Here is a 72,089-nt window from a genome sequence, read left to right as displayed (position 1 = left end):
CTGACACACTGGGGCAACAGAATAAACACTTTTGATGGTTTTTGTTTATAATAAATTTGTGCTGAGTTTTCTGTTTTCCTTGGACTAACATCATATTTACAAGACCCTGGTTATGATTAAAAATACAGTATATTATTTGACTGTGAATGAGTTTTCTAAATATAAATTTGTGCATAAACTGAAATTACTGAATTTAAAAAATAAGCAAAATAGATTTTGGCATCAAGAATATTAGTGAATAATGTGGAAGTGTTGTCAATATTGCCCCTGATATGTTTAGCTATGTAATTCTATGCTTACATAATCTAGATATGTTTAGCTTTAGTAATTATATGCTTTTCCCAATTCTACCATTTTCCCAATAAGTTCTAACTTCTCAGTGGAAAGTAAGTTTAGATTTTTGAAACTTTAAACTGAAATAGTATATGTGTCTTTCATTTTTTACTGAAAATAATTTATAATGATGACTCAGTGAAAGCAATAACATTAATCCTGTGCAGGATATGGCTCCTGTCACCTAATTAATAGATTGGTATTCCTACTCAGGATTATTATTTTACTGTCCAAGTGCACAAACATAGCTTGATTTCTCAACTTTGTATGTATCACTCATAAAAATCTGAGTTCCTATACCCTTATCAAGAATTCTTTGTACACGTGGAAAGTCATTATGGTTTGGATATGAGGTATCCCTCAAAGCTCCTCTGTTAATGCAGGCATGTTAAGAGTGAAAGGGTTGTACTGTGAGAGCTGAAACTTAATCAGTCCATTCTAGTTCAAATGGACTGAGGGTAATTGTAGGCAGGTGTTTACCTTTCCAAAATTTGCCACCTCCAAGAAGGTTCAGAAACCATTTCCCTTTGTCCTGCTACTTCCGTAAATGTGTAGAAGCACTTCTTTGGGGGGAAGGATTGAACCCACAACCTTACATATGCTAAGTACATACTCTGCTACTGAGCTACAGCCCCAGCCCAAATAAATATTTATTTTATCAGATAGATGAAATTGATTTTAAAAAGTGTGTATGGGAATGGATTTTTGTTCTTATCATGGCTGTTCACAAATTTTCTATCATTTCTTCTATGTACTTGGTAAATGTAACCAATTCCCTCCCATTCTTTTAAAGTCAAATGTAGCTGTTAATTCATGTTAGTCAATGGAATGTGTTATTTCTGGGTAGAAGCTTTTTGTTGGTTGGTTGGTTGCTTGGTTGCTTGGTTGGAGGTAGCCCAGGGTCTCACATATACTAGGCAAGTGCTCTGCCACCGAGTTATAGCCTCAAAACCAAGGCAGGCTATTGAGGGATGGTGTGTGATTCATCACACTTTCTTTTCTTTCGTGTTAAAGCCAGCCATGTTCTAGATTGTGGCTGTGCCATTAGCCTGATTTATAAATTGAGCTTTTTTTTCCCCCCATACTAAGAGTGGTACCCAGGAATGTTAACCACTGAGCCATATCTTCAGCCCTTTTAATTTTTTATTTTGAGACAGTTTCGTTAAGTTGTTCAGAACCTCACTAAATTGCTTAGGGCTTTGTTGAGGCTAGGCTGGCTTTGAGCTGGTGATCCTCCTGCCTCAGCCTCCCAAGCACTGGGATTACAGGGATGTGCCACCACACCCCAACCCAGCCAACTCTTGATAGGAGAGCAGGCTGAATGAGAAACAATCCTTTAATTTAAACTATAGACCAAGAAACCATTTTCATCTTTACACCAAGATGACTTTGAAGAAGGTAAACGAAGTGGAAGTCCTTGCTTTAACAGATTTCAAGACTTGAAACAGGACTGGGGATATAGCTCAGTAGTAGAGCTCTAGGGTTCTATCCCTAGCACATAAAAACAAAAAAAGGTGGGGAGAGAGGAGAGAGAAAAGTCTCAACACAAAACTACAGTAAAGATGACTGTGATATTTGTAGAAGGACAGAAAAAAAAAGGTAACATGAACAGAAAGAAAGTTCAAAAGTAGACATATAAACACACATAGACACATGTACAGAAACTTATAACCAATAGAGTACTAGAAGACAATGAAGAAAGTATGGTATTTATAAACTATGCTGGAGTGATTGGACATTTATATGTAAACAAATCATTCTTGGTGAGTTGTAGAGCTAAAAAAACAAAATCATTGATAAAACAGGCATGATGGCACATGCCTTTAATCTTAGCTATCTGGAATGCTGAGGCAGAAGGATCACAAGTTTGAGACCAGCCTGGGAAATTTAGGGAGATCTTGTCTCAAAATTTAAAAAAGAAGGGCTAGAGCAGTTGTGCAGTGGCAGAGCACTTGCCTCACATGTGTGGGGCACTGGGTTCCTTAGCACCACATAAAAAAATAAGCAAATAAATTTTTTAAATTATTTTAAAAGAAGAACAGAAGGACTGGGGATGCAGTTCAGTGGTAAAGCACTTGCCTAGCATGTGGGAGGCCCTGAGTTCAATCCCCAGTAAAACACACACACACACACACACACACAAAAAAAAAAAAAAAACTTCTGAACAAAAATATAGGAAATTATCTGCATGACCCTGGAGTAAGGAAAGAGTTCTTAAAACAGGTCATCAAATACACTAACAATAAACAGAAAGATTGTTATATTGAACATAAGAGAATTTGTTTGTTAAGTCATCATTAAAAGGCAAGCCACAAATTCACACACAAAGTCACTGAGATATTACTTCACCCCATTAATTAGAATGGCTAGAACAAAAAAGATAGATAATAATAAGCATTGGCAAGGATGTGGAGAAATCAGAACCCTCAGACTCTGCTGGTAGGAATGTAAAATGGTGCAAGTCACTATAGAAAACATTTGAGTTCTTCAAAAAGCTTTTAAGCAGAGTTACCATATGACTGAGCAATTCCACTTCCAGGTATATTCCTAAGAGAAATGAAAGCATCTGAGTACCTGTACATAAATGTTCTTACCAGCATGATTCATAACTAAAGAGTGGAAATTACCCAAATGTCCATCAATTGATGAATGAATAAACAAATGTGTCATATACACAGTGGAATATTGTTCAGCCATAAAAGGGAATGAAGTACTAACACATGCTGCAATATGTATTAAACCTGAAACACACTGAGTGAAAGGAGTCAGACCAAAAAAGGCTGCATATTGTGATTCCATGTTCATGAAATTTCTAGAATAGGCAAATACAGAAGACAGAAAGTAGATTTATGGTTGCCAGGGGAAGCAGAGAATGGGGAGTGATTGCTCACTGGTACTGATTTCTTCAGTGGATATGGCGATATGTTCCACAATTGGGTAGTGGTAACGATTGAGCATTTGGCAGATATACTGAAATCCACTGCATTTCACACAGTAAGTTTTCAAAATAATTTTTATAAGAAAGTCACAAAGTGGGAGAAGATATTTGTATAGTATGTATAACCCAGATGAGCTCTCAAAAGAGTAAAAACTCCTAAAAATAAGAAAGAAATATGTCAGAGAACCCAAAAGAAAAATGGACAACAGATTCAAATTGACACAAAACAAGATATCCAAATAGCCAAAAATATTTAAACGAAAGTTTCAATTAGTAATAATTGGAAATATACATTAAAGCTTGAAATACTTTATACCTCTTCCAAATTAGCCAAAACTTAAAAATCTGGTAATGTCAAATGTTAAGTTGGAGTAGAGCATGACACTAACTTTGGTGGTGGTAGCGTAAAGTGGTAATTTTTTTTTTTTTGCTTTTTTGCTATTGGGGATTAAACCCAGCTACACCCTCAAGGTGGCCTGAAACAACTTTTTTTTTTTTTTAATATTTATTTTTTCAGTTTTCGGCGGCCACAACATCTTTGTTTGTATGTGGTGCTGAGAATAGAACCCAGGCCACACGCATGCCAGGCAAGCATGCTACCGCTTGAGCCACATCCCCAGCCCCCTGAAACAACTTATGATCCTCTTGTCTCAGCCTTCCAAGACACTGGGATTACTGGTGTGCACCATTGACCCCAGCTATAAAGTGTTAAACGTTTTTTAAGGGTTCAGCATTATCTAGTAAAATTAAAGATTCAAATATCTGTGGCGCAGTCAACGGAATAAGACCACATGAACAATGAAAATTAATTAAGTAAGTATGGCTTCATGCAACAATATATATGAATTTTAAAAACCTAATAAAATAAAAAATTAAAAAAAAAAAACAGTATGAAAGAATACAAGGCTCGGGGTATAGTTCAGTAGTAGAGCTCTTGCATGGCATGCATGAGGCCCTGGGTTCATCCCCAGAACCATAAACAAAACAAAATAAAAAATGCATATTATCTGAAATACTTGTCCACTTATGCCAAAGTGAAAACCAGACACAACTAAACTTTGATGTTTGGAAATACATATATGAGTATTATAACTATAAAGTAAAGCAAGGAAGTAATTATGACAATGTCAAGGTAGTGGTTGCCCCTGAGGCACACAGGGGCTTTGAGTTGCTGGCAATCTATTTCTAGATCTAAGGAGTATTCCAATAATGTTCTCTTTATATTAACCTAGTATTAAGGCACTCTTCTTTTAATAAAAGTTTAACTCTAGAAAATCAGGGTTAGAAATCATGGCTGTGAGTGACTTCTGCTCATTGCAGGCATTTGTAGTAAAGGTTGCTTGTCTGTTGACACTTTTGTGGTCACAGTGGAAAAGGAAAGAGGGACCTAAGTAAATAGCCACTTCTATAGTATCTTTGTTTTTAGATATTTTGTGGTTTGTAATGTACTTTCTCTCAGGGAAATAAAGTTTTAGAGAATTAACATGAGAATTCAGAAAATCTAATATGCTAATTAACTTTTATAAAATTAACTTTATAATCTTAAAGCAAAATATATTTCAAAATAAAATTTATATATGTGCCACATATATTTTTTAAGTTGACATCTAAAATTTGTTATAAATTTAAATAGTTACAAAGAATGTAACTTCTGGCATGTTATGAAAGTTGACATTATTATTATTATTATTATTATTATTATTATTATTATTATTATTATTATTATTTAGTACTGGAGATTGAACCCAGGAGTACTCCACCAATGAGCTGCATCCCTAGACCTTTTTATTTGCTTTGAGACAGGGTCTCACTAAGTTGCTCAGGCTGACCTGGAACTTGCCAGACTCCTGCTTCAGTCTCACATGTTGCTGAGTTTTAAGTGAAAATCTGGTTGCTCAGAGAAAATTGACATTTTATATTAAAAACAAATCTATTCCAATGGACTCTATTTAAAAGAAATAGGCCATTGCCTATGAAAAGTGAAAAGATTTTTATATATACTTGATTTAATTTTTTTTTTTTTTGGTGCTGGGGATTGAAACCAGAGTCAAATGCATGCTAAGTGTGTGCTCTACCACTGATCTATACCCCCAGCCCTTAATGAAAACTTCATGTCATTTTTCCTCCTCCTGATCTGACATTCCATTAATCTTACATATTTCATCTTAACATTTTATGCTTGTATTTATCACTTTCTTCCTAGAACTTCTGAATAAAGTGCAGCCCTGCTGGCAACTTGGTTTTAGCCCAGAGAAATTCATTTCAGACTTCTGACCTCTGGAACTATAAACTGACTAAAAATCTGTATATAAAATCTATTTTTATTTTTAAAAATTACTTGTGCCTGATGAAGTCATGCAAACCTGTAATCCCAGCCACTCAGGAGGCTGAGACAGAAGGATCACAATTTCGAGACCAACCTCAGCAATTTAGTGAGGCCCTAAACAACTTATCGAGACCTGTCTCAAAATAAAAAATAAAAAGGGCTGGGGATATAGCTCACTAATAAAGCACCCCTGGGCTCAATCCCCAGTACAGGAAAAAAAAAAAATCACTTGTCATTATAAGTGAATTCACTCCAAATTATATTATCATAACAATTATTAGCAGGACATGATAGATTAAAAGAACAATAATACAGAGTTTGATAAGTTATTATTAAATAAAATTATTATTATTATTTGCTTTTTGGTGTTGGGGATGAAATCCAGGGCCTTGTATCTGCTAGGCAAGTGCTCTGCCACTGAGTTAAATTCCTGTCCTATACCTACATCTCTTAATTAAATGAGTGGGGGAAGCCTGTTGTGCCCTGATTCATCCCAGCTTAGGGCAGTGGCGAAAGCATAACAAAGAGGGTACCGGGCCTTTTAAGAGAATGGTTATTTGTCACAAGCCTTGTGACCCTGGATTTACCAGACCCTGCCATAGGTCTGTGTAGAAGAGACTGGCTGGTCTGCAGTGTTTCTCCCTCTCTGTCCATCCAGGAGAATATGCACAGAATTGGCGTGGAAGAGAGAGGGTACATTTAGGTGTGCCTGCTGTTCTCACACATATCCAAAGTGCAGCTTGGGAGAGTTGAGGGACTGACTCATCTTGTACCTCTTCAACCCCATTCCTGGATAACTTGATTCTACCTCTGTCTCTAATTATCTGACAGGTAGCTGACCATATGGGATTCATTCTTGGCCTTTGATTTTGATTCCCAACAACTTTGGGTGGCACAATCAACATTTGAGAAAAGACAATTGCTCCTCTTTATTTCCCAGATCTAAATTCTGATAGTGATGCTTGGCTAAATTCCCCATCCCCTGAAGGATTTGCAATTGGTTAGGGAAACTCTGTATGTAGCAAAACATTAAAGTTGATCTGTCAAAGTAGATGTGATTGTCATCATTTTGATTTCATTGTCTGCCAAAGTTCTCAAAATTGCTTTGTAAATATACAAATAAAATGTAAGTGGTTTGCTACAGCTATTTTATTTTATAAAATGCCCTTTAAAAAAAATGAGTGGGCTATCTTTTTTCTTTTCTCTTTATAATTAGTTCATACATCCACGACTAAATAGTTAATAATTTTTGCTAGAATAGGACAGAGGTCTCATCAATTATATTCCTTTCTTTTCTTTTATTTTCTTTCTTTTTTGATGGATATAAATGCTTTATATACATAAGTAGATAGAAAGAATTTTTGTTACAGTAATGTCACTAAATTTTTTTAACTCCTTTCATATTATAGGCCAAAAGTTACTAGTGGCTATCATTTTAAAATATTTGAAATACTTATCAGCTAATAACACAATTTGATAGCATATTAATGAAACAAAGAATTAAAACCACTTAGTTTATTGGGTTTTTAAAAAAATATTTTTATTAGCTATATGGACCTTTATTTATTTGTTTATATGTGGTGCTGAGAATCAAACCCAGTGCCTCACACATGCTAGGCAAGAGCTCTACCACTGAGCCACAACCCCAGCCCCTTGAATGGTTTTATTATCCAGTTTGCCTTCTTGTATTAACATGGGTATTTTTATTTTAAAAAATATATATATTTATAACAGGCAAGCAGGAAATCAGAGGGACAGGATGTGACTTATAATGATGGAGACAGAAATTTGTAGATGTTAGACTGTTGCTTTTAAGAGGAAAGAGAAGAACACGAGCTAAGGAAAGCAAGGAATGCAGCTCTCAAGCTTCAAAAGACAGGGAACAGATTTTTTTTAAAAAATATTTATTCACAATACCTTTATTTCACTCATTTATTTTTTACGTGGTGATGAGGATCGAACCCAGGGTTCTGCGCATGCAAGACGAATGCTCTACTGCTGAGCCACAACCCCAACCACCCCCCCCAACAGATTTTTTTTTAAATTATTTATTATTTATTTTGTGGTACTGGAGATGGAACCCAGGGTCTCCCACATATTAGGTGAGTGCTGTATCACTGCATTACACATACCACAGACCTAAGGAACAAATTCCTTCCTAAATCCTTGAGGGCATGTGGCCCCACTAATTACTTGGTTTTAACCCATTCAAACCCTGTACAGACTTCTGAATGGTATTTGTGTTGTTTGAAGCTGCTAAATTTGTGATAATTTGTGATAGTAGTGATAGGAAATGAATAAAGAGTATGCCATGGAAGTCAGAGGTATAGCTCGGTGATAAAGCACACCTAGGGTCAATCCCAGTATTGTGAAAAAAAAATATTTTGGATCTCAGTTTTCTTGTTTTTCAATTAAGAAGATCAGACTACATGATTTATTTATTTAATTGATTGATTATTTTGGTACTGAGGGTTGAATCCAGGGCACTTTACCACTCGGCTACAATTTTTAATTTTTAGAGAAAGGGTCTTGCTAAGTTGCTTAGAGCCTCACTAATTTGCTGAAGCTGTCTTCAAATTTGCAATCCTTCTGCCTCAGCCTCCTGAATTGCTGGAGTTACAGTTGTACCACCATGTCCAGCTAGACTACATGATTTATTTATTTTTAAATTTTTTTTAGTTGTAGTTGGACACAATACCTTTATTTTGTTTATTTATTTTTATATGGTACTGAGGATCGAACTCAGGGCCTCACATGTGTCAGGCAAGCACTCTAGGCCACAGTCACAGCCCCTAGACTACATGATTTATAAAGACATTTTCAATTCTACAAACTTATAATTCTATTTTTTTTTTGCCATAACCTGTCTTTTGTAAATTCATCTTACTCATAACTACCCATTCAGTGCTTCTCTCCCTTACTGAACCAAGCCCTGTACTGGTAGATGGTGTTGTAACCATTATCAACCTGTGCCCATCACTGAGTAGGTGCCCAACAGATGAGTATTTAATGAAGGCTCCTCTGGTTGTCTTCAGATTTCAGGGCTTATAAAATAAATATTTTGGTCCCTGTCACACAGTCCTACAATTGTGCTTTATGACACAAAAGGAAAAACCAGGAATGAGAGAAAATGAGCCCCACAGGTTTTGCCAAAACCACGATCTGTTAGATAAATTGCTAAAGTAGACAATAATAGTAGAATCCTTCAAGCAGTAATTCCATAATCATCACAATAGTTTAAAATTATACATACTCGGGGCTGGGGATGTGGCTCAAGTGGTAGCGGTAACAGGCTCATCTGGCATGCGCTGGGCGCTGGGTTCGATCCTCAGCACCACATAAAAATAAAATAAAGATATGTCCATTAAAAACTAAAAAATAAATATTAAAAATTTAAAAAAAAATTATACATACTCTGAAGAAGTACATTATGTATAACACAGAACAAATACTATTGGACAGGTGTTATTTAAGCAATCTCATATTTAATTTCTGGATTTCTGCAACAACAGTTAAAGGATAAAAATCACATTTCTTAAACGTATACATATAAAATCAAACATGCACAGAATATTTCTGAAAAGATATACAGGAAACTGAGAATCGTCCTTACCTACAGTTTACTATCCACATTAACTTGAATTTACTGTCCCACTGTCTTCATTAGCATGATTCAAGTTCCAGGAAAACTCTTACTCAGGAAATAAAAGTTAATTTGGGAAACATCCAGAGAACCTATTTTAATGGCTTGGCTTCTCAATAGACTGTTATCAAATGATTATTTACTAAGGCTTTTTGAAACCCTCAGAAAAGGGCATCCATAATTCCTAACCACGATCCTTACCCAAACTTAAAGACTGATCCTGTAAGAACCGCTTAACCAGATCCTAACAGCTCATAAATATTCACACTTTACTTTCTCCTCCCAGATACTGCCAAGACTCCATCAAGGCAGTGTGCTCCCTTACCATGGTATGAATAAGTCTGGATTTGCTTAATCAATAGAGTTTTGGATGGTATTTTCAAGGAGCTAGCACTGCATTTGACAAACTGATAGAGGGGCTTTCTTTTCTTTTTTTTTTTTTTTTCTTTTCTTGTAGTACCAGGATCTAACTGGTACTACAGTTAGATAGTAGGGACTCTCTACCACTGAGCTACATCCCCAACTACTTTTTAAAGTTTACTTTGTTTTTTAATTTTTTAAAATTTGTTCTTATTAGTTACATGACAGTAGAATATATTTTTAAAAAATAATTTTGGGGGGCTGGGATTGTGACTCAGCGGTAGAATGCTCGATTAGCACATACAAGGCCCTGAGTTCTATCCTCAGCACCACAAAAAAATAAATAAACAAAATAAGGGTATTGTGTCTAACTACTTCTAAAAAATAAATATTTAAAATAATAATGATAATAATATTTTTTAGTTGTAAATGACACAATGCTGTTATTTATTTATTTTTATGTAGTGCTGAGGATTGAACCAGTGCCTCATGTGTGCTAATCAAGCACTCTACCACTGAGCCACGACTCCAGCCCCTAGAATGTATTTTGACATATCGTATATACATGGAGCTTTGTTTTGTTTTAAACAAGGTCTTGCTATATTGCTCAGGTTGATTTTGCTTTCTGTCCTCCTGCCTCAGCCACCCAAGTAGCTGAGATTACAGGCATAAGCTACCTGCCCAGCTATTAGTGGTAATTATTATTGAGGAGGAAATTAGAGATGTGGAAGACTTCTTTTTGTACACTTGAATTTTTACAAGGGAGTGTCATCTATTGTGAGATGTGTGTGTGTGTGTGTGTATGTGTGTGTTTATTTATTTATTTATTTTAGTGGTGCAGAGGATCCAACCCAGGGTGTCATGCAAGATAGGCAAGCACTGTACCACTGAGCTATACCTCCAACCCCTAAACAGCATTATTAAGGCAAAAATCAGTACATGGTTAATTACACATATTTAAAGTATACAGTTGATGAATATTGATCAATCATGAAATAGTCAGCACAATTAAAGTAATGAATATATCATTACCCCCTAAATCATCCTCCTACTAGTTTGTAATCTTTCTTCTTTCTGCTGTTAGATGGGTTTTAAACTACTATACATGAATTTTTTTTTTTTTTTTTTTTTTTTTTTTTTTGGTACTGGGGATTGACCAGTGGGCTACATCCCCAACCCTTTTTATTTTAACACAGGTTCTCACTAAATTTCTAAGGATGGCCTCAAACCTGGAAATCCTCCTGCCTCAGCCTCCTAATTTGCTGGGATTGCAAGAGAGCACCACAGTGCAGGCTTAAGAATAATCTAATCACATCCTCATCATCACTTCTCAAAGCAAATCTTAACTCCAGTTTTACCAATAAGAAAACTGAGATATAGGTAGGTTGAAAAATTTGCCCCATATCATTCATCTAGCAAGTTGTAGAATTGTTATTTGAACACAGGCCGACTGATGGCAAATATATACTAAATCTATTTTCTGTTTTTATTTTTGCTGTGCAGGGTATAGAATCCAAGGCCCCATGCATGCTAGGCAAGCACTGAACTACACTCCATCCTACCAAATCACTAAATTAGCAATTTTCAAACTGGAATACATTTATATCTAAGGCTATACAATGATTTTTTAAAACATCTGGAGTTTTTAACTTCCAGATCTTGAATTTCCACATGCAGTCTGTAACTGAACTCTTCACTGAGAATGGACTATAAGGGTCAAAGCTTCATAATCATGATCTCTTCTCACTCCCTTTTCACTCTTTCTTTATTAAAGATGCAACTCATTCATTCCACAGTGTATTTTTCTGGGATTTAAAAAAAAAAAAAACCTTCTTGACCACCAAAGGCAATTTGAGATATTGTGACTCTGTAAATTTTTTAAATTTTTTTGGTACCAGGGATTGAACTCAGGGGCACTTGGCCACTGAGCCACATTCCCAGCCCTTTTTTGTATTTTATATAGAGATAGGATCTCACTTAGTTGCTTGGCACCTCACTGTTGTTGAGTCTGGCTTTGAATTCATGATCCTCCTGCCTCAGCCTCCTGAGCCTCTGGGATGACAGGTCTGTGCCACTGTTCCCAACCTAGGTAAATATTTTTAATGTAGAATTCTTTTTCAAGTCAAGATTTAATGATTCTCTCAACATATTGAAGGAGGACCCCATCAAGTGGAGCACTGATAGATCATTAAAATTAATTTTGTGTGTGTATGTGGTAGTAGAAAAAAAGTGATAATCATGCAGGGATAAATTCATTGAGAAAATACCATATCCACCTCAACACAAGATATGTTCCAATTTTATTTTGCTTTTAATGTCTAATATATATTTGTCAAAATATGTAATGTAAGTTTTAACTATTTTAAAATTTTGTGCTTGGTTTGGTCCATTGTATCTATTCATAATTGAATTATTAACTCAGTCCATAAAAAGTCTTAAATATGTGAGACTTTAAAAATAGAAATACTTTGAAATTTCAAGTTAATAATGTATATATATATACTTACCTTTTATAAGACTTACATAATTTTCACATTGCTTCATTTCTTATCACAAGAAATGTGATATTTCAATCACTAGACAATGGGTTAAATAGGCAGGGAATAATCACTCTCGTTTTTTGGACAGAAAAGAGAAATCAAAATGAGGATACTAATAGAATTTATGTGTAAACTTAAATAAATGAGAATTTATAGTAAATTTTTCATTCTAAAACTTACCTTGGCCAATGTACATTACCCAAAGCCCCCTACTAGGCTAGAGAAGGAAAGGCCAACTTCCTATGAAATCACAAACAACCCAGACAAAACCCAGCAGCCACCTGAAGCCCAGAGGTGTCTGGAGAGGGGCATGTGAAATGTGGATGACATTGGCCAAAGATATAGGAAGATAAGTGAAAAGAGACAAAGAAGGAAAAGAGTAGTAAATTAAACATAATTATAGAGCAGAGAACACTAAGACACCTCAAGATTTTTTCAAGGGATAGGGCTATGCCAGATCTAAAGGGCAGGAGGATACAATCACTAGACAATAGGACTACCACACCAAGCGGTTATCTCACCTCAGGACCACAGACCTTGCAATGAAAGCCCAGCAAACACACTAGGAAGGCTGTACCCCTGGAGGGCAACAAGAGCAGAAGCTTCTTAGTGAAGCCGGTGCCTCACTCAGCAAAGCAGTCCAGCAGAATATCTTCTGGGCCCTTCTATTGAAAACTGCAGCAAATTTATTTCCCTTGATCTGTACCTATGGGGAAACGAAGAGTGAAAGTTTGGACAGAGTGAGATGTTGGGCAGCAATTTGGCCACAACTACTCTTGTGAAAGTACCAGAGATAAGGTACTTGAGAAGAGTGGTCCTAAACTGAGGCAAGAAGGTAGAGCCTTTATCCTATACATTGGTCCATTTTTTATTATGAGCTGTCTGTCCTAGCAAGTGGCAGAAAATAATCCAGAGGGGACACTACTGGGAGTCACCAGCTACCAACTCTCACAACAACTGAGGAGTGCGCTTCCTTATGAAAAGAAATGTTTCTGGGTGGTGTACCACAAAGCCCACTGCAACATTCAAGGACTACGAGATTGTTCACCTAGATAATCTAAAAGAATCCAGGGGAGCCAGGCATGGCGGCTACTTGGGAGACTGAGGTAGAAGGACCACAACTTTGAAACCAGCTTCAGAAATCTGAGGAAGTCTTAAGCCACTTAGTGAGACTCTGTCTTAAAATAAAATAAAAAGAGGGAGATGAGGATATAGGTCAGTGGTAAAGCACCCCTGGGTTCAACCCCCAGTACAAAAAAAAAAAAAAGAAGAAAAATCTTGGAGGAAATCAGGACAGTAAGTAAATGTAGCAAAGTTGATAGATTCAAGGCCCAAATACAAGACAAATATAAAATTAAATGAAAATAACATTAAAGGGGCTGGGGTTGTGGCTCAGCGGTAGAGCGCTCACCTAGCACATGCGAGGCCCTGGGTTCGATCCTCAGTACCACATAAAAATAAATAAATAAAGATATTGTGTCCAACTAAAAAATAAATATTAAAAAAAGAAAATAACATTAACAATAACATCAAATAACCAAATACCTAGAAATAAATTTAAATAAAATGTAAATGTGTAACACTACCACATTGAAAACTATAAAACATTGCTGAAAGAAACTGAAGATGGCCTTAATACTTAAGAGATAGAGCATGTCTATAAATTAGGAGACAGTATTATAAAAAATATCATTTTCTACAGTTTCAAAGCAATCTTCCCAAATTCCCAGAAGTTTTTTTTTTTTAATTAAAACTGATTCAAATTCATATGGAAATTCAGATTGCCAAGATTAGTCAAGTTTATCCTGAAGAATAATTACAAAACTAAAGGACTACATTACCAGGTATCAACAATTACCTCTAATCCCAGCTACATGGGAGGCTAAGACAGAAGAATCATAAGTTTAAGGCCAGCTTGGGCAATTATTGAGACTCTGTTTCAAAATAAAATTTCAAAAGGGCTGACTGTGTAGCTCAGAAATAGAATGTTCCTAGATTCGTTTCCCAGTACTGAAAACAAAGCAAAACAAAAGAATTACAATGAAAGTATATCTGTGTGTGTGTGTGTGTGTGTGTGTGTGTTAGAGGGTATTATAAGAGAGACAAACCAAACAATGAAATAAAACAGAATCCAGAAATAAACTCTCAGTTTTCCTTATTTATGATAATAACAACAACAACAACAAAAGACACTGTAATGTAGTAGGTAAAGATCAGTCTTTCCACAGATGATGCTGAGTCTGGCTATATAACTGGATATACACATACTAAAACAATGCATTGTGATCCCTATCTCACACCATGTGCTAAAAGCAAGTTTAGGTATATTGTATATCTAAATATGAAAATTAAACCAAAAATATCTTCTAGATGAAGAAAGTAAGACAAATATTTTTATGACTCTGGGACAGATAAAAATTCTGTTTGATAGAATATAAAAAGCACTACTATATTGAAATTGAGACCTTTTAACTAAGCATGGTGGCACATACCTATAATCCCAGGGTCTCCAGAAGCTGAAATGGGAGGATCATTGAATCCAGGGGTTTAAGACCAGCCTGGAAAACAATGAGACCCATCCCCCACCACCTTGTGAAAGAAAGAAACAGAACCAAACTAAAATTTTAATTTCATTAAAAAACAAAATACAAAATTAAGAACTTTTGTTCACCAAAAGGCACTATTCAAAGAGTGAGAAGGCAAACTGTAGACCAAAAAAAGATATTTGCAATATATATATGTGTAAAGCCTCTTATCTAGACTATAAAAAATTACAAAAGAAAGTCCGATACAAAAGTAGATAAAAAAACAGAGTGTGAGGGGCTAGGCAAAGGTTAAAAAAAAATCTATTTTATCAAGGATAACTGTTAAATATAAATAAATTTAAATTATTAAGAGAAAAAAGTAAGCAAAAGACTTAGACACTTTCTTTTTATTCATTTATTTTTGCAGTGCTGGGGATGCAACCCAGGCCCTCACACACAGTAGGCAAGTGCACTTCCATGAGCTCTATTCCCAGCCCAGACATAGATACTTGGTAAAAGAGGATCTCCAATCCTAAAAAGGTACCACTTCACACCCATTAACATGGCTATAGCCAAAAAGTCTGAGAGCAACAACCATTTGGGAGGATATGTGCACCACTAGTGGGGATGGTAAAGTGGGGATGCAACCACTTTGGAAAATGACCTAGCAATTCCTGAAATTATTAAATGTAGAGTTACCATATGGCCCAACAATTCCACCCTTAGGTGGAAAAGAAATGAAAATGTACATCCACTCACAAACTTCTACTTGAATGTTTACAGTAGCATTATTATAGCAAAAAGGTGGGAAAAAAAAAAACAAATGTCCATCAACAGATGAATAAACAAAATGTGACATATCTGTATAATTAAATATCATCTGACCATAAAAAGAAATGAAATGCTCATGATACAACTTGGATGAATCTTGAAAGCATTAAGGTAGGCAAAATAAGCCAGTCACAAAAGTCTACATATTATCTAACAGCATTCATATGAAAGTTCAGAATAAGAAAATCTATAGAGACAGAAAGTAGGTTAGTAGTTGCTTAGGGCTTGGCAGGGAGAGTCAGGAGATAAAGGATGATAGCTTAAGGGGATAACATTTCTTTTTGAAATGATAAAAATTTTCTAAAATTGACTGTGCATATCTGGGAACATACTAAAATCCGTTGAATTGCATCATTGAAACAGGTGAATTGTAGAGTATGTGAATTATATCTCAAAAGGTTTTTTTTTTTTTTTTTTAAGGGGATATTCAAATGACCAATAAAAAATTTTTTGGAGTGCTTAACTTTATCAGTTACCAGGAAAATACAAAGGAAAACCCAATGTAATATCAGTGTACATTTACATACTAGTTAAATAAATAAGGAAATTGCAGTTTTATCAAAAATCTAGAATAACTAGAATTTTCCATACCTTTCTGTTGAAGGTATAAATTGGTCCAAACATTTTGGAAAATAGTTTTGTAGTATTAACTAATGCAAAACATATGTATAGCCTATGACCCAGCAATTACATTTCCAGGCACATACCCATGATAAATATATGCAATATGTTCACCTAAAGGCATTTATTAGAATAGTCATAGCAGTGCTATACAGGCAAATCTAATAATCATAAAACTTTGAAACTATCCTACTTTCCACCAGTTATTACAAAGGATAGGTAAACTTAGGTATCAACTGATATAATGGAATACTGTGTAGCAATGAGAATGAAAGATTCATAGAACAATATTGATGAATATCACAAGCATGTTCACAGGGGATTTGTTTGCTTATTTGTAGTATTGGGGACTGAACCCAGGGCACTCAGCTACTAAGCTACACACTGAGCCCCATTTTTTTTTTAATTTGTGCTGAGAATCAAACCCAGGTCCTTATGCATGTTAAGCAAGTACTCTACCACTGAGTGACATCTCCAGCCCTTTTTAATTAATTAATTAATTTATTTATTTATTGTTTTGAGACAGGGTGTAAGTTGCCCAGGCTAGCCCCAAACTTGTAATTCTCCTGCTTCCACTTTCGGATATGTGGGATTACAGGTGTGAACCACAACACCTGGCTGAAATACTTATTTATATAGGCAAAGAATACAGGCAAATCTAATTTATGTTCTTAGAAATCAGCATAAATAGTTTACTTCTGAAGATTGGAAATCAAAATTGGGGAGTGGGCTTTAAGGATGCTGGCTACATAGGTATTCTCAATTTGTAAAAATTCATTGAACTATCACACTTCTGATATGTATACTTTTGGTGTGTTTATTATACTTCAAAAGGTAAGTATGAAAAGTAAAAATAAACCATTCATTTTTCTCATTGCCTATCCAAGATATCCAAGGGTAGGGAGTCCAGGCTGGGTCAAGGACGTAAGTCATCAAGAAGCCAGGCTCTTTTGTCGCTCTGCTTTCTCCTCTTCATGCATGTGGTTCTATCTGCACAGCTGCAGAATGGTTACTTTACTTCCAGGTATCTTACCTTGTTCCAGTCAGGAGAAGATGAGGCCAAGAGGTTTCCCTTGAGAAGCTTTGTCGTTTTATTCAGGAAGGGAACACTGTCTGGAGACTACCCTTTTTTTTTTTTTTTTTCAAATTTTAATGTTTATTTTTTTAATTTTGGGGGAAACAACATCTTTATTTGTATGTGGTGCTGAGGATCGAACCCTGGCCGCATGCATGCCAGGCGAGCACGCTACCGCTTGAGCCACATCCCCAGCCCTACCCTTTTGGTAGTCTGTAATTCTGCTTCAGAATTCACCTAACTGCAATTCACCTAACTGCAAGTGATTCTGAGAAGGTGACAATTATGGTGAGCATGATGCTCTAAATAAAATTGTGCTTTGTTAGTGATGAAGAGAATAGATAATGGGGAGGCAATAAAAGTGTCCAGCATAGGCTATAAGCTCTCAAGAACCTTACATTCTAGTGGAGGAGAGAAGAGGGTTAACAGAAAACTCAATTTAGCAAGTCCTCTGCAGGAAGTACAAACCCATACAGAGTAGAGTGTTCTTGGAGGAGACCTACCTACCGGAGTAGAAACACATTTGGAAAGCCACACCTTAGAGGACTAGTGGGAACTCTCCAGGTAGAAAAGATGGAAATGATTTTCAAAAGTGATATAAAGCATAAAACAACTATGCACAGAGTGCAACCTACAATCCCAGCTACTCAGGAGGCTGAGGCAGGAGGATGGCAAATTTGAAGCCAGTATGGACAACTTGGTGAGACCTTGTCTCAAAAAATAAAAGGTGTTGAGGGTACAGCCCAGAGTTAGAGTACTCTGAGTTCAACCCCCAGTACTGGAAGAAGAAGGAGATGGTGAAGGAAGAAAAAGCATATATCAGAAAGTTATCAGAGAGTCTAGTAGAAATTGGAACTCAATGTTGTCTAGTATTCCTGGTGAAAGGTTGATGGTGGTGTTAGAAGGGAAGAAAAGATCGGGTTATGAAAGACTTGGGTGTCATGAAAAGGAAGTAGAATTACTGAGCAATTCCCCTAGACCCCCACTTTTGTTTTGTTTTGTTTTGAGATAGGATGTCCTTAAGTTTGGGCCTCAAACTTGTGAACCTTCTGCCTTAGTCTCCTGAGTAGCTGGGAATACAGGCATGTGCCCTCATACCTGGCTGACCCTAAAGGGTTTTAAGCAAAGAAATAAAATAGATTAGGATTTTAAGTAGATATTTCTAGTAGCACATCACCTGGAAAAATTAAACACTCAGAGGTATTAGTTGAATGAATGGGGACAGCCCTGAGTATAGAGAATACCTAGTATGAATTAATAGATGAAGTGGTAGAGGAATGTTTCAAGAGAAGAGCAGAAATAAGGTTTTTGCAACAGCGTGGATGAGATGTGATAATGTGTGTTTGGAGCTCCAGGAAGAGGGATGAAATGTTTTCCATCCTCTGAATATGCTGTTGTATACATTGCTTTTTAAGGTAGGGCTCTTTCCTGGCATTGCTTCCCTTCCTTAATTCCATTTCCTACTAAATCCTTGAAATACAGTGGGAATTAAGGGGAAAGGAGAAGAGAAAGCCTTCTTTAAGTGATCATTGTTAAGGAAAAAAATGTGTGCAGGGTCCTGGGTTCTGTACCCCTCTCCCTTCCTTTGTCATATGAATGTGGGCACTACCTTCCTCTCTCTCCTCCTCCTCTCTTTCCAAGATCCTTAGCTAATTCTATGCACAGCCCTGACTTCTTACCATCTACTTGCTGCTAACTCCCCATCTTTACCTTCTATTCAGATTTCTCTTTAGTAGTTTATGTGTTGCTTTGTATCCCACTGGCACTACATTTCCTCCTACAAGCCTCACAACTCCTCGGACTTAAAGCACTGAATAGAACACACTACTCCCTACATCTTGACTTGAGTGAATGGCACTCTCCACATAGTTGAAAGAAACTGGATCATGCCATCTCTAAATCCGTGTTTTAGTCAGCTTTTTTCGCTGTTGTGACTAAAGGACCCAACCAAAACAACCATATAGAGCAGGCTTATTTGGAGGCTTACGGTTTTAGAGGTCTCAGTCCATAGAAGGCTGGCTCCATTCTTTGAGGCTCCAGATGAGGTAGAACATCATGGCGGAAGAGTATGGCAGAGGAAGACAGCTCACACGGTGATCAGAAAGCAGAGAGAGAGACTCCATGCTCCATAGCCACATCGGCAATGAACCACTTCCTCCAGCCATACACCACCTGCCTCCAGCTACCCCTCAGTTAATCACATCAGGGATTAATTCACTGATTAGGTTAAGGGTATAACCCAATCATTTATCCTCATTTATCATTTAAACTTTCTTGCATTGTCTCATTACATGAGCTTTTGTGGGACACCTCACATCCAAACAATAACTATTTGTGACTCTGGCTAAATGGAAGATGATGAAAATCAGCAGACATATGAGGCACTGTCTACTCTCCTATTTTCTACTTAACAACAGGGCAAAAATTTCCCCTTGAGAAGGAAGGTGTCTCCTTTCCCCTCTCCCATACGAGGAGGAAGAGGAGAATAACCCTTATCATAGAAGTCAGAAAGCAACAACTTGAATCTTGAATCTGTATAAATAAATCTTCCTAAAATAACCCCTATTCTCCATTACTGTTCTGCATCTATGTACATTCCTACACCCCTAGAAGGACAAATCCTTTTGCTTTATCTTGTCAAATCTCCACAATTTATTGCCTTTTGTTAAATTGTATAGAAGCCCACAATCTTAACAAATTCTTTGGATTTTTCACTTTTTTTCTTATGAAGTTTCCACAGGCATGCAACAAACCTTCCTCTTTTGTTCACCTGTTTTTTTTTTTTTTTTTTGTATTATTTTTTTTTTTGGTCAGTTTAATTCACAGGCCCCAGTCACTAAACATAACAAAGGTAGAGGAAAAGTTTGTCCTTTACATAGTTCACTCTAATCTCTTATATCTAATTAGTGACTGACAATGGTGAGCCATCTGAGACCTGTGCTTCTTGGAAAACAGACCAGTTTAGAAATGTACCCATCCTTATTTTCCTTCAATCCTCAATCTTTTATATTCTGGAGAAACAGCTAACTGCAAAGGACCACCTTAATCTTACATACAAATGTCACTTTAATGCTAAGTGCCACTCAACCTTTACAATCACCTTCCTTCTTCTCAAATATTCACAAATGTTTATGGTTTTTTATGTTGAACAATACACATTTTCTCAATAAAATTCTTTTATTCAATATAGCTAATAAAGTCATGAGAATATTCTTTTTTTCTTCTATCAGAAACCCACAAGATATCAGAAGAGGTTTTTTTGTTTGTTTTAAGATAGATAGATAGAGAGAGAGAGAGAGAATTTTTTTAATATTTACTTTTTTTTAGTTTTTGGCGGACACAACATCTTTGTTTGTATGTGGTGCTGTGGATAGAACCCGGGATGCACGCATGCCAGGCGAGCGCGCTACCGCTTGAGCCACATCCCCAGCCCCTCAGAAGAGTTTTTGTAACCATTTAAAATGTTTTCTGCCCATATAACAACTGCTCCTCCTCCTCCCCCTCCCCCTCCCTGTCCCCATCTCCCTCCCCCCACTCCTCCTCCTTTTCTGTTCCATAGGAGATTGAACCCAGGACCTCATGCATACTAGACAAGTACTCTACCACTGATCTACATCCTTTGCTCTGAACACAACACCTTAACTAAATTCTCCACTCTGATCCCTCCTGCATCTTTTGGTCAAGATTTAAGAAAGAAGCCAAAGACTTGAGTTTTCATTAAAGGATGGTCACTATCTTTTAAAAGAAACTTTGGTGCCCAAAGAATTATACACAGAGCCAAATGCACAGATTTTCTTTTTAGAGTTTTTTTTTTTTTTTTAAGAGAGAGAGAGAGAGAATTTTTAATATTTATTTTTTTAGTTTTCAGCGGACACAACATCTTTGTATGTGATGCTGAGGATCTCTGTATGTGGTGCTGAGGATCGAACCTGGGCCACACGCATGCCAGGCGAGCGCGCTACTGCTTGAGCCACATCCCCAGTGCTAGAGTTTATTTTTAAAAACCTGTCCTCAATCCCTAAATCCCAGCTTCCCAATACTTAACCCCCAGGAAGATGTTCTTATCTCCTTAATTACCCTCTACCACCATCCCTTCTCTGGCAGAACCACTGCTCTGTTCACTCTGATTTTTCTGTGCAATGCCTCCTTTGTGTGATTATTCCTATCCCATCTCCCTGTGAAGTGGTAGAGAGTAGCTGAACCTTGGGCATGCTCCTCTGTTACCCACCCACTAGTCAATCAGAGAAATCAAGTAAGTTGATTGAATGAATCCTGCTTCAAGAGGCAGAAGAAAATTCTACCCTTCAGCAATGCCACAGAGGACTACTTCAGTCTCTTTTCAGCTTCTATCCCGAAAAGCAAGCAAACAAAAAAATAATAACCAGAAGACATCAAAATACTCAGATCTTTGGAGCTTTTCTTATCGCAGATGTCAGAGTATCTAACTCTCTCCCCATCCCTCCATTCAAGCGCACACACACGCGCACACATACAGTCTCTCAAATATTGTATGGGTATTCAAAAATCTCACAAACACATGATGAGATTATTAATAGTGCTATCTCATAGAAGTGGAATCAAAGTAATCTTTATTTTCATTTTAGTACTGTTATATAATGAAGATATATTATGTAAAAATAATTAGAAAAAAATCAATCTATTTTCAATCTCCTAGAAAAAAATATTGTTTTTTAAAAATCACATAGAAACCTCCATACTCATGCCACTATTAGCTTTTTCTCATGTGTACTATGGAGATTATTATTCTATCTTCAAGAATTTAGGACAGAAAAGGAAAGCACACTTTCTGTCAAAAATAAGCTTCCAAGAGACAGTAATTCAAAAAAGGTTTCTCTTCTGAATGCTACCAACCTTTCCCAAAACTCTATTGTTTTCTCTGCTGGAATTAACCTCATTCACAGGAATTGGAAAACAGAATTGTTGCTTGTTCATCTGTAAAACAAAATAATGAATTGTTACTTGGGGGCTTCTCATATATTCAGAATGAAAATGTGTCATAAAACCTACTGCATTGCCCTTTTCTGAGCATATTCAGAGTTATAAGAGGATTTCAATTGCTCATATTCTCATGTTGTAGTAATTTTTTTTTTTTTTTTTTTTTGGTACTAGATTTTCAACCCAAAGGTGCTCTACCACTGAGCTATATCCCCAGTCCTTCTTATTTATTTACTTTTTTATTTTGAGATGGGGTCTTGCTAAGTTGCCCAGGCTGGCCTAGAACTTGTGTTCCTCCTGCCTCAGCCTCCCAAGTAGTTGGGATTACAGGTGTGCAGCACTGCACCTGGCTACAGTGAATTATTATTACTTTTTTTTTTCCAAAGAGAGAGTGAGAGAGAGAGGGGGAGAGAGAGGGAGAGAATGTTTAATATTCACTCTTTAGTTTTTCAGCGGACACAACATCTTTGTTTGTATGTGGTGCTGAGGATCGAACCCGGGCCACACGCATGCCAGGCGTACACGCTACCGCTTGAGCCACATCCCCAGCCCTACAGTGAATTATTAATCACAGCAAAAATATTAGGAATAGTTAGTCCCTTGAGAACAATGATTTATAAAGTTCTTTTGGTCTAAAGACTACATTATATAAAATGTCTTTGATATGGAAGTCTTTAAAAAATGTTTTAAGAGGTCAGATAGTATAATGCGCTACATGTCTTAGGAAGGAATACTTGTAAAACTCAGAGAGACCATGAAGAATGAGGCAGAAATATGTCAGGAGATGTAAGTGAAATCTCAGCAATCACCTAGATAGTAGTCACAGACTCTGATGGTTGCTATTTTCAGGTTAGTGGCCAACACTCTTTGGCCAATGATAAAAGTATAAGTCTTGAGTCTTTTTACCTGGCTGTGGGGAAGTTAGATGAAATAGCTCAGTAAAACAATGGAAATAGGGCTGGGGATACAGATCAGTGGGTGAGTGTATGCTTAGCATGTGCTAGGCCCTGGGTTCTCTCTGTAGCACTGAAAACCAACCAACCAATCAACCAGCCCACACTGTCTCCCTGGAAAATAAGAAACCACAGCTAGATAAGTGAGTTGGTAGGAGGGCAGGGGTTGGAAACAGATGTACTAACAACAGTAAGTATTAATTTCGATACACTTATTGATGGTTATACAATAAGGATATCTTTATTCCCTGTGTGGAAAAAAAATATGATGAAAATAAGTACTGTACCAATTTTTAGAACATGATTATTCCTTGAGAACCTACAGTTTTGTTGAAATATAAGGCAAAAGCAGGACATGGTGGGTACACCTCTAATTCCAGCTCTTAGGGAGGTTAATATCTCTACCGAACATTCTAACTATTAAAATTTGCTCATTCTCCCAAGTTTAATTTACATGTTACATCTTCAGGAAAACTGCCCTTAATTTCAACCAGTTAATTTGTAATTACCATGAGGACAAGAAATATTTTCTTCCTTATTTCTGTATTCTTGCTGAAATAATATGAACATTGTAGATATTTAATAATATTTTCAGAATAAATGTACTACTCTTGTGACAATCTAATATTGTGTGTGTGCACATGTGCATGCTGGGGATCTAATCCAGGGCAAGTGCTCTACCACTAAGCTATATCCACAGCTCCTAAGATAATTTTTGATGTAATTTGAATTTATCATACAATTCTATGCTTCCTTGTTTCTTCTACTGATACCCCACTAATTCAATTTCCCCTTACCGCTAATCTTGGCAAATGAAACAATCTCCTGATCCCTCAAGTCCAGATTCTTTGACCTCTAAATTATCCCATATACCAAGAGACAGATTAATCTTTCTGAAACCAAGTTTTAAAAGAGAATCATTAATAGCTCCTCAGAATTAGGCACAAACTCAAGGCTTCCATAATATGAGCTTATCCTGTGTTTCCAACTTGAGTCCCAACTTGAGTACAACTTCAGTTAAACCCAATAGCCATTCAATACTTTTGCAAATTGGTACCTCTGTTCACACTCCCTCTTCCTTTCAAGAGTTGTCTAACAAAACTTTACATATTCTTTTAGATCACCCCCAAATGCCACTCCCTTGTAAGGACTTTTTTTATCCCCCAGCTGAGGAGTAGCTCAGTGGTGCAGCACTTGCCTAGCATGTGCAAGGCCCTAGGTGGTATCCTCAGTACTGCTAAACAACAACAAAAAGACTTCTCTTATCCCTTAACCTGACATCAGCTCTTTCTCCCTTTTGAAATCCAATATATTTTACTTTTTGTATGTTATATAATCAGATCCTGCTTTGTAATCTGTAGAATGTAACCTAGCTTTCCTTCTATACTACAAACTTTTTTTTTTTTTCTGTGATGGCACCAAACCCAGGGCCTGATGCATGCTAGGCAAGCACTCTACCTCTGATCTACATCCCCAGCCCTATACTGTAAACTTTTTAGAGTAGAGATTGTATCTTACTAGCTTTATGATACCTACAATAGTAGAAGAAAGAGTTACATCCATAAATCTTGTTTTTATGTTCTGATCTACATCCCCAGCCCTATACTGTAAACTTTTTAGAGTAGAGATTGTATCTTTCTAGCTTCTGATACCTACAATAGTAGAAGAGGTACATCCATAAATCTTGTTTTTATGTTTACAAATCCAATAATGTGTTTTCTAATTTGTGTGTATGTATGTGTGTGTGTGTGTGTGTGTGTGTGTATATATATATATATATATATATTTAGATATAATGATATATGTCCTGTTTACATGTACAATATCTCATGATATTTCACATTCTATGAAGAAAGAAAATTAAAAGCTTCTGGTATTATTTTTGTTTTCTTATGACCCAATTTTATTAATCCTTTTTTTATTTTTCATAAACTTTTTCTTCCTCTCTATAGAATTATAAGGACCTAGAAGGTAAGAGCAATATGTTCTTCTCTATCTCAGATCAGGATCTTGGCCTACCCAGTAAGTGGCAATAGGAGAATAGGCTGCTCACCTGAATGGAAGACAAGCCCCATTATCCACTGTGTTGCTTAGCCAACTAAGCCATTATGCTTGTGGTCTTGGCTACCTCCTTAAGTCAGGCTGGCCTTAATAAACTGGGCCAACGATACATAAGCTGTGAGTTCCACAATAAGAATTTCATGCTCAGAGCAAGACCTGGTATCCAAAGACCAAGTAGGTGTCTGGCTTCATGAATGGATACTCAAGTGGATAAAGAAGCATTGCTAGGAAGGTTTTGGAAGGAACTAAGTTTCTCATTTATGGTTTGTAAATATGTATCCTACTGCAGAGAAAGTACCAACTAAGAATTAATCATGGATTAGAAAAACTATTTCTCAGAATCAGCTGATGAATTGACCATGAGGCAAATGCAGGTATGTGTGTGTGTGTGTGCGTGTGTGCATGTGTATGTGTGTGTGTCTGTCTGTCTCTGTGTGTGTGTACACTCACATGTAATTTCCTAAAGCTAGAACATCAGTAAATTTTCTTAGGGCTGGGGATCTAGCTCAGTTGGTAGAGTGCTTGCCTTGCATGCACAAGACCCTGGGTTCAATCAAAAAAAAAAAAAAAAAAGAAGAAGAAGAGGAGGAGGAGGAGGAGAAAAGAAAAGAAAGAAAAAAAATGTTCTTGCCACTGGAAAGGACATGAAAACCACCGTTATTAATTTATAGGGTCTAATACTAATGTAAATAGGTAAGAGGAAACTTCTACCATCTAGTTTCTCTTTGTGTTAAAATGTATATAATGCCCTTTGAGGACTTAAATGGGCTCTCACAAAGCTCCCAACAATGATTTTATGAGTTAGCTATTTCTACTAAATGAATCCTAGAATTGAAGAATGTATGTGGGACAGAGAATACCAGAAAAATGATAGGCAACATGCAGCATATTTTCACAATTCCAAAGAACTTCTAATGTGACCAATACACCTGAGATCACAGCCTGTTGACCTAACTTTTTAATAAGCGTATTCCTGAAATCCATTTCTCCAGCCAGGGAGAAAACATAAACTAACAGGATCTGTGTATACAGGTTGTTGCTGGAAGGGATAAATTTTTTCCAGAGTCTGCAGACCCTGACTCACCATTGGGTCCTAAAATGTGAAGATAAAGAATTCATGGCCAGGGCTGGGGATGTGGCTCAAGCGGTAGCGCACTCGCCTGGCATGCGTGCGGCCCGGGTTCTATCCTCAGCACCACATACAAACAAAGATGTTGTGTCCGCCGAAAACTAAAAAATAAATATTAAAATTTTCTCTCTCTCTCTCTAAAAAAAAAGAACTCATGGCCAAGCGTGGTGGTGCACACACCTGTAATTCCAGCAGCTCAGGAGGCTGAGACAGGAAGATCACAAGTTCAAAGCCAGCTTCAGCAATGGTCATGCACTAAACAACTCAGTGAGATCCTGTCTCTAAATAAAATACAAAATAAAGCTGGGGGTATGGTTCAGTGGTTGAGTGACCCTGAGTTCAATCCCCAATACCAAAACCAAAATAAAACAAAACAAAAACTGAACTCATAAGGCATTCCTTATAAGATGAAAATGAATAAAGAAATCATCACATCCTCCTTGACCTCAAAAGCTTGAATAGGGGCAAAGATGGGTGAATGCCTCTAAGAACCGTCACGACAAGAAGAGTATAAAGAGAAGCTAAAGCCAGGTGCAGTGGCACATGCCTGAAATTCCAGCAGCTGGTGAGGCTGAGGCAGGAGGATCTGAAATTCAAAGCCAGCTTCATTGGGGCTGGGGATGTGGCTCAAGCGGTAGTGCGCTTGCCTGGCATGCATGGGGTGCTGGGTTCGATCCTCAGCACCACATAAAAATAAATAAAGATGTTTATAAAAAAAAAAAAGCCAGCCTCAGCAACTTAGTGAGGCCCTAAGCAACTTAGTGAGACCCTGTCTCAAAATAAAAAAGGCTGGAATGTGGCTCAGTGGTAAAGGCCTCTGGGTTCATTCCCCAGTAACCCCATCCCCCCAAAAAAGAAGCTAGTAAAGCTCACATCTTTGATGCTTCCCATATCCAGCAATGCTGCTGCAATATGTGTACTCAACACTACCCTAGAGGGAAGAGGGAGACAGGAAGTCAGAGCAGCAGACAACACCTGCCATAATTATGTGCAAATTGTAAAAAGCATTCTCTCTGAATGGATAAATTATTAATTTTTATTAATTAAATAAAATTAAAGCTATCACATTCTGCAAGCTTTCTGTAGCTTCAACATTCCAGGACAACAATGAGGGGAGAATGGACAGGACTTCAGTAACAGCAGCACAATCTTAGCAGTGGCCTCTTGGACCCAGCATGAGGTTTTCAACTGAGCATGCATTTAGGAAACTCAATGAATTGGAGGAATTGAGGTTTAAAAAGGGAAGACTAAGGGGAGAGACTGCCGTGTTACTGAACCTGAACTTCCAAAATGGAACTCCCCTCAAGTCCAGCTCCTTCTCCAAGAGAGATTAAATGAGACCTTCCTTGCTTAGCACCCTTCCCAGAAAGACCTTAGCAAGTTTTAAAAACTATGTCATCTAAATTATCATCCTCATTCTGTAGATAATAAAACAAACACTTAAAAAGATTAAATATCTTGTTCAAGATTACACAGCTTATAGGCAGCAGGACTAGGAAGTTAAACTTGAACACCTGTGCCAAACCACCAAACTTGACAGTGACAGGATTCTTAATGCAATGTCTGGCTCTGGAATGAAAGGAGGAGGAAACACCTCTGGCATCTTGTTGTAGTCAAGCCATGTCTTGTACCTCCCAGTATGCTATATTTCACAGCATGCTATAGCTTGGATCAAGTATACCCCAAATGCTTGTGTGTTAAAGCTTTGGTTACCAGCCTACGGTGCTATTAGGAGGTGGTGGAACTTTTAGGAGGTGGAGCTGAGTTTGGGAGGAAGTTAGGTCATTGGGGACATACCTTTGAAGGGGATATTGGGACCCTCGCCTACTTTCCTGTCTTACTTTCTTTGATTACCATGAAGTGAATAGGCCTCCTCTACCATGTGCTCCTGTCATAACATACTGTGCTATTGCAGGCCCAAAGCAACACAGCCAAGCAACTATGGGCTAAAACCTCTGAAACCATGAGCCAAACAAAGTAAGCCTTCCTCCTTATAAGTTCTTTATTGCAGATATTGCAGGAAGGAAGGGTACATAGGGAAACTGATAAAATCTGTATGAGGAATACTAATGAATCTATACAGATATTTTATTTTGATATTCAAGATTATTAATGTAGGCTGGGCGCAGTGGCACATGCCTATAATCCCAGAGGCTCGGGAAGCTGAGGCAGGAGGATGGCGCGTTCAAAGCCCCCCTCAGCAATGGCCAGGGGCTAAGCAACTCAGTGAGACCCTGTCTCTAAATAAAATATGCTGAGAGCCATAGCCAAGTAGGAATGACGCATGGCAATTTCCTTGTCAGCCTACCCAATGTTGCTTAGAGGGAGGACTCTCCATTGTGGAAATGGGCTTGCCTTGGACCCAGGTCATTTGCAGTGACATTGCATGAATGTTTGAGAGTTTTGGTTTGTAAAGTGACCCTGCTCAGGGATTAGGGCGGTTCCAGGTTTAGGGTGGATCCTGCTGGATTAGGGTGGCTCTGGGTTTAGGGTGGATCCTGCTGGATTAGGGTGGCTCCAGGTTTAGGGTGGATCCTGCTGGGAATAGGGCGTATCCTGCTGCCTCTGGCGCCCACTCCTTGAGTTCCCGTTCAGTTCTCGCAGGATTCAGAGGGTATTTGGTACGCAGAGTGCTGGTGTATTTTCCCAGAATGTGCGTGTAGAGTGCTGGTGTATTTTTCCCAGAATGTGCGTGTAGAGTGCCGGTGAGAGTTCGAGAATAAAGAGTTGCTGTTTGAATCTACAAGGCTTTTGTGGTGGCTCGGTTATTTTGTGCCCAGACAGACTGCAGCAAAAATACAAAATAGGGCTGGATTTGTGGCTCAGTGGTTGAGTGCCCCTGAGTTCAATCCCTTGTACCCTTGACCCCGCCAAAGAGAAATTAATGTAGGTCCTTAAATAGCAATGTAAATGATTTCTCTGGAAAAGTCTGTACAAATTTTTCTTTCACAGGGTATATTATGAAATGAACAAATTATCCTGTAGCATCAATGCTTCATTCTGTGTTTGGAAGTGAGAGAGGAAATATAGTGCCTCTGGAATCAAATTGCCATGGTCATCTTAGTCCTGCAATTTTATTTATTTATATATTTATACATACATATACATACATACCAGGGATTGAACCCAGCAGTGCTTAACCACTGAGCAACAATCCCAGCCATTTTTGTATTTTACTTAGAGACAGGGTCTTGCTAAGTTCCTTAGGGCCTTGCTAAATTGCTGAGGCTGTCTTTGAACTTGAAATCCTCCTGCCTCAGCCTCCCAAACTGCTGGGATCATAGGTGTGTGCCATTCCACTCTGGGCTAGTTCTATCATTTATTGGTGTGAACCTTTGGTAATTTACTGAGTCTCTGTGCTTAGTTCCTTCATCTGTAAATTGGAATTGATAATGGTATGACAGTACCTAGCTGACTGATTTACTGTAAACATTAAATAGTATCAAAGTACTCAGAGCAGTGCCTGGTACAGAGGAGCAAACCTGTTATAAAAGTCACTGAGCTGCCTGCTAGACCACCACAGGAAATGGCTTTGCTTTGGTTTGGGGAGATAGTAACAGGCCCAAAGACTCTCTAGTCCAGTGGTCTGAAATCTCAGCATCTATCAGAATCATCTGGAGGCTCTGTTAAAATACAAATTGCTGGCTTACACCCCCAGAGCTTCTGTTCACTAGGTCTGGGCTGGAAGCCAGAAGTTGCATTTCAAACAAATTCCCAAGTATAACTGATGACCTTGATCTGAGGACCACATTTTGGGAACCACTCTCATTCTACAGACATTAAAGCTGAGACCCAGACTGGAAAGTATATTCACCAAGGTCACCTATAGCCTGGACTGAGTACTAAAGAAAACTAACTCCTAGGGCATACTCTTTTGATTTTGCTCAGAGATTAGAGATATGAATTCCTTCTAGACACAGCAGGGGAGCTGCAGGCCCCTGCACAGATCTGCACTTTCACAGCTTTGTGCATGGTTCCCTACTAACCCCTTCAGAGCATTCTGGATGTTCTGAAGATGTATATCTGGGCATGACCAAAATATTTTGTGACAAATGTTGTCCATCTACATGGGTAAAAAGGAAAACAGCATGCATGGAGATTTCCAGGTGAGGGTGCACAATTTTATAGTTCATTCTGGTGGATGTTCCAGAAGGGGAGTTGAGGAGACAATGCCACAGGAGGCCTAGTAAAGGGAGGCATTAATGGATATTAACAAGGACAAGAACAGGGGAGGTACAAGGTTCAAGAGAAGAGTGAAGGACTTTACCAGATATATGGCTAAACAGTATTAAAGAGGTAGAAGACTGAATGCAAGGAGGAATAGGGTAATAGCGAGAGGTTGAGAAACAGTTCCAGAATCATGCATTGGAGTACAGAACTCCTGGGAAGTGAGCAATATTTCCATCCTGCTCCCCAAAAGCACTGTATGATACATTGCTGTATTTGTACATCAGCTCCTTCTGGTAATCTGAGAAGCCAGATGTGATTTGAGATGTCAGTGATAACTTCAAAACACATTCCCATGGGCTGGGGATGTGGCTCAAGCGGTAGCGCGCTCACCTGGCATGCATGGGCCCGGGTTCCATCCTCAGCACCACAATCAAACAAGGATGTTGTGTCCACCGAGATCTAAAAATAAATATTGAGAGGTTCTCTCTCTCTCTCTCTTAAAAAAAAAAAAAAAAAACCAACATTCCCATGCCCTTCAAGAATGGGGACACTTCAGGGGCTGGAACTTCCCTATATCTTACCAACCTATCATAGGCCTTGAGGAGAAAAATATTTTAAAAGACTGAAACAACTTACCTATCTCCAGGAAACCTACTGTCTGAGAACTGATTTGCTCAGGCAGCGACCCTGCCCTCTCAAAGTACCACAAGACAGATGATGGGAGCAAAAAAGACCGTGTTCTGCTCCCCACAGCCACTGGGCATGTGCATCAGACTGTCTAGGTTCTATAGATTCTCCCCATGGTATCTACTGAGGTCCAAAAGGAGAGAGAAAGAATGTGGCTGTAGAGAGAAGCAACTATTACGAGTTATTATTACTTATTCAACAAATATGTATTTGCTGTCATTTAGCGAATACCTACTATGTGACGTGGGGAAACAAGTCAAACACACTATCTTTAAAAAGCTCACAGTCAGAGGGAAAAACAATTAGAATTATAATTCACTACAAATGATTTTTAATATAGTATTATACTATCGGGTGTGTACAAGATGCTGGAGCACACAGAAGGGTTTACAGGTCACCTAAGGGAGTTCAGAGCTTTTTAGAGGACATGTCACCAGAGCTGACAAATAACAAAACTTACCCTGAGACACCAACATCTCATCTTTTCCTAGGGAGCACTTGTATGCTTACAATTTAAGGACAGACTTAGTAGGGGAAGGGTTGGTTGCGGTGTGGCACCTATTTCCTGTATTCCTGGCTCTCACCCTGGTCTAGTACTTTAGGTAATTGAAGACAGCAGCAGTAAGGCAAAAGGATTCCACCCCAACAAAGGATGGCTGGAAAGCAGTTAGTCCCACAGTGGGTGAAAGACAAGTCTCTGGACTGGGAGGTGCAGAATGTCATGGCCTTCCACTTTGTGACGGCATCAGGAACGCCTCCTTGCCTGAGTGACTGTGAAAACAGGAGAGCTCTCATCTGCACGTTTATTCCTGCTGCGGTTTTCCAGGCGTAGGGTAGGCGGGACCCAGGGCTTGGATAGCAGAAGTAACAGAAGGAAATCTTTCTCAGGAGTATTGATGTTTGCAAGCTGCTGCTGCCTCATCTAAGGGAACTGCAAACGGAAGGATGGTGTTCAGAAAATGTGAAAAGAAACTTGGTACGGTTATCACCCCAGATATATGGAAGGATGGTGCAGGCATCACAGAAAGTGGTGAAAGAAAGCTAAATGAAAAGAAAGCTTTGACTTCAAAAAGAGCAAGATTTGATCCATATGGAAGGAATAAGTTCTCCTCTTGCAGACTTTGTAAAAATTCTGTGCATCAACCGGGTTCTCATTACTGCCAGGACTGTACCTGCAAAAAGCCCATCTGCCATGTGTGGGAAGAAAAGTTTGGATACCCAAACTACAAGCAAACTTCTATGTAGATGTATTGATGAGGTTTCTGGCTTTTTATGATTTTGCTTTCTGCTTTGAATTTTTAAGACATAGTAGAGATAGTCAACTTAAAAATAATCTATTTCTGGACAAATGATTAAGTTTTAGCCAAGAAAGTTGGTAGGCATCCATTCTTTTGCTCTCAAGTTCTGAACAACCACTTTTGCATTAAGTGATTATTTTCCTTATGAGCATTTTATTGAACTAAAGTAAGTGATAAATTTAATGAAAAAACATTCCCACGTTCAATATGTACCTTAACATTACTTAACATTATTCTTGGGGGGCAGGTACCAGGGATTGAACTCAGGGGCCTTCAATCACTATGCCACATCCCCAGCTCTATTTAGAGACAATGTCTCACTGAGTTGCTGAGGGGGGCTTTGAACTCATGACCCTCCTGTCTCAGTTTCCTGAGCTGCTAGGATTACAGGCATTCGCCTCTGTGCCCAGGTTAACATTACTCTTATTATCTCCTCCATCTATTTTATTTATAGATATTGAAAAAATGAGATTATTAATATTTTGCTTTGAACTAATTCTAATTCTAATTCTAAACCAGAATTAGAATTCTTCCCTCATTTTTTTAATTGATGGCAAAGTTCTTAGAATCAGCAATTCCTTAATTAATTGCAGTTTCAGAGGATATTTAAATGTTTGAAGCTATTATTGCTAAATGGTTCCTTAGAAATTAATCTAGACCCAAATCAGATAAAAGTTGGGTTTGTGATTTTTTTTTTTTTAATTTGTTCTTGAAGCCAAAGCACCAGTTCCTTTCATATAGGAACAAGAACACAAGGAAAACCCATGTGTCCAAATGAGTATACTGGATTTCAGAAAAGCACATATTACACACATTGCCTTGAATTCAAATTGTCATGAACAGTGTGCATATTGATGTGTAAATGAAAATGATCCTCTCATACCCTTTTCGGAAAACTCTTTGAAGCTGAAAAAAAAATTTTTTTTTTTAAAAACATCCTTTCTATCTCTCATAGAAATAAATAGAACAAAGTAAACATCTTGACTTTTTTTTTATAACATAAATGCCAAGAAACCACTCTGAGGTTTCAAATGAAGATTTTTCTTACACTGCTTTCATAGGTTGAGAACTTTTATTTTTAAAATTTGTAGCCTAGTATAGGTGGCCAAAAGGGTATTCTCTATTTCTAAGGAACCAGAGGAAGGAGGAGGGGAAGGAAAGGGGAGATACTAGGGATTGGCATTGACCAAATTATATTATTATATTGTGTGCACATTCAAATATGTAACAACAAATCCCATCATTATGTATAACTATAATGCACCAATAAAAAAATTAAGAAAAACTGGTAATGGTGGCCCATGTCTATATTCCAGTGACTCAGGAGGCTAAGGCAAGAGCCAAGTTCAGCAGCTTAGCAAGGCTCTAAACAATTTAGCAAGATCCTGTCTTGAAATAAAAACATCCAGGGATGTGGATCAGTGGTTAAGCACCTCTGGGTTCAATTCCCCATACAAAAGGAGAGAGAGAGAGAGAAAGAAAGAAAAAACAATAACACAGTTGGAAAAAAACTAAAGTCAATACTTGCATTTAGATTTGTGTGACCTAGAGTAAGAATGCATGGTCTGTATTGTAAGGAGGTGAAGATTTGTAAATCTATTTTGGTGATTGCATATAATTATATAAGAATTCAGGGAGGGGCTGGGATTGTGGCTCAGCGGTGGAGCGCTTACCTAGCATGGGCAGGACCCAGGTTCGATCCTCAGCACCACATTGTGTTGTGTCCATCTATATCTAGGAAAAAAAAATATATTTAAAAAAAAAAAAAAAGAATTCAGGGAAGGAAGGAAGTTCCCATACCCCACCAAACTTTCTTGGTTTTAGACTTAGATTCATTAGAAATTATCTAAATTTTCTGGGGACTCCACATTGTGTTATCTTGCTGTGCTTTTGAGTTGTCACTTATCCAATAGGAAACAGATCCCAGAGTCAGGTCTCTGGGAAGAACTGAGGGGCCTGATAACCTTCCAACTGGAGTGATGGAGATGATAATTTAGCCTCTGGATGAATACCACTACTTCTTGATGAGGTTAAGAATAAGAGAATTTTGGAAACACAAGATTTCTGTTATGAGCTAAGTTGGGATGGAGGGACCACTAGAAAAAAAGAGAGGAAAGCAGAGAACACTCAGAGAAAAGGAGGAAAAACTGAGGGGCTGATTGGTTACACAAGCCAACAAAGGTGAGTGATAGATGAGGTTTGATCGGGAAATGAACAGATTAAGTGGTTACACAAGCCAACAAAGGTGAGTGATAGATGAGGTTTGATCGGGAAATGAACAGATTAAGACTTAAGGTTTTGAAAGCCCTAACCTGAGAGAAAAATTCTTGGGAAAATTCCTGCACCTGTGACTCACAACCCAGTAGTATTCCACAGGAAGAAACTCAGTACAAAAACAGGAGACAGAAAGGAAGCTTCCAAAGCTCCACTACTAAGAATGTCTGGAGAATCCACAGACCTCAAAGGTAACTTACCTTCTACACCCATTACGGTGCTGTAGTTTGGAAATTGGTGACTAATATCTACTGGCTCCTTGATTTTGACACTTGACGGTGCTCCTTTCCCCTCCTACAAGACCTACTGCCAAGAAATTCCGTTCTCAATCAGGTTGAACCAAAATATTGCTTTTTTATTAATAGCGAGATTGGTGATTATTAATACTCATTCAGCCATCAAGATGGGTTCAATTCTTGCCTGGGATGAAGCTCAATGATAGAACACATGCTTAACTCATGCAAAGCTCTGGGTTTAATTCCCAACACTCCCTCCCCACCATACACACACACAAAAATAGATGGGTTGACTCTTGTTCCATCTAGTATGGAATGCTTGCTCTCTCTCTCTCTCTCTCTTTTTTTGGTGGTGGGGATTGAACCCAGGGCCTTGTGCATGCTGGCAAGCACTCTACCACCTGAGCTATATCTCCAGCCCCCAGAAGGCTTTTGATTAAACTTAACCTCATTATTAAAAATGTTTACTGTTTCTTCCAAATGTTAGTCACTGTGTCCTTACTCTTTGACTTACATTCTGAATTTTCTGAGGGACAATATTAGCTTAGCCGATTCAACAAAAATATAGTGAGCATTATGTATGACCAAACATTAGAGAGATGTAGAAGACATGGTCCCTCACCTCAGATACCTCCTGGCCAAAGAGAGGTTACATATCATCCCAAGCCCCAGTTCATAAAACAGGTGCAAAAACTTTTTTTTTTTTAGCTAAAAAATTATAGCTTTATTTGGGGCTGGGGTTATGGCTCTGCGGTAGCTCACACTTGCCTGGTTCAAAATAAATAAATAAAATAAAGCTATTGTGTCCATCTACAACTAATTTAAAAAAAAAAACAGCTTTATTCATCTTCAAGAGATTATTCTTTGGATAAGAAAATTATGTAAAAAAATAACAATGATTTTTGTTTGAAAAAGTCTATCATGTTTATTTGCTAACACAATTCTATTAACTGCAGTATATATAAGTCCCAGGATACACCGTTCATACAGGTGTCTTATTTATGTGCTTGAGGAAGACATGGGAGTATGTGTTGAACCTCCCTGGTGTCTTTTAAACTAACTTTAGCAATTAATGGCTTGGAGAATCCAGCACATAAAACTGTCTAGCCTCTTTTTCTTTTAAATCTCTACTATCACTTCAAAATTCCCTTTGTGGCAACAGGCACTTCCAGGTGGCTCTACCTGCTGAAGGCTGCTTTTCTAAGTAGTGAGACTTGATCCTCACTGTCCACTTCTTCAACTTCTGCTGCTTCCCTTGAGCCTCTGATTTCTGGGTTAAACTGACCAATCTCATCGTTTTTCTTCATGATGTATTTTAGTGCTAACCACTATCTTCTAAGCAGTACATTTCATTATATGAGTTCCTTAAATGATTGAAAGAATTAGAAATGTGAAGTTTGAATGTGAAAGGCCCCAATGCAGTGAATTATTCCTCTTAGCTAAGAGCTTCACATACTCAGGGTTAATTGTGGTTCTTTTCACATGTCTGCTGGTAAGAGAATCACTGCTGCTCCTCAGCCTTGGCCTCCTCCTCCACCACTCAGACCACTCAGAACAACCCAGGAAGGTACACAAAGGAAGAAAGAGGCAGCTGCCCAGATGGTCTGGTCAGATTTTTTCACAAAAACTTTTTAATAATAATGATAACAGACTTCTGGTTTGCCTTCCCTAATGTTCTTTCTTGACTGATCCCATAGAAATCAATGTCTGAGGACAACAGAAAGAGAAGGACTGGTTGTATACCCTCTCACAGTGGTTCTCTTCCAACACAGCTGGGGAACTCCTTCAAGCAGAAGGGCCAAGAAAAGCTACCTCATACAACAGAAGATTCTTCCAAGATTTTCTTTCTTTCAGTGCCTAGATGAATCTCTCTTCTTTCTTATATATGAACTTCCCTTTACCTTCCTCCTCTACCGTTATTTCCAAAAGAACAAATTGGTTAGAGCAGCTCTTTGGAAAAACTGGAAAGATCCATGCCTTCAAAGAACCAGAGCCTCCAGATAATAGAATGCTTGCTCAGATGCTCTCCAAACCCCAGATCAATGAGAGCTTGAGAAAAACCCCATGGGCCAGTCTCTGGATTTTATTCAGCCACTTGTGGTAGTGATGATACTGTTACCGCTGTTGACCGGTGACGAGTCCTTGCTTCCCCAATGTTGAAGAATAACACCAGAGAAGCACGCAGAGGCAAGGTCAGAGTAGAAATTAGAAGTTTATTAAAGGACAGCAGAAAAGACTTCTCTAGGAGGAAGAAGGGGACCCAAGAGGAGGAATCCGTGTAAGTGTGGTTGTTTCCCCTTTTTATAGTTCTTTCAGTAGGTTGGAAGGCCCGAGGGGTAGGACACAGGTGGGCCAAAGAAGTAATCTGGGCACTTCCGAGTCAGCATCTTCAAGTTTGCTGTTCATTAACATTTCTTTGGGATGGGCTATCTTCAAATCTGCTGGGGCTGTTCATTAACATTTCTTTGGGATGGGCTATCTTCAAATCTGTTGGGGGCTGTTTCCTGGACTTCATTAACATTCCAGGAGAGTTGCTCAACTTTTCTGGGAATTCATTCTCAACATGGCCTCCATTTTAGATTTCACTCGATATTAGACCCGATTTACCTAACTACACTGACTACCTAACTTTAAATCTGGCTTCAATACCAGGAAGAAAACATCATATAGGCCTGACAAGAGGGGAAAAAGGGAACAGAGTATTGAAACAGTGAAACCAGTTGAGAAACCTGGTGTCACAGTTCATTACTCCCAAATTACTTTTATTTGTTACTCCAGAATTCTTAGATTCATTCTATCATAATTATCTTCCTTACTCTTTAAATGTTAACCTCTACTGCACCATTTTTCATAATCTTCATGCCTTCAATTTCATCCTCTTTTCTTATTAACATCCATATTAACTATGCCCATCTCATACCATCCTTCCTACTTTCATTTCCATACCAGCTTTTCTACCACCTGATGGTGCTGTATTATTTCCCTAAGACTTTCTTTCCTACTTGCTGAAATTTCTCTCATTCTGATGCAAACTGTCCTCTTTCAATTCCCTCCCCCCACCCCAGTAGCAGATTACTCACAGAGCTGTTGCTCACCTCTCTCCGGCAAGACAGTTTCATCCACCACCTGGAGGACACACAGGGATCCCAGAGCGGTTTACAGCTACAGCTGCACATCTGCTCCTGGCAACTGCTGGGAAAGTGAGAAGCCAAGTGAAAGCTAGGGAAGGAAAGGTTGACCGTGGGGATCAGATCAGCCTGTAGAGGAGGGGAACAATGTGACTTGGATCATCAGCCAATATACCCAGGCTCCTTCACTGTTACATTTACTTGTCTTTGTAACATCCAGCTTTTCAGGACTAATATATTTGACAGAGGTAGAAAAAGCAAACAGCACAGTAGAGTAATATAGAAAGTTAGGGAAAAAAACAAGTAGAAAGTAGAAAAGCTCTATAGAATACATGACTCCCTGGAATGAATTTTTAAAAAGCAGCAGGAAATTCATTTCAACATGAATCTAAAACACTAAAGATATTAATACCAGATAGCATCCGATTTCCATTTTTTCTAGGTGTTTTCCTGAGTCTACCTTGTCTCCAAAACCAGTGCACACAGATCTTTCTCCATACCCAGCTCTTTTTATCACCCCATTCAGTTGCCATTTTACATGGCTGTTAAAGCACATTTCTTTCTCTCTTTTTTTTAATATCTTTATTTTATTTTTATTGTGGTGCTGAGGATTGAACCCAGTGTTGTCTCATGCATGCCAGGGGAGCACGCAACCACTTGAGCCACATCCTGAGTCCCATAAAGCACATTTCTACGGAGAACTAAATGTTGTCAGCTCTAACACCTCAGTGGGGAAAATGCCATATATCACCAGGGAGGGAGCAGGGGTTAGTCTGGAAGTGAATGTCAGTGAGAGAAACAGAAGGAGCCCTTCAGTGCTGAAAGAGAACAGGGGACATACATGTGCACCCACCATTGCCACCTGAACACACTTCTCACTGGACCACCACAAGCCTCAGTTGCCCGTCATGTCTGATTTTGCTATTATTCTGTTTGTGTTCCGTTCTTGTTGCTTCTATGCATAAAACTCTTCTCTGGGATTTTAAACTATCCTTTTCTCTTCCAGGAGGAGCATGTATACTCACCTTTCTTCGTAGAGTTCACATGTTTCTGCCCTTCTATCAGCGAAAATCCATCCTCATGATTTTTTTTTAATCACAGTGCAATTCAAAATTTAGTGGAAACGAATGAACCCTAAGATACCCTGTGCCCTATGTGATGGTGGAGAAATCTTCCCTAACTCCACCTTCCTGTCCACTCACTGGAATTATTGCTCAGTGAATTATTGCTCAGCAGGCTGTCAGCTCCTGCTCCTGCTGAGGGCTTGATGTCAGTTCCTCAAACTCCCACCTGACCCCCAGAGGTTCCATGAGGCTTGGCCAGAATTTCACTTTCCTCCTAGGCCCCTCCTAGGCATGAGGCAGTGGGTTCCATTCTCAGTACTGCAAAGCAAATGAACAAATGAACCAGTAGTTTACAAAATGAAATTTCCCCCTAAGTTCCATGTCCTTCACACTTTCCATTAACCAAGGTCTCCACCTTTTGGCCCTGCCCAACAAGTTTCTCAGTTAATTTCTCATTTTATTTCCCCACACAATTGTCCTGGGATCCTGTTTAAAATCTATTTTCATTTTTTTTTTTGACATGGTGCAGCAATACAGTAACCATTAGCCGCATGTGAATACTAAATGCACTATTCAATATTCACTGACTATTGAAATGGGGTTAATCTAAACTGAGATACGTTGTAAGTATAAAATATACTGTTTCAGAAAGTTAGTTGAAACAAAGAATGTGAAGCATCTATTAAAATAATCTTTTTTTTTAAAGAGAGAGAATTTTAATATTTATTTTTTTTTAGTTTTGGCGGATGCAACATCTTTGTTTGTATGTGATGCTGAGGACCCGGGCTGCACACATGCCAGGCGAGCAAGTTACCGCTTGAGCCACATCCCCAGCTCCATGAAGTATCTATTAATGGGCCAAGTGTGGTGGTTCACACCTATAATCTCAGCAGCTCAAGAGGCTAGACAGGAGGATCACAAGTTCTAAGCCAGCCTCAGCAACTTAGTGAGGCATTAAGCAACTTACTGGGATCCTGTCTCAAAATAAAAAATAGAAAGGGCTGGGGATGTGGCTCGATGGTTAAGTCCTCCTGGATTTAATCCCTGGTACCCCCCCCCAAAAAAAAAAAATATATATATATATATAATCTAGCTGGGGTTGTAGCTCAGCAGTAGAGAGCTTGCCTAGCATGTGCGAGGCCCTGGGTTCGATTCTCACACCACATAAAAATAAAGTATTGTGTCCAACTACAACTTTTAAAAATCATCTATTAATAATATATATCTTTATTTCAGGTTGAAATGATATTTGGAACATATTGGGTTATGTAGAAAGACCTGTCTCAAAATAAAAAATAAAAAAGGGCTGAGGATGTAGCTTAGTGGTAGAGCACCCCTAGAGCCAATCCTAGTACTCCCTACAAACATAAAATATATTATAAAAATTAATTTTACCTGTTCTTTATATTTTATTTTTCTTTGTGTGTGCATGGTACTGGGTCTGAACTCAGGAGCACTCTACTACTGACACCCCCGTCCTTTTTATTTTTATTTTATTTTTATTTATTTATTTATTTTTAAAGATAGAGTGAAAGACCCACAGAGCACTCCTAGGCACACACACACCCTGCTGAGTTGTTTATCTACAAATAACAGGAGAGATCTACTGTGCCAGGTGTCCCTGACTCAGTCAGGCTAGGTGGGGACCCATAGCAACCCCCTAGGAGCCACCAATCAGCATGAGACAGGGAAATACCTGGGATGCCAGATGACCCTCCCAGTAGTTTATGGTGGTTGATAACACCCCTCTTGGCTTAAACCAATCAGTTCAAACGAATCCCCCTCTTGTAGTAACCAGTCACCCCTGCCAAACTTGTTCCCACCAGTGAATGTGCTAATCGTGTTTTAGAGTTGTTTTATGATTTTCCCGCAGTGTGTGATGATTTGCTAAGAGATGCTATGATGTATGTGAAGTCCCTGCCTTCTCCAAAGAATGTATAAAACTGCTGCAAACCCTGGGCTCGGGGCCTCTCAGCGTCACCAGTTGCTGTGTGTGCGCGGAGGACTGAGCTAGCTCCCAATAAACACCTCTTTGCTGCTTACATCCATCTTGGTCTCTGGTGGTCTTTTGGGGGTCCCAAATTTGAGCATAACAATCTCCAGAGAAATATCTGTCCCATTCCAGTCAACTGTATCCAGTGAAGAAGAAGCAAGACCCTGCTGTGAGTAATTAGGGTCTGGTGGTTCCATTTATGCCATAAATCACCAGGAACACTGGATGATTTTTAAATTTTTTTTATTTGTTCTTGTTAGTTAACATGACAATAGTTGGATGATTCTTGAGGAGGGAGTCATCATGGACCCTAACTCTGACATTTCCCCCCTTGATTGTGAGTTAAGAACAGGCCACCTCCAATCCCTCATGAGGGGAGGGTTTGGATACTTTGAGCGGGTAGGTTCCTGGGACAGCCCTTTTCCTTTCTTTTTTCTTAATGAGCCAGGAAGACCCCTCTTACCTGTCCCTTTCTCCACCAACAAAGCCACATTTATGTTGTGTTTGTACACACACCACTGAAGTTGAAAGTGGACATTTACCAGATGCCACAACTCATCCTGCTTTGTCAATCTACTGAGGCAGAGAGAGGGAGAGAGGGAGGGAGGGAGGGAGGGAGGGAGAGAAGAGAAGAGAGAGGGAAAGAAGAGATGGATAATGTAATTCTTACTTTCATTTCATAATGTATTACAGAAGGAAGTAATTTCTTATCTTCATACTTTAGTTTCTTCATCTTTAAGACAGAAAAACTCTCCTATAACATGGAGTATTCACCCAAACATGAAACAACACTGAGGCTCCAAGATATGTGAAGGGGAAAAGAACCAACTGTAGAACTAGAAAACTGTATCTTACAAAATTTGGGTTAATTTTAGACAGACTGAAAAAGACTATCTGTTTAGGATAAAGAACACTTCTTTGTTCTTTGGAGCTGGGATAATAATCCTGTGAAATGTTTTTTACTTTGGGCTTTTTACTACTTTTATACACTGGTGCTTTCTGACTCTTTGGGATATGTGTGGATGAGTGTACTTTTCTTTCTTGTTTTTAAAATTTGGGTGTACTTTTCTACGTCTCATTTTCTCACCTGTCCTGAGAGTTTCCTGCATCTGTCAGGGAACTGATTTTTTTCCACCTCTTGATACCAGCAAATACTAGTCTTCTGACACACAGACACCCCCACTGCCTCCCTCCCTATGGCCTTCCCATTGCTGTACCTAAAAAGAGGAGCACAGAGCTGGAAAACCCCACTTGAGATTCTGCCCTCTTCCCCAGACACTGCAGTTCCCTCTTCCCTGCATTGCAGCCATGGGAGTGCCCTGAAAATCCTACCCTGCTTTAGTTTGCTCTCTTACCCTCTCCTGCTTTACTCAGAACCTTAGAATATTCCCACTACACATAAGTACCACCCTAAATGCAGCAACGGTACCTTTTCTCCTTACTCTTCTTTCCTGTGAGATTTAACACTGGACTCTCCACAAAGTAGACACTAAAATCAATAACACTGACCAAGAGAGCAATGGAAAGTGAAAGCAGAAACATCATTATTAAAATTTGTTCTGGGATAAGTCATGACTCCAAACCATAAAACATCATGAGTTTTAACCTGACCATAATTCCCCTCCCCATACGCAAATCATCACTTCTCTCACTACAGCTTTAATATCCATGAGATCCAGAACTTCTTTTTTTTTCAAAGAGAGAGAGAACTTTTTTTTTTAATATTTATTTTTTATTTTTCGGCGGACACAACATCTTTGTTTGTATGTGGTGCTGAGGATCAAACCCAGGCCGCACGCATGCCAGGCGAGCACGCTACCACTTGAGCCATATCCCCAGCCCCTGAGATCCAGAACTTCTGCTCTTACCTAAGACATATATTTTTGTAAAGAAAGATTCTTCCATTGTCAATAATTATTTGGGTTCGAACACCTCCACTTTAAATTAGACAATACTGGGGAGAGTGGAAAGAGACATGGAAAAGGAACAGGAGGAGGACATGACTAAATAGGTAGTGAACAGAGGGGCATAAAAGATAGTGATATTAATTTAATTAATGATTGTAACTGGTCCTCTTTGTGCTTTGAATACAGCCTTTGCTGCTCTGCCACTGTGTTTATTTTTTTAAAAAATATTTTTTAGTTGTAGGTGGACACAATATCTTTATTTCATTTTTATGTGGTGCTGAGGATTGAACCCAGTGCCTCACACATGCTAGGCAAGCGCTTTACCTCTGAGCCCCAGTCCCAGCCCCAGCCCCAGCCCTGTTTTATTTCTTGAATGGACATGTTTCTTTCTCATCTTCTCTCCCTTTAACCCTAATTTCAGGGGAAACAGGACTACCTTTCTTCCCCAACCTAGGCAGAATTATCTGTCCTTGAGCACATACCCACCACAGGAACAAATTCAGATTTGGGGATGGCACCAAAAGATCTCAGAAATGACCATCTCCCAAATTAATAAGGGAACTATAACTCTGACAGAGAACACATAGAATATAGCCTTTGAATCACCTTTTAAAAAACCTGCTATTCACCTTTTTAAAAACATGCCTCTAATCTTGGCTACTCAAGAGGCTGACAGGAGGATTGCAAGTTCAAAGCCAGCCTCAGCAACAGCGAAGTGCTAAGCAATACAGTGAGATCCTGTCTCTAAATGAAATACAAAATAGGGCCGGGATGTGGCTCAGCGGTCAAGTGCCTCTGAGTTCAATCCCTAGTACCCACCCCCCCCCCAAAAAAAAAAACCAAACCTGCCCCACTGTTCCCCCAGATGGGCAGAATCACAGCCTCTGGGACAGAAGTCCTCTGTGTATCTCCTTTGCTAGCAAAGCAATAAAACTTCCTTTCCTATTTTCTCAAAGTCATGTCCTCATTATTGTATTGGGATCAGGTACAAGGACCCTAATTAATTTAATTAATTATTAATATAATTAATGCTTTTGGCTAACAGCATTACTCAGAATGCACTGAAGATATTAACTCATTTAGCACGAATGCAAAAATGAATAAATAGCCCCTCCCTCAGAGCAGATTTTACTTTGCCTTTGTTGATTTTGAGACAAGAGTATGCCCAGCATTTTGATCTGCTAACTCCCCCACTTACCATATTTTTCCATGCTGAAAATTGTAGATTATGCCCTCTGCCACTGTCACTATAAAGGTGCCCAACATTGCCCTCTGGTGTCAGTTGAAAGGATAGGTCTACAATGCCTTACTTGAGCACCACTTCCAGCCATTTTGCGATCCCGTTGCTATTTGGATCCTGGGTCCAATAAAGAGAAACTGCATGATGTGCCTGTCTGCTTCTTATTCCGTACTGTGAAAAGCAGGCAAAGAAGCCAAGAGCAGGTAAAGAATCCTACCTATTACTCATGATTCCTGTGATCTGCATCCAGGAAGAGCTACTCCCTGTCTAATTTATAATTGTTTTTATTACTGAATCAGATAAATATTTCTAGAGATTCAGACTTACTTGGAAGAGAAAAAGTCCTCAGGAATTCAAATTATTAGACTGAGTTCTCTAGGGTGTTATTAGTTTTAGAGAGTGGGCTTTAGGCTTTTATTATTTACTTACTTACTTACTCATTTATTTCGGAATGGAGATTGAACCCAGAGGCACTCAACCACTGAGTCTCATCCCCAGCCTTTTTTTTTTTTTTTTTTTGAAATATTTTATTTAGAGACAAGTTCTTGCTGAGTTGTTTAGGGCCTTGGTATGTTACTGAGGCTGGCTTTGAACTCACTATCCTCCTGCCTCAGCCTCCCAAACCTCTGGGATTATAGGCATGAGCCATTGTGCCCAGCTAGGATCTTATTTATAAAGGAATGTTTTGTTTATGTTTGGTCTCTTTTAAGAAACAAGACTGAGGGAATTGATTGTAAAATACCTTAGAGGTAATTTAAAGGAAAAATAGAGGTGATACTGTGAGGAATTCACCCTTTTGTTCCTGTTCCTCTGAGACTTCTCACATATATTCATGGTACTATTTAGCCATTGTCCATGACAAGACCTATTACAAAATGAAGAATAGCACAAAACCATTCCTGGTTAAATTGGCATGGCATGGAAAATCACAGGAATGGCAGGGAGTGTGGTTACAGTGGGGATTGGTGTCCTTGTCTACAGAGGAAATGGGGGCTGGATAAGAGAACAGAAATAATTTAGGGAAACAGGGATCTTGGTGCTGAAGCATTCTTGGAATTCTGGACCAAGATTTCAGAGGTGTTTCTGCCTTCAAGGTTTAGTACTATACACTCACTTCTTCTTTCCCCACAACTAACAAAGACTTACTTGTAGCTCACCCTGGAGTATTGAGGAAGGAAAGCCAGGTAGAGTAAGTTAAAGCAGGATATGAAAAAGAATAAGTTTGCTAAAAGCAAAAAATGCACAAAGAACTCTTCCTATCTCTCTTGCCCATTTCTTTCTTTCTACCTGTCTCTTTTGTGCCCTGAGAAGAGAATACTTGAGGGAAAGACTTATCAGGAATGGGAGGAGAGAGATTGCTCAAAGGGATGGCCAGTCTCCAAAAGTTTTCAAGAAATGGAGCTCCCAAATCCTTTAGCAGTCTTAAGTGCCTTAGGACTAAATTTTTTCACAACAAATAAACCTATAGAAAAATGTTAGTATCCTGGGGCTTACCATTATTTAAACTTCTTCTTGGAAACCAATCATCTCTTGACCTCTTCCTATGTATCTGAAAGCCTATAGACCGGGAGCTTACTTTCACTTATTATAAAATAATTTTGGAAAAATTTTGTTTAAAAACCTTCCATCAAAGGCTCATGTATAATTTTCCCCAAAACATGGTTGCCAAATCTAAAGGCTAAATCTGTAAGTTGGTCAAAACAGGTCATTGTGTTTGTAAGTAGATGAGATTGAAAGCTGAAATTTGGTTACGAAAGGGCTCAGAGAGGATGCAAAGTCATTCAAAGGAGAAAATCAGTTTGGGTCTACCTTGGAAAGGAAAAGGAATGAAATCAGATGATGCTTGCCTTTTGAGTCTTAGGCAGTACCATGTGATGCCAACCAGTGAAGAAGCTGATATAAGGGATATTGGCAAAAACTAAGGAGGGGAAAAGGATTAAAGTACCCTAAGATTTCCACAAACCTGAGACCATATAGACAATGAGGAGGCAAATATCACTTTGTGACTTTGTCACAAAGTCCAGAAAAGGAACACTTCCTCTGACAACAAAGTACTGTTCTCACACAGGAGGCCAAGACTCAGGAAGGACATAGGTTAGTCAGAAGTAGATTCTTGAAGGAAATAAGTACTCAACTAGGTAGGCAACATTTCCAACTGTAAATTGCCTGAGGTTTCTGAATATTTGGATAGAGCAATCAAATTAGACACGGATAGTTCATCTTGGTCATAATTTTGTTGATTGAGGATAAAATATTATACTGTATAAACTCATAATTTTTGTTCCTCAGTTTCTTGGTAAAATTCCTTTTGTTAGTCTCAGTGTTTCAGCTGAACCTGCAGGATGTTGTTATGTATGTAAAAGGAATGAAGACCGGAGCTATTTTACAAGAGGATACAGCCTGAACGGGGTTGATGATGAGATCAACCTCCAGGGGGCAGTAGAGTCTAAGACAGATCTGGTGTTTCTTCTGTAGATCTAGAATTTCTGTAAGGAAATACTCAATATTTATACCAAACTCCTGCTGAAGAGGGAAAATAGATGATGGGAGGGAAGAACTAAAATTAATTCTAAATTGGAAAAGTGGTGGAGGAGGCTACCCATCAACAAGCTCCTAGCTTCCCTGTACACAGGGAAATAAAACAGCAGCTAAAAGATCATGGAGTAGAAAATGAAAATAATGCATTCCCCATGTACATCTTAAAAAGTTAACTTGAGTGCATGGACTGTTACTGAAGGGAAAAGGAACGCAGCAGGGGCATCTGAAAGATAAGTATTTCAGAAGCATGTAGAAATTATGATAGCCCCAAAATGGGATCAAACCTATCATGAGACATTGTCAGGAACAAATTTCTGTTCAAGGAAAATGTAAGTATATTTGCCAAATGTTATCACATTTTTACCTTTCATAGTATATGTTTAATGTTGCCTTAAGAGAATTATCTACTTCACATATTTCCTTGCTTCATACTAAACCAAAGACAGTGACAGTGCATGTATTTTCATTTTATCTTTTTCCTTTTGTTAAATACATTCCTAAACTGTCCTCCCTCACTCCAGTACTGGGGTTTGAACCCAGTACTAAGCACAAGCTCTTACATTCCTAACCTACTATATATCTTCTTTCTCCCACCCTCAGGCTGGAGATTGAACCCATAGCCCAGCACATGCTAGGCAAGTGCTCTACCACTGACCGGTATCCCCAGCCCACCAGCCCCTATTTCTTAATATCTGAACTGCAGAGCCACTTGGCATTACTCCTGAAGAGAAGGTCTTGAAATGTGCAAAAAGTTTTTTTTAAAAAAAAACAAAAGCTAATGGACTCATCTCTCAGGAATGTTAACCTAATTGACATGTAGATACTCAAAGTAAGAACTGGTCATCTCTGCTGGTTCTTAGGTGGACAGAAGTGAGGATATAGGCCAGTGGTTGCTGCTTCCTTTTGCATATGTGTTCTACAACCCAGCAGACAGGAGAATTTCTACCCAGGAGACTCTCTTCTTTGCTTCCTTATTCTCTCTCATTCTTTCTTAACCCTTTCCCTTTCTCTCCTCCCAACTAGATTCTTACCTTGCTTACCTTGTCATTCACTGGAACAAAGTCATATCTCTCTCTCTCTCTCTCTCTCTCTCTCTCTCTCTCTCTCTCGATACTGGGAATTGAAATTGAGCCCAGGGGCACTTTACCACTGAGCCACATCCCTACCCGCTTTTATTTTTTATTTGAGGCAGAGTCTCACTAAGTTGCTTAGCCCCTGGCCCCCCAAATTGCTGAGACTGGTTTCCAACTTGTGATCCTCCTCTACCTCCTGTGTCAGTGGGATTACAGGTGTGTACCTGGTGACACCACAGAAAGATACTAGAAAGAAACAGGTGTCATTAGCAGAGAGGATTTTTCTTGCTCTCGGAATCTTTTTTCCCACCCATTCTGTTTCCTCACAAGTACTTCTGAGTTAGCAAAACCTCATTAGGTTTAGCTCAAAAACAAAAACAAAGCAACAAAAAACCTAGTCTGAGAGAAAGAGAAGTAGAGCCCAGTTTCTTTTCAGGGCTCCTGACTGTGAAACCTCATAATGGAATGTCCCTCTAAGGAAGAAAGGATAAATACGAATTAACAGGAGCTGAAGCCAACTGCCCTGGCTCTAAGACCCAGGAACCCAATTATACTTATATTCTGCTCCAGGAGAAATGTGTACTTTAGTTTTGGATACATGCACAGCAGTAGCAACTTCACCCTCTGTGCTTGCTGGTATAACAAAGCACCTATTTAACACCAGTAACACATCAACCCTCCAGAATTTGTTAGCTTCTGTCCTCCAGGTTCCATAAGCTTATCACCAAAGTACAGATCCCCTCCACCATAGCACAGCTGTTTCCCCTGTCTTTGTTCATCCCTGATTGTGTGTTCCTTACTCTGCAGCCCTGGGGTGTGGATAGGTTTATCAGTCTGCATAAACATACTTCCTTGGAATTATAACGTTTTTCTTCTTCACAGCTGAGATATTTCAAACTCTGGACATCTGAATTGTAGCCACTTCTGTACCACCAGAAGGAAGTGGGACCTAGGCAAGAGAGGGGAATTCTGGGGAGAAGTAGGATATTGAGGGAACAAAACCAACTGGCCCACAGCCTAACATGGGTGAATAAATAGAAAAGAACTGAATTAGACAGGGGCAGCAAGGGTAGAACCCAAAACAAGATGCCAGGAAGAAGGGAAACAATAGAATCTAAAGTTAAGGTCAGGATCTAAAAGAAGACACCCAGGTCAAGAATGTGGGAGAGTTGTGGTCAGGAACTCAAGTTTAGGCTTAGAGGCCATAGCAAAAGTAAGATAATAGAGGTCATACTTGAAGTTTGACCAAGTAAGTGGCCAGGGAGGGGCACAGGAAAGGAAGAGATTACAGTTAGGGCTGAGTCAGTGCTTACTGAAAAGGAGATGCAGTACAAGCGTTCCTTCAGTCCAGAGTGTTCTGCCACATCTGAATCTTGTCCTTGGTCTCCAGAATAATAATAAATTTTATATCACAGTGCCCAAACCTCAGATCTAAACAAACCTTCTGAGTGAAGGGGAAGTTAAGCTGGGTTGGTAATGTCAATAGTAGTTTCTACTAAGGGAACAAAAGAATTTCAGTGTATTAATGGTTCATTCATTCAATGAAAAACTAAGCATTTTCCCTAGAAGCATCCAACAAATAGCAGTGAATCACATAGATTAAGCTCCTGTCTTTACAAACTTCATTTTCTATAAGGGAGAAGCAGAGGAGTAACAAATAACTCAGAGCACAATCTTAACCCTCCCTGATAAGAGGCCCCCATTGAGAAACTATACCTGGAATCCCAACAGGAAGTTATGGCTAACACAGAGAACAGGGCACAAGGAGTCTACTATATTTTAATATTAATCTTTTTGCCAACCTTCCTTTTGGTGCTTCAGCTTTTCTCCCTAAGTAAAGGATCAAAGGGACCAAAGATGGGAAAAGATAGGCAAAGAAGCCACCTTCCCTAAATCAACTCTGACACCAAGTGCTTATGGGAGGAATTCTGCAGTGGCTGGCAATAGAGCTAATATTCTTAGGAGTTGCGCACACAACTTTGGGGGGGTGACAGATGGCTCAGGATCTGGAACCAGAGGTCACCTCCCCTGCTGCTCTTATATCCTGGACCCCCAGGCAGAGTGTGCAGCTGTGACTGATGCTCTGGTCAACCAGGCTAAGGTGGTAGAGCAGGGAGGGGCCACAGTTCACTGCCTTAAATTTATTTCTCCCTGAAACATTCACACTGGTCCAGTCAGTCCATAATAGTGACTTTGGGGAAAAGCCAGATTGAGCATTCAGAGAGGGAAAGCCCTCAACTCATTTTGGACTTCTCTCTTTTTTTCTGGTTATATTCTAAACTCCCACTCCTGGTTGATTTCATTTTCTCTTTTTATTATTCTGTTAAGGCAAGTCTGAGAACACAGGTATAGAGTCACTATTAACAGAAAATCAGCAAACCTTTTTCTAAATGGAAATTTTTAAAAATCGATACTATTCAGTATTGTGACTCTTTAAAAATAGGAACATACACAGCCCTAGAAAGAATATAAATTGGACAGCCTTTCTGAGGGCCGTTTTACAACACACATCAAAAGTTTTTAAGATGTGTTTTATTCTTTGGCATATTCCTTGGCTCATAACTCCTACTCTGGAAACGTATCTTAATGAGGAAAAGAGCAGGAGAGGTAGTTACATTGTTTCTTCAGTGTGTTTTATAATGCAAGACCTTGAACCCACCTAGAATACAAACTAGTAAAAATGGTTTCCTGGCCCAGTGACCAACCCACATCAAAATAACACAAGCAAAAAAAAAAAAAAAAAAAAAAAAAGATTTATAGGGTGGATCAGACATGAAGAAAGAACTGAAGGAACCAGACCAAAGACTTTATTTATAACCTGGAATTAGAGTTGCTGCTGCCAGGACCCACTTTTCCCAATCTTTTCCTATTTACTGGTCTCTTGCAGCCTCCTCTTCTCCTATCACCTATGGGCTTTCCCCACCTAAGTAGTGGGGAAGATGGCCGGGAAGTGTCCTCAGTCTATATTCTTACAGTTCTATGATGTCAACTGACAATAATTTTCACCTGTTTTCTTTTTTTGTGAAAAAATTGTGCACAGATCAACACAATTTTATATTTTATTGACATCATCCACCTATTTTTCAACTGCCTGTCAAGAGTCGGAAGAGTTGGATAATTTCTGCCATAGAAACACTGATCTCCTTTTGTGTGTATGTGGCGCTAGGGATTGAACACAGGGCCTCATGTATGCTAATATCTCTGGAGAAACACTTTGTTCCTTTTCTTCTGTGCTCATCTCTGAAACAATCATTGTAGCCAGGGCACTGTGATAGCAGGACCTAAGTCACTTTCTCATTTGGAGGCTGGTGGTACTATGACTGGCAGCCCCACTAGAACCACATGGAGTTGGGAAGGGGAAAATCTCAAAACAGAAGAAAGAAAGAAATAGGAGTCGCTACTTTAAGAGGTGGATTGGGGCAAAGAAGCTGCGAATAAAACATTAGGAATCACATCAATACACCCTATGACTTTGGTTGAATAAACTCTCATGTTAATACACAGCAATACTATGCAGCCATGAAAATTATTTCCTGATTTGGGTAGAGCAGCACATGCATATATTACCAGCTACTTAGGAGGCTGATACAGGAAGATCAGTTGAACCCAGGAGTTTGAAGATAGCTGGACAACATAGCAAGACCTTGTCACAATAAACAAATTAAATAATTAATTAATTTTAAAAAATCTGGCTGGGGTGTAGTTCAGCTATAGACTTTAAGTTTTCTAATTTCACTTGGAATCTGAATTACTGGAAAGAGCACTGTTCCCTTTCTAAAAATGAGAAAAAAGCCAAACAATCTGCAAAATCACTTTTTTTGGACCAAAGCATTGAGCCCAAGAGCTGAGCTGATATTGAGGTCCAAAAGCCTAATATTGAAAAGGGTAACATTTCTCATGAGCAGAGCCTGGATGTATGGACTGTCTCATCCGCACCTAAGCAAAACTTTTAGTGGATTATCAAAGATCTGGTGTAGGCCAAAAGACTAAAGAGCCCATGGGTGTTATAGAAGAGGAAGCATGCCCTTGCTCAGAGCATGCACTTGCTCATTACTTCTACCAGATGTTTACAAGGAAGATAGAGGGTGAGGTGGGTGGCTAGAAAGAGCCTCCCTCAATATTATAGGGCCAGAGGACAGCAGAACTACCACTGCAGGAAGCCCAGCTGCCCATGATGCTCTTACTCAAAAGGCTTAAGACTCTGGGGAGGAGCAGCAAATATTGTTGCTTCCAGAACACAGACAAAAACCCACTGTTGGGTTTAGATTGTGGCTCAGCAGTAGAGCATTCGCCTAGCATGTGTGAGGCCCTGGGTTTGATACTCAGCACCACATAAAAAATAAATAAAATAAAGGTATTGTGTCTAACTACAACTAAAAAATAAATAAATAAAAATAATTTTAAAAAATTGTTACCAGAGGATCAGGTTGGGGGAAAAGCCCACCCCTGGAGGTGTGACAAGAAACTGTTCTGAGCCTGGGATTATATACCAGTATATTTAAAAGTCTCCTAAGACAAGGAGGGGCAGGGAAATCTTCACACATAAGAAAAACCACAGATACAAAGCTGAGTTTGGCAACCTGTCAGTAGGGCAATTCTGAGAAAAGTTCATCTCCAGGACCCAAGTATTATGTACTTTTATAAAGCTACCTAAAATTACAGAGAACCACTCCATCTCTTCTTCTCCACCCCAGCGAAAATACCAAGTAATAAATAGTAGCTCTCTGCGATTCACTGGCAGAGAAGCAAGAACATGAAGAAAGACTACTTCTGTGGTGCTACCTGGTATAATACAGGGAAGACTGTGAGCAGAGGGTGGAGCACAAGCATTGAGAAATCCTGGCAGCATTCCAGACACCATCCCAAGCATAAGGCACTAGAAGTGAAAGCCATTTTGGCCATAGTTAAATTTAATCTAACCTATCTTTTAAACTAGATTGACTCAATCCATCACACTGTCTGAGAAGAGGCATGTTCATTCCAGGAATAAATACTGTTTTCCTGAATTTTTCCTGTTCTACACAAGATGCATTCAATAAAAAAAAAATTATAGTGTGTACCAATATAAGAATGAAACAACAACTACCCCCGTCAAGATACAAAGTGATCAACAGAACCAGATTCAGAGATGACCTAGGTGTTAGAAACTATCAAGAACTTCAAAATGGTGAGGATTAATAGGTTAAAGAATTTAATTAAAAAATGAAAAGCATACATGAACAGATGGGGAAATTTCAAAACAAAGATGGAAGTCATCAAGTCAAAAGAATGCTAAAAATAAAAAATATGGGAGCATATGCTTAGGATGTACAAGACCATGTTTGATACTTAGCACCCAAAACAAACGAACAAACAAAAACTCTGCAGTATTAGAAATAAGGAACTTTCTATTGGCTCATTAGTAACTTAACACATCTGAGGAAATAACAAATTATCTTGAATAGAGGTCAGTGGTTGAATAGAGGTCTATGGTTGTTTGGGGGCTACCATGGAAGACTTGGGAATTATAAGAGACTATCTTGTCTTCCATCCAAACCCCATTCAATCCCTTGCAGAAAAAGTTTGTTAGCCCCTATGATAATATACCAGACAAAAATAATACAAATAAATGAAGATTTCTGGAAATAATATCAAATAAAAGTTTTAAAATATTTGAAATAATTCTTAAATGACTGCCTAAAAACAGCTCATTCTGAGCCATGGTATAGGGATAATGAATTTTCTTACATGTAAAGACAAAGAGGATGAAAATAATAAAAGAAACACTGTATGGCCTGCTTAACATAATTCCTTAGGTACCTTCTCTCATATTTTGTATTTTCTTACTCTAAATTTTACTTTCTTCTTCTCCTTGTAAATTGTTCAGGGTCCACCACGACACATTGTACTTCTCTTAGCTTTTGTAAAATCCCATTAAGGAGGATACCTTTACTCTCTACAATCATGAATCTTCTTTTACCCTGGCTCTTTTATTCTAATAGATAAAATTTGTTAATTTCAAGATCCTACTGAAAATTTTCTAATCCTGTGGGCAATACTAAGACAGAAACTCATATGGATTATGGTTCTAGTTTCAGGGTTACCTATTCCTCCAAAAACATAGTAGCCATACAGTGAAAGCATAGTGTGTTTTGCATCACTGTGATGAATACCTGAGATGATCAACTTATAAGGGAGAAACATTTATTTTTGCTCATCTTTCAGGGGTTTCAGTTTAACTCATTTGGCTCCATTGCTCTAGGCAGAGAGTGCTTGGTGAGTGAAGCTACTTATATCATTGTGTCCAGGAAGCAGAGAAAGAGAGAAAGAGGCCAGGGTCTCAATATATCCTAAACTGTCACATTCCCAATGACCCAACTTCCTTCAGGTAGGCCCTAACTCTAAAGTTTCCACCAACTCAATAGTATCATAAGATGAGCAGCCTTCAACATTTGAGCATTTAGGAGGTATTTAAGATCCAAATCATAATAACATTCTGCCCTGGCCCCCAAAAGCTCATGTACATCTCATAATAGAAAATGCGTTCAGTCCATCTGCAAGAGTTCCCATAATCTTAAAAAGCATTGTTCAAAAATCCAAGTATATTGGGGGCTGTAGTTGTGGCTCAGTGGCAGAGCACTTGCCTAGCCTGTGTTCAATCCTCAGCACCATATAAAAATAAATAAATAAACAAACTAATTAATCAAAGGTATTGTGTACAAATACAATTAAAAAAATTAAAATCCAAGTATAAAGTTTCCTCTGAGCTTCAAGACAAACTCTTAGCTTGGAACCCCTGTAAAATAAAAAAGAAAGTTATATACTTCCAAGATACAATGCACAGGGTAAACATTCCCATCCCAAAAGAAGGAGGTAGGAAAACAGCAAGGAGGAATTAGATCAAAACAGAACCAAAATCCAGCAGAGCAAACATTAAATCCTAATGCTCCATGTTTCACCTCTGGGTCACAAGGTGGAATGATATGAGTTTCAAAGGACTTAGACACCCAACCCATATGGCCTTACTGGCTGCAACCCTGTGGTTTCTATCTTGGGCTGGTTCTTCTCCCTACTTGCAGGTTTCCTTGCCGGTCATTCCATTTTCACTGGTATCTTCAACTTCCTGGAATCTCCACTGAAATTTTGGCTTCACTGTAATAGCTTCACACATCACCCTGTCATAGGCTTCTTGAAGGAATTCTTACACTGCATCACTTCCCAAGCTTTCCTTTGAAATTATGGTGGAAGCTTCTATAACCCTGTAACTCTTGAATTCAGCATGCCTGGAAAAGTAGCACAGTAATGATGCCAAGGTTTGTCATTAGCAGAAGCATCAGCCAGACCCCCTTGGACCATGGCTTCATTGCTCTAGGCTCCTGGATGGCTGAACACAGGGAAACAAACCCTGGGAAAACAATTCCCTAGATGGAGCTATGAAACCAAGGCAACCCAGGCCTCTAATCTCAAAGCAAAATCTTAGAAATAAGCTTACACTTTTATGTTCTTAAGTCTGCATTGGCTGGCGGGTGGGGGGAGAGTCTCAACAATTTCTGAGACAATCATTAGAGATTTTTTATATTGTTCCAATGTAAATAACTTGATTTCTTTTAAACAGTGCTCTCTTTAGCAACTTCAGCTTCCTGGGCTATAACTTTAAAATGTGCTCATTTTCTGGAAAAACTGCAAGTTTTCCAAATCTTTCTGTAGTGCTTTTTCCTCCTGTTTCCTCATTGTAAATTTGGCTAAAAGGAGTCAGCAATACCTATACCACTGCCTGAATGCTGTGCTGCCTTTAAATTCCTTCTGCCAGAAAAACTAGTTCATCATCTTTAAACTTGGCTTCAAAAAAGTCTCAGGACATGGACAAAATATAGACAAGTTCCTTGCCAGAATATAACACAAATAGCCTCCAGTCCAATTCCAAATTGAGTCCTCATTTCTATGTAAAACCTCAGGATTTGGGTTTTTTTGTCTTGTTTTGTTTTATTTTGTTTGTTTAGTTTTGTTTTGAACCAGGTCACTTAGCTAGTGAGCCACATCCATAACTCTCATATTTTTTATTTTGAGACAGAATCTTGCTAAGTTGCTTAGGACCTCACTAAGTTGCTGAGGCTGGCCTAGAACTTGTGGTCATTCTACCTCACCCTTGTGAATCGCTGGAAGGAGCACAGCTTTTCCTGCCTGGAAGGAGCACAGCTTTTACTGTCTGGTTTCCTATCAATATTTTGATCATCTGAGCTCTCACTAATATCACCCATTAAGCTATGCTCCTAGAATTCTAATGCTTCTCTAGCTAGCATCTCCAAACTTTTAAAAACTCCTCCTGAAGAACAATCCCAAAGGTTCCAAATCACATGGTTAAGTATAATCACAGCAATAAACCATCAAGTATATCCATCAAGGTCATGCCCCCAAGTGATCCAACTTTCATCAACTAGGATTTACATTCTGAAGTTTCCACTATCTCAATATCACCATAATTATTTGCAGGGGTCAAGCCTTCAGACATAAGTGTTTTGGAGACATTTAAGATCAAAATCAATGGGCTGGGGATATAGCTCAGTTGGTAGAGTGCTTGCCTTGAATGCCTAAGGCCTTGGGTTCTAACCCCCTGTGCTACGAAATAAATAAATAAGATAAAGGTCAAAGTCATAACAGATTGTAATGCTTAAACTAGGAAAGATGTATTTATCTTGGGTTCCTAGGAAGTTAATTTTACTACTAAGGGGAATTCAAAACAATATTATTGTCCCAGCAACCAGAAGACACCAATCTTGCAGAAGAGAGAATGGTGCAAAGAATCTGTACATGTCATTTATTAACTGTGTGACTCATGGCAAGTTATTAATATTTCAGTGTCTCAGTTTCCTTATCTATAAAATGAGAACAGTAATAGCACACATACAACTGGTGTAAGAGTAAAATTATTTCATATATGGAAAATGTCTGGAACAGTGTTAGGCACAGTAATATTGATACAAATTCTAGAATATGATGAAGCAGCCTTTCTTAGTGTTAGTAACTTATAAGCAATAAGAATTTTTAAATTATTTTTATTCATTCTACTTAGTTGTATATGCAGCAGAATGCCTTTCAATTCACAGTACACAAATGGAGTGCAACATTTCAATTCTCTGGTTGTACATGGTGTAGAAATGCACCATTCATGCAATCATTTGTGTACTTAAGGGTAATGATGTCCATCTCATTCTACCATCTTTCCTATGCCCTTAACCCCTCCTGGCCCTCTCCTTTGCCCAATCCAAAATTCCTCCATTCTTCCCATGCCAGTCCCCATCATTGGTCAGCATCCACTAATGAGAGAAAATATTTGGCCTTTAGTTTTTTTTGGATTGGCTTACTTCACTTAGCATAATATTCTTTAACTCCATCCATTTACCTGAAAATGCCATAATTTTATTCTCTTTTAATGCTGAGTAATATTCTATTGTGTATAAATACCACAGTTTCTGGGGCTGGGGATGTGGCTCAAGCGGTAGCACGCTTGCCTGGCATGCGTGCGGCCCGGGTTCGATCCTCAGCACCACATACAAACAAAGATGTTGTGTCCGCCAAAAACTAAAAAATAAATATTAATAAATAAATAAATACCACAGTTTCTTTATCCATTCATCTATTGATGGACATCTAGGTTGGTTCCACAGTTTAGCTATTGTGAATTTAGCTGCTATAAACATTGATGTGGCTGTGTCACCATAGTATGCTGACTTTTAAGTCCTTTGGGTATAGATTGAGGAGTGGGATAGCTGGGTCAAATGGTGGGTTCCATTCCAAGTTTTCTGAGGAATTTCTGCACTGCTTTCCAAAATGGTTGCACCAATTTTCAGTCCCACCAGCAATATATGAATGTACTTTCCCCCCACATCCTCTCCAACACTTATTATTGCTTGCATTCTTGATAATTGCCATTCTGACTTGGGTGAGATGAAATCTCAGAGTAGTTTTGATTTGCATTTTTCTAATTACTAACTAAGGCAAGATCTGTGGACTTATTACATAACAACATGCTAATAGTTAATACTATTAAACTGTACACTTCCAAAAGGTTAAAAGAGTAAATGTTTCTGGGGACAGTGGTGCATGCCTGTAAACCCAGTGACTTGGTAGGCTGAGGCAGGAAGATCACATGTTTGAGGCCAACCTTAGTAACTTAGTAAGACCCTCAGCAAGATCCTGTCTCAAAATAAAAAATAAAAAGGCTGGGGAGGAGGTTAGTGGTAAAGCACCCCTGAGTTCAGTTCCTGGTGCCAATTAAAAAAAATAATTAAAATAATAATAAGAAAGATTTAGAGATGGGGGAATCATGATAAAATTAATTTATTCTAGCATTTCTCAATTAAATCAAACTTCCATTTAAAAAATTGTGGACAGATGTTTACTTATGCTTGGGTGCATGAGGAGTACCAAAGGCTTAGCAGAAGGCCCAGAGATACACATCAAAGCGTGAAGGAAAAAACTTGAAAAACAATTTCATATACAAGCTTATTTTCCTGCCCTTCCCTTTGCCTTTTCTCTTTCTCTATCTGTAGAATTTCTCATTGTCCTTCAAGATTCAATACACTCCTTTTAAAGGCATTTCTAACCCACCTCCTCATCTTCCACCTCAAAGGCAGAACAATTTTCTCATTCTCCTATACTCCAAATCTTCAGTACTTTTTTTTTTTTAAAGAGAATTTTTTAATATTTCTTTTTTAGCTTTCGGCGGACACAACGTCTTTGTTTGTATGTGGTGCTGAGGATCGAACCCAGGCCTCTCGCATGCTTGGCGAGCGCACTACCGCTTGAGCCACATCCCCAGCCCCTCTTCAGTACTTTTTGAAGTTGACCAGAGCATTAGCCATTTTGTCTGGTCATTCTTACATGATCTTTTTCCCCACTCATACAATGAGAATAGGATGAGAATCAGTTTATCTATCTTCCCCTAGTCTAGGTACTCAGTGTGATCCCTAAATGAGGAGCAAAGGGCAAGGATCATCCCACCTCCTGTCCATCTCTGGATGGTCTCCAGAGGAAATCCTTTGTTCTTCCTCTCCTAAACCCTTTCAACATTCCTTCTCTGCTTGATAAAAAAAAAAAAAAATTACAACTAGTGGCAACAGTAATTAATTATTCTTTTTTTATGGTAACTTGACAATACTTTATGAACTGTGGGGGAAGAATATCCATTTTCTACCTCAATTTATTAATTAGGGGGTAAAATGCTTGTTAAAACACATTTTGCTGGGCCCTGGTCCTACAGTATATGATCCATTGATTTGAGATGGGACCTAAGAATTTGAATTTTGAACAAAACTTTGGGTAATGCTGATGCTTCTAGTCCAAGAACAACCCTTTGAGAACCACTGATGTAATGTTGGGTTAAGAGTAGGTTGTCAAGAAACTGGAGTTTAGAGCAAAGTTGTGATAATAAAAGTGTAGAATGTCAACCTTCCCCCTACATATCCCTTACCAATGTCCAATAGAAAGAGGCCATGAGGATAGGCACAGTGGTACATGCCTATAATCCCAGCTACTGGGAAATTTGAGGCAAGAGAATTGCAACTTGGAGGCCAACCTGGGCAACTTAGCAAGATTTTGTCACAATATATGAATTAATTAATTAATTAATTAATTAATTAATAAAGGCTGGGGATGTAGCTCAGTGGTAAAGCTTGTATAGCCCACTCAAGGCCCTGAGTTCAGTCCCTGGTACTGAAAGGGGGGGAAAAAAGCAGCAGCTATAAAATTATCTTTCTTTCTCTTATTTTATTATTATTTTTTAAAATAATTATTTCACTTATTTTCTTTTTTTTAAAAATTTTCTCTCTTTTTATTTTTTAAGAGAGAGAGAGAGAGAGAATTTTAATATTTTATTTAGTTTTCGGCGGAAACAACATCTTTGTTTGTATGTGGTGCTGAGGATCTAACTGGGGCCGCACACATGCCAGGGGAGCGCGCTAACGCTTGAGCCACATCCCCAGCCCCTTCCTTTCTCTTATGATTCTCTGTCTCTTTCAGTCTGTTTCTCTCAGGACTTCTCTGGGCCTATTATCAGCAATTATACTTTGGGACTCTGTCGGGACAGAGTAAAATGAAAATAGTCACTATGTGGGGTATGAGAAACAAGGTGCCAAGGCTAACAAGTTCTCTGTGGAATAAGTCTTGGTGTATTTTCCCTTGATGGGAAACAAAGTTGCTCAGAAAACACAAGGGATTGCCTCAAGTTTTTATTGTTTGTAATTGTCTTTAAAATATATCTACATGAGTAGTGATTCACAAGTAAAACAATGAATGATCAATTTAATCTACACCTTGGAGTATTTGGTTAGCCTTTGAAGACCCATAATATAAGATTCACATCTCTTTTTTTTTATTGATTTTTTAAAAAAATAAATGACAGCAGAATGCATTACAATTCTTATTACACTTATAAAGGCACAATTTTTCTGTTTGTATATAAAGTATGTTGACACCAATTTGTGTCTTCATACAAGTACTTTGGATAATGATGTCTATCACATTCCACCATCCTTGCTAATCCCCTGCCCTCTCCCTTTCCCTTCCACCCCTCTGCCCTATCTAGAATTCATCTACTCCTCCCATGCAAAGCTCTCTTCTGTGCACAGTGTCTGGAGCCCAGTAGACTATATAAGCTATGAAGGCAGGGATTCTGTTTTGCTAATTATTGTTGTCTCCCAAGTATTGTATAGTACTTGGCACCTAGGAAGATTTCAGTCAATATTGATTTAGAGTACTTTTTTTTTTTTTTTTTGCCAGGAGTGGTGGTATACTCCTCTAAACCCAGCTACTTGGGAGGCTGAGGCAGGAGGATCACAAGTTTGAGGCTAGCCTGGGCAACTTAGTAATTTGGCTTTGTCTCTAAATAAAAAATAAAAAGGGCTGGAGGTGTAGCTCAGTGGTAAAGTGCCCCCTGGGTTCAAACCCCGGTACCAGGAGGGGAAAAGTACATTTTAACTCATCTGCGTTTGTTTATTTATTTACACATATGTATACATGTATATGTGTGGGTGTGTATGATTGAATCTGACATAAAAATCCCTTCAGAGCCTTGCTAAGAAGACTCTAGGGGACTTGCTGCTATGGTCTAAAATAATCCCTCTATTTTTCCTCTCAATCCCAGGTTAAACACAAACAATAGACGCCCATACAGGCACACACCAGTGCTCTTTATTAAGTATGGTTTGCTTATAATTGCCTCTAGAGTCTCTGATTGATTTGAACACAAGGGAATAACAGTACAGCCAATTAAGGTTTTGGCCTACACCACATAAATTTTTAAATAAATTGTCACTTACTACCAATAATTTGCAATCTTACAGAAAGCTTATATGAAAACGAATACCAATTTAAAAAATAGGATATTCCAAAATATAGAATTTCAAATATCCTAGAATATATTCCATTGTTTCATTCTTTTTTCTTTCTTTTCCAGAGCTGGGAATAATCAAACCCAGCACAGATTAGGCAAGCAGTCTACCACTGAGCTATATTGGCAGCTCCTCTTTCTTGTCTTTGAACACACAGTTCCATAATACACTGTTATGGCTTGGATCTTAAATATTCCCCAAAGGCCTGAGCGTTCAGTGTTGGGTTGTTTTCCTGTGGTGTTTTGGGAGGTGGTAGGACTTTGGGAGATGGGGCCTATTGGAAGGAAGTTGGGTCATTGGGGGCATATTCTTGAAGGGAACACTGGGACTCCAACCCCTCCCTCTTCCCCGGTGCTTCTTGGCTACCAATAGGTGAACAGCTTTGTACTACCTCGCGTTCCTCGCAGTGGTATTCTGCCTTACTACAGTGCAAAAAAGAACAGAGCCAATGAATCATGCATTGAAACTGTGAGTCAAAATGAACTTTTCTTCTGTATAGTTTGTTTTTCTAAGGTATTTTTTTTATAGTAACAGAGATTTGACTAACCTTCCCTTTTCTACCTGCCCCTTCCTTAAATGTCCATGAAGGGTGGTTGTTTGGATGGCTTTTAACTATGGCTAGGGTCAGTCTCACCTCTTAGGGGCTTCAAACATGCTTCAGTAGTTAAAGAGTTATATTACACTAATTATGTACAAATACTTTCCAATCAATTACATTTACTGATCTAACTGGTAGCTATTTTGAATTATAATTGGGAAATCTCTCCACATTTTCTCTCAATTTGAACTGGACTGCAATTCAAATAAACTTAAGAGCATCAGCAGTCCCAGATGGCCCATGAATGTGATTTGGTCATAACACTGATATATGAATGAAATATATGATAGAAGCTTGGTTTTGATATTTTATTTTTCTTCGTCCCATCAGTCTGTCTCTATTTCCTGCATGAGGGGACTTGCCCAGGTCCATTAAAATCAATTCCTCTATAGGAGGCTAAGTGGTCTGCCACTGGGAGCTGTTTATTCAGTTCACCACTTCTGTTGGTTAAATTGGTTCACTCACTGATATTTTTCTCTCTGCTGATCTACTTTAAAACTTATTAAAATGAAGTTATCAGCCTGATAATCTGTCTGGAATTTGGTGGCGGAAAATGTCCATAGTTTTAACAATCTCCAAAAGTACTGCTGCATAAATTCCCTATTCCTGGCATATCATGTGACACAAAGACAAAACGGAGCTGTCCCTGCACACTGTTGGTAGGAATATAATAACAGCCATTATGAAAAACAGTTTAAAGTTTCCTCAAAATATTACAAATAGAACTGACATATGATGTAGCAATCCCACTGCTGGATATATGTCTCAAGGAAATGAAATCAGTATACCAAAGAGACATCAAGTGCTTGTCTTGAACACACAAGGCCCTGGGTTCAATCACTAGCACCACACACACACACACACACACAAAAAAAAAAAAGTGAGTGAAAAAGACATCTGCACTGCCATGTTCATTGTAACACTATTTACAATAGACAAGAAATGGAGACAATCCATCCATTAGATGATGAATGGATAAAGAAAATGTGATACATATGTATACTGGAATACTATTCAACTATAAAAAACAAACAAACAAACAAAAAAACTCCTGTAATTCCAAGCAACATAGATGGAACTGGAGATCATTATACCTGAAAAAAGGCACAGAAGGATAAGTACTACATGATCTCACGTATGTGGAATCTAAAATTTTGATTTCATGGAAGTTGAGAGTAGAGTGGTGGTTATCAGAGGCTGGGGAAAGTGGTGGGGAGAAAGGTTGATCAATGGGTACAAAGTTACAGTTAGGAAGGTGCAAGAAGTTCCATGGTATTATTGAACAGGATGGTAACTATAGTTGACAATGCTATACTGTACATTTCAAAAAGTTGTAAGAGAGGATTTTAAGTTTTCACCACAATTAAATGATGTATCAGATACATAAGTTTTTTAAAAAACTGAGTCATGTTGAGGTCTATTCTATAAAGGAATTAGCTTATTGAATTTTGTTTTGTTTATCAGAATACTGACTTGAGAGTTTTAGCCTACATAGATATCATAATATATTACTGGAAGGTTTCTTGCATTTTGATCTTTATTGCGAATAATAAAAGCATTTCTGCGGTAAGCTGTATAGCAATTATATACTATCTTAGTAGCTTTTTATCTTATGCTTTGGATAAGTGTCCCTCAAATGTTCATGCGTTAAAAACGTGGTCCCTACATTGGCACTGTGGGAGATGGTAAAACCTTTAGAAAGTGGCACTTAGTAGGAGGTCTTTAGATCATTGGGGGTGTGTCTGTAGGACCTGGTCCTTTCCTCTTTTTCTTTAGCTTCCTAGTTATAAAGTGAGCACTTTGTTCCACCATTCTTCCTGCCATTCCCATCTGTCAGGCCTACTAGAAGCCTAAAGGAACAATCTACCTATCTTGGATAGGAACCTTCAAACTGTATGCCAAAATAAACCTTTTTGTCTTTATAAATCACTTAATAAGGTATTTTGCTATAGTTTCAAAATGTTACTAACACATGGTATATATTATATCAGGCATAACTATTATATGTATATATTCAATCTGTAATTGTTACTCAAAGGTACTAATATAAATTTCCAATTCATCCTCACCAAAAGATTAGTCATGCTATTTGTGTGTATATGAGCATGTGTGTGTTGCTGGGGATTGAACCTAGGACCTCATGCATGGTAGGCAAGTACTGCATCATTGAGTTACACCTACAGCCCAGTGGTGCTAATTGCTTGATAAAGACCAACCAATACAGCTTCTAAGAAAGATGTTTTTGTATTCTTCTATTTTTGTAATATCCTAACTTTCTTGACTATTTTCTATGTATTTTGTATTTTATCCCACATCATTCTGTTCATGGATATTACGTTCTCATTTCCAGATTATTTCCACTTTTTCACATATAGTCTTTGGTTTTATATCTGCTAAGATTTTCTTCAACTATTTTACTTTTCTATGATGAACTTTTCAAAAATCATTGACCCACTTTCCTTGGGAACCTCTAGGAGATAGTCTGGTTGTATCTGCTGCAGAATGGTATTCTTAGCAAGCCAGTTTTCTGTTCTCCTTATCCCAGAGGAGGCCAGAAGGGAGGGATCCATTTCTTTCTCATGCCAGGACTGCTGATCTGAGGCTTCACTTCTGGAGAGCAGGGATATAATCAAAGTAAGTCACAATACCGATGAAAAGAAAAAGGATTCAGCTGAAGTTTGTGCCAATCCTTGCTTGCCTCTGTGTTCCCTCTATCCTTCATACTAATTATGGACCTCACTCTTCCTTTCTCAACTCCATTGAATAAACTATGCAATGTGTCAAAGTTCACAAGTGAGTGCATCAAAGCAAATGAGGTGGCCACACAACCCCACCCAAGCTTAGACAGTACATCAATTAACATGTAGTTTCCTAAAGTTAGAATGAAATTAAAATGGAAATCTGTGTTAGAGGAAGGAAAGGATAAACATGGAGATCAAATGATCAGATTATACTTAGGTAAAAACACTTTTTTCCAATAAATATTTATTGAGCAGTATTGTGGAGTGAATTGTGGCCCTTCCCCAAATTTGTATGTTGAATTCCTAATTCCTAGATATCTCAGAAAATGACTGTATTTTGAGATATGATTCAGCCTGATGGTTTATCCTGCAATTTTTGGACTAGCCAGCCTCCACAATCACACGAGCCACTTATAAAATATGTGCATTCTGTTTCTTTGAAGAACGCTGATGAATACAGACACTTTCAGCATGTTAGACATGATAGGAAATATATCTGATGATGTTTTCTTTGACTTCAAGGGAAATATTTCAGAACATAAGATATTCATATATAACAAGTAAAACTAAAGAAATGCTATTGAAGAGTATGTGATTTATTACTTAAAGTGCACTAGTGATGATAAAGATTCTTAGAAAATAATGGGTGGGTTAGAGTTGTCAGGAAAAGTTTAATTGCATGTAACTTAGCATATAACTGAAAAAATTTTCAGGAAAACTCTGGGTTTTTTTCATTATACTTTTATCCTACTTACTCTTCAAACTATAATACTTTCAAACAACCAAAAAGAGTTTCCTCTTCCCTCTTGAAGGCAGGACCCCCTCCCTCAGTCTTACTAACTATATCATTTTCTCTATGAGATGCTGTCTTGTCCATACTAAGCTGCCCTTTCTGAATTTGTTGGCACTATCTTGGGAGGGAAGAAGAGAGGTAACAAAAGACAGAAGTGCTTCCTGTGAGGCATAAACTTTTTCAGGAAAAAAAGACTAAACAAAGAATTCAAAGGAGACAGGAACAAAGGGTTTCCTTAAAACTCTGAATGCCTGATACAGAGTAAGTGTTCAATACATTTTTGTTGAATACCTTAAGAGAATAAGCAAAATAAATTCTTCAAAGCTAGGTATCCAGATAAAATTACATTATACCTTTAACCACCATCTTTTTTTAAAAAATATTTATCTTTTAGTTTTTCGGCAGACACAACATCTTTGTTTGTATGTGGTGCTGAGGATCGAACCTGGGCCTCACGCATGCCAGGCGAGCGCGATACCGCTTGAGCCACATCCTCAGCCCACCACCATCTTTTTGTTTGCATTTTGTTCTTTTGTTTTGTTGGTACTAGGGGTTGAATCCAGAGGTACTTTGCCACTGCCCACATCCCCAGCACTTTTTATTTTTTATTTTGAGACAGGGTCTTGCTATGTTGCTGAGGGTCTTATTAAGTTGCTGAAATTGGTCTCAAACTTGTGATCCTCCTGCCTCTGCCTCCCAAGTCACTGGAATTATGGATGTGCACCACCACACCTGGTTCTAGTCACCATCTTATTAACATGTTAGAGGACAGAACACGTTATACCCCCTGTTCATTTAGAACAGTTGGCTATGGTAGGCATTCAATGAATATGAACAAACGAAAAAAAAAATGAGATCAAAACCAGGCCTAATTGTGGTGATTTTAGCAAAAATCAGGCATCAAAGACCTTTTAAATTTTGTCCCTCATACAAACAGCAAAAAAGACCTAACAAAAATGTTCAGAATCAGTTTTAAAACTCTGGAAATTAATGGAGGGCTTGCAGCAAGCCAAAGAACAATTAAGAAAAAAGGTTGGATCTTAGTAAAAGCCAGGAGTTTCTTAGCAATCATTCTTCAGTTCAGTGATGAAAAATAAAAACACCTGACATTCCTAGAACAAGCAGGATCAAAAAGGACCTCATTCCAAAGAAATATCATTATTTGATCTATTTGCTGGTGGTTCACTGGAAGACACCAGAGAAAAGATACTATTTATTTATTTATTTAATCTCATATTTTCCCAGTGCTAAATGCCTCTGGAGGTGGGGGAGAGATTTTAGTAAGTGCCTTAACATCACAGATGCCTGAAATAATTCATAATAGTGTTATCAACAATATATTAACCAAAAAGCTTAAAAGGAAAGCCTGATAAATGGGATACTTATAGAGACTTTGAAAAATTCTGACATCTAGAAATTATCAAGGAATTAGTTCAAAAGACTTCCTGGTTATTCACTAAATAAACATATAACACTAGCTCTAAAAAGCACTAGCAGCAACAAATGCCGGAGAAGCAGATTCCTGCTCTGATTTTCAGAGATGCCACATTATCTGAGACCTCTGTTTACTTTTCAACCCCCAAAATTATAAGAAACAAGAAGGCACACTTCATACACAGAAGACAAAAGCAATTATATAAAACAGTCCCTGAAGCAGCTCAGATGCTAGACTTACTAGACAAAGATTTTAAATCTGTTTTAAATGTGCTCAAAGGGTCAATAGAGAACACATCTAAAGAAGCATGAAAATGATGTCTCAACAAAGAACATAAAGAATGAGATTTAAAATTTTTAAAATGGTCAAAGAGAAATTCTAGAATTGAAAAATAAAACTGCTGGGCTGGGGATGTGGCTCAAGCAGTAGCGTGCTCGCCTGGCATGCGTGCGGTCCGGGTTCGATCCTCAGCACCACATACAAACAAAGATGTTGTGTCTGCCGAAATCTAAAGAATAAATACTAAAAAAATTCTCTCTCTCTCCCTCTCTCTCTCTCTCTCTCTCTCTTTAAAAAAAAAAAAAGAAAGAAAGAAAAGAAAAGAAAAAGAAAACTGGTAAAATGAAAAATTCTGTAGAAAGGCTCACTAGCAAATTTGAGGAGGTGGAAGAAAGAATCTGTGAACTTAAATACAAGTCAATTGAGATTACCCAGGATGAAGAGCATAAAGAAAAAAGAATAAAAATAAATAAAACTTCAGAACTTGTGAGACACCATCAAACGTATCAACATACTTATAAAGGGAGTTAGAGAAGTTGAGAGAGGTGTGTAGAAAAAATATTTGATGAAATCATGGCCTAAAACTTCCAAAATGATTTAAAAACAATTTATACACCCAAGAGTTTCAATGAATTCCAGGTTGGAATAGCTCAAAGAGATCCACATCTACACAAATTATAATTAAACCGTTGAAGGATAAAACAAAGAAAAAACCTTGAAAGCAAAATGATAGAATAACTCATTGTATATAAAGGATCTTTGTATTACTAGTTGATTTCTCACCAGAAACATGCCTGTAATCCAAGTGACTCCAGAGGCTGGGGCAGAGGATTGCATATTCAAAGCCAGCCTCGGCAATTTAGCAAGGCCCTACACAATTTAGGGAGACCCTGTCTCAAAATAAAAAATAAAAAGGGCTGGGGATGTGGCTCAATGGCTGGGTTCAATCCCTGATAAAAGAAGGAGGAGAAGGAAAGAAAACAGAAACCAGGGAAATCAAAAGGCAATGAGAGAGCTGGGGTTATAGCTCAGTGTTAGAGTGCTTGTCTTGCACATGGGAGGCCCTGGGTTCGATCCTCAAACATAACACATAACAATAAATAAATAAAATAAAGGTATTGTGTCCAAATACAACTAAAAAATAAATATATATTTTTTAAAAAGGCAGTGAGATAATATATTTAAAGTGCTGGAAGGAAAACACCTGTCATATAAGAATTCCATATCTGGAAAGAATATCTTTCCAAAATGGAGACATTATTCCTAGATAAACAAACACAGGATATTTCACTGCTCCAGGATGTTTCTTGCCATATGAGAAATATAAAAGGGAGTCTTTCAAGCTGAAATGAAAGGATTCTAGAAGTAACTCAAATTTACACAAAACATGAAGAATGCCATTAAAGGTAATGAAATAGATAAATATAAATGTGCACTTTTAAATTTTTTTTTAAATTGTACCCAGTCCCTTTATTGATTTATTTATGTGGTGCTGAGGATTGAACCTAGTGCCTCACACATGCTAGGGGAGAACTCTACCACAGAGCCACAACCCCAGGCCCATAAATGTGCACTTTGTAATGTCTTTTTTTTTTCTGTATAATATAAAATTATAAATCCAAGTTGTAGATTTATATGTAGAAAGATTTTGTTTTTTACAATAACAAGAGGCAGAAAACAGAACTTCATAGGAGCAAAGTTTTTGTATACTATTTAAGTTGGTATAAGTCCAAAGTAGATTGATCTAAATTATTAATGTTAGTCCCCAGAACAACACTAAAAATAAACTTAAATATAATTTTAGCACTAAGTTATTATCATGTATCACTCATATATTACAGAATTTATCTTGGACTTATTTCATTTCACTAGTTGCTCAGAAGTTTGCCATAAAGACATACCTTTGGGGCTGGGATTGTGGCTCAGCGGTAGAACGCTTGCCTAGCTCAGGCAGGACCTGGGTTTGATCCTTAGCACCACATAAAAATAAAGGCATTGTGTTGTGTCCATCTACACCTAAAAAATAAGTATTAAAAAAAGACATACCTTTGGCAATTTGTCTAGTAACTGTGCACCATAGTATTCTATATGGTTGCCAAAAACATCCTTCAAAAAGTGTCTTTACATTCTGTATAAATTTGTTAGAATCTTTGAAAAGATTTGGTGGAAGTTCTTGAAAAGAGAATATTAGATCATGTTTAAAATCCAAGGAATGCCATCAAAAGTTTCTAAAGGAAATGCTCAGTTTATCAGTAATAAACTGTATATTCTTAGGAGTCTGATAGTAAAATCCATTGTTATTTTAGGCTACATCTGTTAGTAATTCAGAGTACAGAGGGCATATTTAAGGGGAAAAAGGTACTAGAATAGGATAAAACAAATATTTTTAGAGACATGAACAGAAATAGAAAGTCATATGGTCATAGACATTAGGAAGCTTAGATTGTTATCTGGGCAAGGATACAATTTGGGAAGTGATAGAATACTTGGGAAACAGGTTCTGCCAAATTAAGTTAGAATATTATTTGGTCAAACTTGTTCAAATATGAAATTAAATGACAGGAGAACTACCTAAGTGGCTTGTCCAGATACTTTTTGTCACACTCATTTGAAATACATACATCCCTTTCATACATTCCTTTATGCCCACAGTGCCAATCTTTCCAATGTACTCTGACCTAAAAAGTCCTAAAAGAGGATATAAATAGAACTTTTAAAATACCTTCAGAGAAAACTTTATAGATATAGATTCTTGTTGCCTTAAGAATGCTTATATGTATTTGGATGCTTCACTGAAAGCTCAGTAGCTATAAGATTGGACCAAGTAAAGTTGTGAAACAAGTATGAAATACTAAGAACAAACCAAATGTTGGCAAGAAGTAGGTTCAGAGAACAACATAATACTGGACAATATAATAAGGTGTGATCCAGAGTACAGGAGAAATAGTGACAAATTTCTTAAAAGATGTTTTGGGACTTAACACATAAGGATAGAAGGCAATCAAAATTAGCAGACTTAAAAAGGGACTGATAAAATAAAATACCTGGATGTTTAAAAAAATATTTTAAGCATAATTCCAATTCTGCCCATGAGGGAATAAGTGCTGTACAAATTGCCCTATAGCCATAAACAACTGAAAAACCAAATAAAATATGTGAAATAATGGTCTTCCAACATTGGACAAAATTAGGACAGGTAGCTCAGAACTCTATTCACTGAGAAAAAAGAAACAAATGAGATGGGCCTTAAATTTTTAGAGGTTGAGAAACTAAAACTTGCAGGGCAGAGTTTTTTGTGCTATCATTATGTGTTAGAAATCACTGGAGAATCCTCTTGAGCCTTCTGTTAGTCCTGAATTGAATATCCATGAGAACACTAAACGAGGTGGGGAGCATCAATTAGGATGTGGTTAGCTGAAAACTTATGGAGATCACATAGACCTGAGAATATTTCATGATTCTGGCAGTCTGAGTCGATAAATATCATAACATACACACCCTTGGTAGGGTCCTCAGAAGGTTGTGCATTAGTAATATAGAAAAATTAATTTTCAGAAAAAAATTATTGAACCTGTCCTACTAAATCACAAAAACAGGGCTGGGGTGCAGGGTAGCTCAATAGTAGAGTGCATATTTAGCATATGCAAAAGCCTTGGGTTCAAGTCCCAACCCCTTTTCCCAAGTAATATAAAAGCAAGACTCAAAAGAATCAAATAGATTCCAAGTAACTTAACTATTCCCCAGAACAAAGTGCAACAATATTTAAAAGAATACAACAAGGGGCTGGGATTGTAGCTAAGTGGTACAGTGCTTGCCTAGCATGTGTAAGACACTGAGTTTGATTCTTAGCACTGCATATAAAGAAAAAAATACAGGTCCACTGAAGAGACACTTCTCAGAATATGATGTACAATCAATCAACAAATACATGAAAAAATGTTCATCATCACTAGCAATTAGAGAAATGCAAATCAAAACCACTCTAATATTTCATCTCACCAGTCAGAATGGCAGCTATTATGAAGACAAACAACAATAAGTGTTGGCGAGGATATGGGGAAAAAGGTACACTCATACACTGCTGGTGGGAATGCAAATTGGTGCAGCCAATACGGAAAGCAGTATGGAGATTTATTGAAAAATTGGGAATGGAACCATCCAGCTATCCCTCTCCTCAAAGGACTTAAAAACAGCATACTATAGGGGCACGGCCACATCAATGTTTATAGCAGCACAATTCGCAATAGCTAAATTGTGGAACCAATCTAGATGCCCTTCAATAGATGAATGAATTAAAAAAAAATGTGGGGGCTGGATTGTAGCTCAATGGTAGAGCACTTGCCTTGCATTTATGAAGCCCTGGGTTCGGTCCCTAGCACCACGTAAAAATAAACAAATAAAGAATAATAAAGATATAAAAAATGTGGCATATGTACACAATGGAATATTACTCAGCAATAAAAGAGAATAAAAAAATGCAGGTCCATCAACAATTAAAAAGATATTTAAAAAAAAAAACAATACAACAAAATCCTGCATAATAACAATCTAAAATTCAATGTGTGATATCCAATAAATTTTCAGACATGTTCAGAAGCAGGTGAGTACAATATATAACCAGGAAAAAAAATATAGCAATAGAAACAAACATAGTGTAAAGACATAATGTAATTATTAGAAAAGATCCTGAAAAGAACTATTATAAATCTTATCAATATGCTAAAAAATGTAAAGAAAAACATGAACAAGACAAAAAGAAAAATGGAAGGATAAAAAGAATTCAAATGGAACTAGTAGAAATTAAAAAATGCAAAACTAAAAATAAGCTGAATGAGAATAATAATAGACCAGACACTGTTGAAGTAATGATCATCAAACCTGAATACATAAAAATAGAAAACTGTCCAAAATGAAGTACAGAGGGAAAACAGACTTTAAAAAGTAGAGAGACTATTAGAGACCCATGGGGCAATGTTG

General features: G+C 38.2%; 2 pseudogenes; one reads left to right on the top strand and one right to left on the bottom strand.

The window, feature by feature from the left end:
- Positions 1-22,104: 22,104 nt before the first annotated feature.
- LOC139705014 (alpha-2-macroglobulin-like protein 1) lies at positions 22,105-41,338 on the bottom strand (annotated as a pseudogene).
- On the top strand, positions 32,094-32,393 carry LOC114104411 (cysteine-rich PDZ-binding protein pseudogene; annotated as a pseudogene).
- Positions 41,339-72,089: the final 30,751 nt, after the last annotated feature.

The sequence above is a fragment of the Marmota flaviventris genome, chromosome 3, assembly GCF_047511675.1.
Source record: "Marmota flaviventris isolate mMarFla1 chromosome 3, mMarFla1.hap1, whole genome shotgun sequence".
Taxonomy (NCBI): domain Eukaryota; kingdom Metazoa; phylum Chordata; class Mammalia; order Rodentia; family Sciuridae; genus Marmota; species Marmota flaviventris.
Note: the sequence above shows the minus strand (reverse complement) of the source record. Positions and strands in the feature narration are given on the sequence as shown.